Source organism: Protomyctophum parallelum (genome assembly GCF_964188405.1).
Source record: "Protomyctophum parallelum genome assembly, chromosome: 1".
NCBI classification, from domain to species: Eukaryota; Metazoa; Chordata; class Actinopteri; order Myctophiformes; family Myctophidae; genus Protomyctophum; species Protomyctophum parallelum.
In genome coordinates this window covers 42,562,066-42,634,154 of record NC_139697.1, presented here as the reverse complement: position 1 = coordinate 42,634,154, position 72,089 = coordinate 42,562,066, and the positions used below count along the sequence as shown (strand labels likewise).

Here is a 72,089-nt window from a genome sequence, read left to right as displayed (position 1 = left end):
GTGACAGCTGCGAGAACCACAGCTTATCAGAAGACGACGACAAGTGCGGCCTCTGTGACAGCCATGAGTCCCACAGCTTCTCAGACGACGACACCAAGTGCAGCCTCTGAGACAGCCCCGAGAAGCACAGCTTCTCAGAAGACGACAACAAGTGCGGCCTCTGTAACAGCCGCGAGTCCCACAGCTTCTCAGACGACAAGTGCGGCAATTGTGACAGCTGTGAGTCCCACAGCTCCTCAGACGACGACACCAAGTGCAGCCTCTGAGACAGCCCCGAGAAGCACAGCTTCACAGAAGACAACAACAAGTGCAGCCTCTGAGACAGCCCAGAGAAGCACAGCTTCACAGAAGACGACAACAAGTGCAGCCTCTGTGACAGCCGTGAGTCCCACAGCTTCTCATACGACCACGACAAGTGCAGCCTCTGTGACAGCCACGAGTCCCACAGCTTCTCAAACAACCACAACAAGTGCAGCCTCTGTGACAGCCGCAAGAACCACAGCTTCTCAGAAGATGACAACAAGTGCGGCCTCTGTGACAGCCGCGAGTCCCACAGCTTCTCATATGACCACAACAAGTGCAGCCTCTGTGACAGCCGTGAGTCCCACAGCTTCTCATACGACCACAACAAGTGCAGCCTCTGTGACGGCCGCGAGTCCCACAGCTTCTCAGACAACCACAACAAGTGCGGCCTCTGTAACAGCCGCGAGTCCCACAGCTTCTCAGATGACGACAAGTGAGGCTTTGCAGACAGCCGTGAGTCCCACAGCTTCTCATGCGACCACAACAAGTGCGGCCTCTGAGACAGCCCCGAGAACCACAGCTTCTCAGATGACGACAGGTGCAGCCTCTGAGACAGCCCCGAGAACCACAGCTTCTCAGATGACAAGTGCGGCAATTGTGACAGCTGTGAGTCCCACAGCTCCTCAGACGACGACACCAAGTGCACCCTCTGAGACAGCCCCGAGAAGCACAGCTTCACAGAAGACGACAACAAGTGCAGCCTCTGTGACAGCCGTGAGTCTCACAGCTTCTCATACGACCACGACAAGTGCAGCCTCTGTGACGGCCGCGAGTCCCACAGCTTCTCAAACAACCACAACAAGTGCGGCCTCTGTGACAGCCGCAAGAACCACAGCTTCTCAGAAGACGACAACAAGTGCGGCCTCTGTGACAGCCGAGAGTCCCACAGCTTCTCAATTGACCACAACAAGTGCGGCCTCTGTGACAGCCGCGAGTCCCACAGCTTCTCAGACGACGACACCAAGTGCAGCCTCTGAGACAGCCCCGAGAAGCACAGCTTCTCAGAAGACGACAACAAGTGCGGCCTCTGTAACAGCCGCAAGTCCCACAGCTTCTCAGACGACAAGTGCGGCAATTGTGACAGCTGTGAGTCCCACAGCTCCTCAGACGACGACACCAAGTGCAGCCTCTGAGACAGCCCCGAGAAGCACAGCTTCACAGAAGACAACAACAAGTGCAGCCTCTGAGACAGCCCCGAGAAGCACAGCTTCACAGAAGACGACAACAAGTGCAGCCTCTGTGACAGCCGTGAGTCCCACAGCTTCTCATACGACCACGACAAGTGCAGCCTCTGTGACGGCCACGAGTCCCACAGCTTCTCAAACAACCACAACAAGTGCAGCCTCTGTGACAGCCGCAAGAACCACAGCTTCTCAGAAGATGACAACAAGTGCGGCCTCTGTGACAGCCGCGAGTCCCACAGCTTCTCATATGACCACAACAAGTGCAGCCTCTGTGACAGCCGTGAGTCCCACAGCTTCTCATACGACCACAACAAGTGCAGCCTCTGTGACGGCCGCGAGTCCCACAGCTTCTCAGACAACCACAACAAGTTCGGCCTCTGTAACAGCCGCGAGTCCCACAGCTTCTCAGACGACGACAAGTGAGGCTTTGCAGACAGCCGTGAGTCCCACAGCTTCTCATGCGACCACAACAAGTGCGGCCTCTGAGACAGCCCCGAGAACCACAGCTTCTCAGATGACGACAGGTGCAGCCTCTGAGACAGCCCCGAGAACCACAGCTTCTCAGATGACAAGTGCGGCAATTGTGACAGCTGTGAGTCCCACAGCTCCTCAGACGACGACACCAAGTGCACCCTCTGAGACAGCCCCGAGAAGCACAGCTTCACAGAAGACGACAACAAGTGCAGCCTCTGTGACAGCCGTGAGTCCCACAGCTTCTCATACGACCACGACAAGTGCAGCCTCTGTGACGGCCGCGAGTCCCACAGCTTCTCAAACAACCACAACAAGTGCGGCCTCTGTGACAGCCGCAAGAACCACAGCTTCTCAGAAGACGACAACAAGTGCGGCCTCTGTGACAGCCGAGAGTCCCACAGCTTCTCAATTGACCACAACAAGTGCGGCCTCTGTGACAGCCGCGAGTCCCACAGCTTCTCAGACGACGACACCAAGTGCAGCCTCTGAGACAGCCCCGAGAAGCACAGCTTCTCAGAAGACGACAACAAGTGCGGCCTCTGTAACAGCCGCGAGTCCCACAGCTTCTCAGACGACAAGTGCGGCAATTGTGACAGCTGTGAGTCCCACAGCTCCTCAGACGACGACACCAAGTGCAGCCTCTGAGACAGCCCCGAGAAGCACAGCTTCACAGAAGACAACAACAAGTGCAGCCTCTGAGACAGCCCCGAGAAGCACAGCTTCACAGAAGACGACAACAAGTGCAGCCTCTGTGACAGCCGTGAGTCCCACAGCTTCTCATACGACCACGACAAGTGCAGCCTCTGTGACGGCCACGAGTCCCACAGCTTCTCAAACAACCACAACAAGTGCAGCCTCTGTGACAGCCGCAAGAACCACAGCTTCTCAGAAGATGACAACAAGTGCGGCCTCTGTGACAGCCGCGAGTCCCACAGCTTCTCATATGACCACAACAAGTGCAGCCTCTGTGACAGCCGAGAGTCCCACAGCTTCTCAATTGACCACAACAAGTGCGGCCTCTGTGACAGCCGCGAGTCCCACAGCTTCTCAGACGACGACACCAAGTGCAGCGTCTGAGACAGCCCCGAGAAGCACAGCTTCTCAGAAGACGACAACAAGTGCGGCCTCTGTAACAGCCGCGAGTCCCACAGCTTCTCAGACGACAAGTGCGGCAATTGTGACAGCTGTGAGTCCCACAGCTCCTCAGACGACGACACCAAGTGCAGCCTCTGAGACAGCCCCGAGAAGCACAGCTTCACAGAAGACAACAACAAGTGCAGCCTCTGAGACAGCCCCGAGAAGCACAGCTTCACAGAAGACGACAACAAGTGCAGCCTCTGTGACAGCCGTGAGTCCCACAGCTTCTCATACGACCACGACAAGTGCAGCCTCTGTGACGGCCACGAGTCCCACAGCTTCTCAAACAACCACAACAAGTGCAGCCTCTGTGACAGCCGCAAGAACCACAGCTTCTCAGAAGATGACAACAAGTGCGGCCTCTGTGACAGCCGCAAGTCCCACAGCTTCTCATATGACCACAACAAGTGCAGCCTCTGTGACAGCCGTGAGTCCCACAGCTTCTCATACGACCACAACAAGTGCAGCCTCTGTGACGGCCGCGAGTCCCACAGCTTCTCAGACAACCACAACAAGTGCGGCCTCTGTAACAGCCACGAGTCCCACAGCTTCTCAGACGACGACAAGTGAGGCTTTGCAGACAGCCGTGAGTCCCACAGCTTCTCATGCGACCACAACAAGTGCGGCCTCTGAGACAGCCCCGAGAACCACAGCTTCTCAGATGACGACAGGTGCAGCCTCTGAGACAGCCCCGAGAACCACAGCTTCTCAGATGACAAGTGCGGCAATTGTGACAGCTGTGAGTCCCACAGCTCCTCAGACGACGACACCAAGTGCACCCTCTGAGACAGCCCCGAGAAGCACAGCTTCACAGAAGACGACAACAAGTGCAGCCTCTGTGACAGCCGTGAGTCCCACAGCTTCTCATACGACCACGACAAGTGCAGCCTCTGTGACGGCCGCGAGTCCCACAGCTTCTCAAACAACCACAACAAGTGCGGCCTCTGTGACAGCCGCAAGAACCACAGCTTCTCAGAAGACGACAACAAGTGCGGCCTCTGTGACAGCCGAGAGTCCCACAGCTTCTCAATTGACCACAACAAGTGCGGCCTCTGTGACAGCCGCGAGTCCCATAGCTTCTCAGACCACGACAAGTGCAGCCTCTGTGACAGCCGTGAGTCCCACAGCTTCTCATACGACAAGTGCGGCAATTGTGACAGCTGTGAGTCCCACAGCTCCTCAGACGACGACACCAAGTGCACCCTCTGAGACAGCCCCGAGAAGCACAGCTTCACAGAAGACGACAACAAGTGCAGCCTCTGTGACAGCCGTGAGTCCCACAGCTTCTCATACGACCACGACAAGTGCAGCCTCTGTGACGGCCGTGAGTCCCACAGCTTCTCATACGACCACAACAAGTGCAGCCTCTGTGACAGCCGCGAGTCCCATAGCTTCTCAGAACACGAGAAGTGCAGCCTCTGTGACGGCCGCGAGTCCCACAGCTTCTCAGACAACCACAACAAGTGCGGCCTCTGTAACAGCCGCGAGTCCCACAGCTTCTCAGACGACGACAAGTGAGGCTTTGCAGACAGCCGTGAGTCCCACAGCTCCTCAGACTGCGACACCAAGTGCAGCCTCTGAGACAGCCCCGAGAACGACAGCATCTCATACGACCACAACAAGTGCGGCCTCTGTGACAGCTGCGAGTCCCATAGCTTCTCAGACCACGACAAGTGCAGCCTCTGTGACAGCCGTGAGTCCCACAGCTTCTCATATGACCACAACAAGTGCAGCCTCTGTGACAGCCGCGAGTCCCATGGCTTCTCAGACCACGACAAGTGCAGCCTCTGTGACAGCTGCGAGAACCACAGCTTATCAGAAGACGACGACAAGTGCGGCCTCTGTGACAGCCGTGAGTCCCACAGCTTCTCAGACGACGACACCAAGTGCAGCCTCTGAGACAGCCCCGAGAAGCACAGCTTCTCAGAAGACGACAACAAGTGCGGCCTCTGTAACAGCCGCGAGTCCCACAGCTTCTCAGACGACAAGTGCGGCAATTGTGACAGCTGTGAGTCCCACAGCTCCTCAGACGACGACACCAAGTGCAGCCTCTGAGACAGCCCCGAGAAGCACAGCTTCACAGAAGACAACAACAAGTGCAGCCTCTGAGACAGCCCCGAGAAGCACAGCTTCACAGAAGACGACAACAAGTGCAGCCTCTGTGACAGCCGTGAGTCCCACAGCTTCTCATACGACCACGACAAGTGCAGCCTCTGTGACGGCCACGAGTCCCACAGCTTCTCAAACAACCACAACAAGTGCAGCCTCTGTGACAGCCGCAAGAACCACAGCTTCTCAGAAGATGACAACAAGTGCGGCCTCTGTGACAGCCGCGAGTCCCACAGCTTCTCATATGACCACAACAAGTGCAGCCTCTGTGACAGCCGTGAGTCCCACAGCTTCTCATACGACCACAACAAGTGCAGCCTCTGTGACGGCCGCGAGTCCCACAGCTTCTCATATGACCACAACAAGTGCAGCCTCTGTGACAGCCGAGAGTCCCACAGCTTCTCAATTGACCACAACAAGTGCGGCCTCTGTGACAGCCGCGAGTCCCACAGCTTCTCAGACGACGACACCAAGTGCAGCGTCTGAGACAGCCCCGAGAAGCACAGCTTCTCAGAAGACGACAACAAGTGCGGCCTCTGTAACAGCCGCGAGTCCCACAGCTTCTCAGACGACAAGTGCGGCAATTGTGACAGCTGTGAGTCCCACAGCTCCTCAGACGACGACACCAAGTGCAGCCTCTGAGACAGCCCCGAGAAGCACAGCTTCACAGAAGACAACAACAAGTGCAGCCTCTGAGACAGCCCCGAGAAGCACAGCTTCACAGAAGACGACAACAAGTGCAGCCTCTGTGACAGCCGTGAGTCCCACAGCTTCTCATACGACCACGACAAGTGCAGCCTCTGTGACGGCCACGAGTCCCACAGCTTCTCAAACAACCACAACAAGTGCAGCCTCTGTGACAGCCGCAAGAACCACAGCTTCTCAGAAGATGACAACAAGTGCGGCCTCTGTGACAGCCGCAAGTCCCACAGCTTCTCATATGACCACAACAAGTGCAGCCTCTGTGACAGCCGTGAGTCCCACAGCTTCTCAGACGACCACAAGTGCAGTCTCTGTGACAGCCGCGAGTCCCATAGCTTCTCAGACCACGACAAGTGCAGCCTCTGTGACAGCCGTGAGTCCCACAGCTTCTCATACGACCACAACAAGTGCAGCCTCTGTGACAGCCGCGAGTCCCATAGCTTCTCAGAACACGAGAAGTGCAGCCTCTGTGACGGCCGCGAGTCCCACAGCTTCTCAGACAACCACAACAAGTGCGGCCTCTGTAACAGCCGCGAGTCCCACAGCTTCTCAGACGACGACAAGTGAGGCTTTGCAGACAGCCGTGAGTCCCACAGCTTCTCATGCGACCACAACAAGTGCGGCCTCTGAGACAGCCCCGAGAACCACAGCTTCTCAGATGACGACAGGTGCAGCCTCTGAGACAGCCCCGAGAACCACAGCTTCTCAGATGACAAGTGCGGCAATTGTGACAGCTGTGAGTCCCACAGCTCCTCAGACGACGACACCAAGTGCACCCTCTGAGACAGCCCCGAGAAGCACAGCTTCACAGAAGACGACAACAAGTGCAGCCTCTGTGACAGCCGTGAGTCCCACAGCTTATCATACGACCACGACAAGTGCAGCCTCTGTGACGGCCGCGAGTCCCACAGCTTCTCAAACAACCACAACAAGTGCAGCCTCTGTGACAGCCGCAAGAACCACAGCTTCTCAGAAGATGACAACAAGTGCGGCCTCTGTGACAGCCGCGAGTCCCACAGCTTCTCATATGACCACAACAAGTGCAGCCTCTGTGACAGCCGTGAGTCCCACAGCTTCTCATACGACCACAACAAGTGCAGCCTCTGTGACAGCCGCGAGTCCCATAGCTTCTCAGAACACGAGAAGTGCAGCCTCTGTGACGGCCGCGAGTCCCACAGCTTCTCAGACAACCACAACAAGTGCGGCCTCTGTAACAGCCGCGAGTCCCACAGCTTCTCAGACGACGACAAGTGAGGCTTTGCAGACAGCCGTGAGTCCCACAGCTTCTCATGCGACCACAACAAGTGCGGCCTCTGAGACAGCCCCGAGAACCACAGCTTCTCAGATGACGACAGGTGCAGCCTCTGAGACAGCCCCGAGAACCACAGCTTCTCAGATGACAAGTGCGGCAATTGTGACGGCCGCGAGTCCCACAGCTTCTCAAACAACCACGACAAGTGCAGCCTCTGTGACGGCCGCGAGTCCCACAGCTTCTCAAACAACCACAACAAGTGCGGCCTCTGTGACAGCCGCAAGAACCACAGCTTCTCAGAAGACGACAACAAGTGCGGCCTCTGTGACAGCCGAGAGTCCCACAGCTTCTCAATTGACCACAACAAGTGCGGCCTCTGTGACAGCCGCGAGTCCCACAGCTTCTCAGACGACGACACCAAGTGCAGCGTCTGAGACAGCCCCGAGAAGCACAGCTTCTCAGAAGACGACAACAAGTGCGGCCTCTGTAACAGCCGCGAGTCCCACAGCTTCTCAGACGACAAGTGCGGCAATTGTGACAGCTGTGAGTCCCACAGCTCCTCAGACGACGACACCAAGTGCAGCCTCTGAGACAGCCCCGAGAAGCACAGCTTCACAGAAGACAACAACAAGTGCAGCCTCTGAGACAGCCCCGAGAAGCACAGCTTCACAGAAGACGACAACAAGTGCAGCCTCTGTGACAGCCGTGAGTCCCACAGCTTCTCATACGACCACGACAAGTGCAGCCTCTGTGACGGCCACGAGTCCCACAGCTTCTCAAACAACCACAACAAGTGCAGCCTCTGTGACAGCCGCAAGAACCACAGCTTCTCAGAAGATGACAACAAGTGCGGCCTCTGTGACAGCCGCAAGTCCCACAGCTTCTCATATGACCACAACAAGTGCAGCCTCTGTGACAGCCGTGAGTCCCACAGCTTCTCAGACGACCACAAGTGCAGTCTCTGTGACAGCCGCGAGTCCCATAGCTTCTCAGACCACGACAAGTGCAGCCTCTGTGACAGCCGTGAGTCCCACAGCTTCTCATACGACCACAACAAGTGCAGCCTCTGTGACAGCCGCGAGTCCCATAGCTTCTCAGAACACGAGAAGTGCAGCCTCTGTGACGGCCGCGAGTCCCACAGCTTCTCAGACAACCACAACAAGTGCGGCCTCTGTAACAGCCGCGAGTCCCACAGCTTCTCAGACGACGACAAGTGAGGCTTTGCAGACAGCCGTGAGTCCCACAGCTTCTCATGCGACCACAACAAGTGCGGCCTCTGAGACAGCCCCGAGAACCACAGCTTCTCAGATGACGACAGGTGCAGCCTCTGAGACAGCCCCGAGAACCACAGCTTCTCAGATGACAAGTGCGGCAATTGTGACAGCTGTGAGTCCCACAGCTCCTCAGACGACGACACCAAGTGCACCCTCTGAGACAGCCCCGAGAAGCACAGCTTCACAGAAGACGACAACAAGTGCAGCCTCTGTGACAGCCGTGAGTCCCACAGCTTATCATACGACCACGACAAGTGCAGCCTCTGTGACGGCCGCGAGTCCCACAGCTTCTCAAACAACCACAACAAGTGCAGCCTCTGTGACAGCCGCAAGAACCACAGCTTCTCAGAAGATGACAACAAGTGCGGCCTCTGTGACAGCCGCGAGTCCCACAGCTTCTCATATGACCACAACAAGTGCAGCCTCTGTGACAGCCGTGAGTCCCACAGCTTCTCATACGACCACAACAAGTGCAGCCTCTGTGACAGCCGCGAGTCCCATAGCTTCTCAGAACACGAGAAGTGCAGCCTCTGTGACGGCCGCGAGTCCCACAGCTTCTCAGACAACCACAACAAGTGCGGCCTCTGTAACAGCCGCGAGTCCCACAGCTTCTCAGACGACGACAAGTGAGGCTTTGCAGACAGCCGTGAGTCCCACAGCTTCTCATGCGACCACAACAAGTGCGGCCTCTGAGACAGCCCCGAGAACCACAGCTTCTCAGATGACGACAGGTGCAGCCTCTGAGACAGCCCCGAGAACCACAGCTTCTCAGATGACAAGTGCGGCAATTGTGACAGCTGTGAGTCCCACAGCTCCTCAGACTGCGACACCAAGTGCAGCCTCTGAGACAGCCCCGAGAACCACAGCATCTCATACGACCACAACAAGTGCAGCCTCTGTGACAGCCGTGAGTCCCACAGCTTCTCATATGACCACAACAAGTGCAGCCTCTGTGACAGCCGCGAGTCCCATGGCTTCTCAGACCACGACAAGTGCAGCCTCTGTGACAGCTGCGAGAACCACAGCTTATCAGAAGACGACGACAAGTGCGGCCTCTGTGACAGCCATGAGTCCCACAGCTTCTCAGACGACGACACCAAGTGCAGCCTCTGAGACAGCCCCGAGAAGCACAGCTTCTCAGAAGACGACAACAAGTGCGGCCTCTGTAACAGCCGCGAGTCCCACAGCTTCTCAGACGACAAGTGCGGCAATTGTGACAGCTGTGAGTCCCACAGCTCCTCAGACGACGACACCAAGTGCAGCCTCTGAGACAGCCCCGAGAAGCACAGCTTCACAGAAGACAACAACAAGTGCAGCCTCTGAGACAGCCCAGAGAAGCACAGCTTCACAGAAGACGACAACAAGTGCAGCCTCTGTGACAGCCGTGAGTCCCACAGCTTCTCATACGACCACGACAAGTGCAGCCTCTGTGACAGCCACGAGTCCCACAGCTTCTCAAACAACCACAACAAGTGCAGCCTCTGTGACAGCCGCAAGAACCACAGCTTCTCAGAAGATGACAACAAGTGCGGCCTCTGTGACAGCCGCGAGTCCCACAGCTTCTCATATGACCACAACAAGTGCAGCCTCTGTGACAGCCGTGAGTCCCACAGCTTCTCATACGACCACAACAAGTGCAGCCTCTGTGACGGCCGCGAGTCCCACAGCTTCTCAGACAACCACAACAAGTGCGGCCTCTGTAACAGCCGCGAGTCCCACAGCTTCTCAGATGACGACAAGTGAGGCTTTGCAGACAGCCGTGAGTCCCACAGCTTCTCATGCGACCACAACAAGTGCGGCCTCTGAGACAGCCCCGAGAACCACAGCTTCTCAGATGACGACAGGTGCAGCCTCTGAGACAGCCCCGAGAACCACAGCTTCTCAGATGACAAGTGCGGCAATTGTGACAGCTGTGAGTCCCACAGCTCCTCAGACGACGACACCAAGTGCACCCTCTGAGACAGCCCCGAGAAGCACAGCTTCACAGAAGACGACAACAAGTGCAGCCTCTGTGACAGCCGTGAGTCTCACAGCTTCTCATACGACCACGACAAGTGCAGCCTCTGTGACGGCCGCGAGTCCCACAGCTTCTCAAACAACCACAACAAGTGCGGCCTCTGTGACAGCCGCAAGAACCACAGCTTCTCAGAAGACGACAACAAGTGCGGCCTCTGTGACAGCCGAGAGTCCCACAGCTTCTCAATTGACCACAACAAGTGCGGCCTCTGTGACAGCCGCGAGTCCCACAGCTTCTCAGACGACGACACCAAGTGCAGCCTCTGAGACAGCCCCGAGAAGCACAGCTTCTCAGAAGACGACAACAAGTGCGGCCTCTGTAACAGCCGCAAGTCCCACAGCTTCTCAGACGACAAGTGCGGCAATTGTGACAGCTGTGAGTCCCACAGCTCCTCAGACGACGACACCAAGTGCAGCCTCTGAGACAGCCCCGAGAAGCACAGCTTCACAGAAGACAACAACAAGTGCAGCCTCTGAGACAGCCCCGAGAAGCACAGCTTCACAGAAGACGACAACAAGTGCAGCCTCTGTGACAGCCGTGAGTCCCACAGCTTCTCATACGACCACGACAAGTGCAGCCTCTGTGACGGCCACGAGTCCCACAGCTTCTCAAACAACCACAACAAGTGCAGCCTCTGTGACAGCCGCAAGAACCACAGCTTCTCAGAAGATGACAACAAGTGCGGCCTCTGTGACAGCCGCGAGTCCCACAGCTTCTCATATGACCACAACAAGTGCAGCCTCTGTGACAGCCGTGAGTCCCACAGCTTCTCATACGACCACAACAAGTGCAGCCTCTGTGACGGCCGCGAGTCCCACAGCTTCTCAGACAACCACAACAAGTTCGGCCTCTGTAACAGCCGCGAGTCCCACAGCTTCTCAGACGACGACAAGTGAGGCTTTGCAGACAGCCGTGAGTCCCACAGCTTCTCATGCGACCACAACAAGTGCGGCCTCTGAGACAGCCCCGAGAACCACAGCTTCTCAGATGACGACAGGTGCAGCCTCTGAGACAGCCCCGAGAACCACAGCTTCTCAGATGACAAGTGCGGCAATTGTGACAGCTGTGAGTCCCACAGCTCCTCAGACGACGACACCAAGTGCACCCTCTGAGACAGCCCCGAGAAGCACAGCTTCACAGAAGACGACAACAAGTGCAGCCTCTGTGACAGCCGTGAGTCCCACAGCTTCTCATACGACCACGACAAGTGCAGCCTCTGTGACGGCCGCGAGTCCCACAGCTTCTCAAACAACCACAACAAGTGCGGCCTCTGTGACAGCCGCAAGAACCACAGCTTCTCAGAAGACGACAACAAGTGCGGCCTCTGTGACAGCCGAGAGTCCCACAGCTTCTCAATTGACCACAACAAGTGCGGCCTCTGTGACAGCCGCGAGTCCCACAGCTTCTCAGACGACGACACCAAGTGCAGCCTCTGAGACAGCCCCGAGAAGCACAGCTTCTCAGAAGACGACAACAAGTGCGGCCTCTGTAACAGCCGCGAGTCCCACAGCTTCTCAGACGACAAGTGCGGCAATTGTGACAGCTGTGAGTCCCACAGCTCCTCAGACGACGACACCAAGTGCAGCCTCTGAGACAGCCCCGAGAAGCACAGCTTCACAGAAGACAACAACAAGTGCAGCCTCTGAGACAGCCCCGAGAAGCACAGCTTCACAGAAGACGACAACAAGTGCAGCCTCTGTGACAGCCGTGAGTCCCACAGCTTCTCATACGACCACGACAAGTGCAGCCTCTGTGACGGCCACGAGTCCCACAGCTTCTCAAACAACCACAACAAGTGCAGCCTCTGTGACAGCCGCAAGAACCACAGCTTCTCAGAAGATGACAACAAGTGCGGCCTCTGTGACAGCCGCGAGTCCCACAGCTTCTCATATGACCACAACAAGTGCAGCCTCTGTGACAGCCGAGAGTCCCACAGCTTCTCAATTGACCACAACAAGTGCGGCCTCTGTGACAGCCGCGAGTCCCACAGCTTCTCAGACGACGACACCAAGTGCAGCGTCTGAGACAGCCCCGAGAAGCACAGCTTCTCAGAAGACGACAACAAGTGCGGCCTCTGTAACAGCCGCGAGTCCCACAGCTTCTCAGACGACAAGTGCGGCAATTGTGACAGCTGTGAGTCCCACAGCTCCTCAGACGACGACACCAAGTGCAGCCTCTGAGACAGCCCCGAGAAGCACAGCTTCACAGAAGACAACAACAAGTGCAGCCTCTGAGACAGCCCCGAGAAGCACAGCTTCACAGAAGACGACAACAAGTGCAGCCTCTGTGACAGCCGTGAGTCCCACAGCTTCTCATACGACCACGACAAGTGCAGCCTCTGTGACGGCCACGAGTCCCACAGCTTCTCAAACAACCACAACAAGTGCAGCCTCTGTGACAGCCGCAAGAACCACAGCTTCTCAGAAGATGACAACAAGTGCGGCCTCTGTGACAGCCGCAAGTCCCACAGCTTCTCATATGACCACAACAAGTGCAGCCTCTGTGACAGCCGTGAGTCCCACAGCTTCTCATACGACCACAACAAGTGCAGCCTCTGTGACGGCCGCGAGTCCCACAGCTTCTCAGACAACCACAACAAGTGCGGCCTCTGTAACAGCCACGAGTCCCACAGCTTCTCAGACGACGACAAGTGAGGCTTTGCAGACAGCCGTGAGTCCCACAGCTTCTCATGCGACCACAACAAGTGCGGCCTCTGAGACAGCCCCGAGAACCACAGCTTCTCAGATGACGACAGGTGCAGCCTCTGAGACAGCCCCGAGAACCACAGCTTCTCAGATGACAAGTGCGGCAATTGTGACAGCTGTGAGTCCCACAGCTCCTCAGACGACGACACCAAGTGCACCCTCTGAGACAGCCCGGAGAAGCACAGCTTCACAGAAGACGACAACAAGTGCAGCCTCTGTGACAGCCGTGAGTCCCACAGCTTCTCATACGACCACGACAAGTGCAGCCTCTGTGACGGCCGCGAGTCCCACAGCTTCTCAAACAACCACAACAAGTGCGGCCTCTGTGACAGCCGCAAGAACCACAGCTTCTCAGAAGACGACAACAAGTGCGGCCTCTGTGACAGCCGAGAGTCCCACAGCTTCTCAATTGACCACAACAAGTGCGGCCTCTGTGACAGCCGCGAGTCCCATAGCTTCTCAGACCACGACAAGTGCAGCCTCTGTGACAGCCGTGAGTCCCACAGCTTCTCATACGACAAGTGCGGCAATTGTGACAGCTGTGAGTCCCACAGCTCCTCAGACGACGACACCAAGTGCACCCTCTGAGACAGCCCCGAGAAGCACAGCTTCACAGAAGACGACAACAAGTGCAGCCTCTGTGACAGCCGTGAGTCCCACAGCTTCTCATACGACCACGACAAGTGCAGCCTCTGTGACGGCCGTGAGTCCCACAGCTTCTCATACGACCACAACAAGTGCAGCCTCTGTGACAGCCGCGAGTCCCATAGCTTCTCAGAACACGAGAAGTGCAGCCTCTGTGACGGCCGCGAGTCCCACAGCTTCTCAGACAACCACAACAAGTGCGGCCTCTGTAACAGCCGCGAGTCCCACAGCTTCTCAGACGACGACAAGTGAGGCTTTGCAGACAGCCGTGAGTCCCACAGCTCCTCAGACTGCGACACCAAGTGCAGCCTCTGAGACAGCCCCGAGAACGACAGCATCTCATACGACCACAACAAGTGCGGCCTCTGTGACAGCTGCGAGTCCCATAGCTTCTCAGACCACGACAAGTGCAGCCTCTGTGACAGCCGTGAGTCCCACAGCTTCTCATATGACCACAACAAGTGCAGCCTCTGTGACAGCCGCGAGTCCCATGGCTTCTCAGACCACGACAAGTGCAGCCTCTGTGACAGCTGCGAGAACCACAGCTTATCAGAAGACGACGACAAGTGCGGCCTCTGTGACAGCCGTGAGTCCCACAGCTTCTCAGACGACGACACCAAGTGCAGCCTCTGAGACAGCCCCGAGAAGCACAGCTTCTCAGAAGACGACAACAAGTGCGGCCTCTGTAACAGCCGCGAGTCCCACAGCTTCTCAGACGACAAGTGCGGCAATTGTGACAGCTGTGAGTCCCACAGCTCCTCAGACGACGACACCAAGTGCAGCCTCTGAGACAGCCCCGAGAAGCACAGCTTCACAGAAGACAACAACAAGTGCAGCCTCTGAGACAGCCCCGAGAAGCACAGCTTCACAGAAGACGACAACAAGTGCAGCCTCTGTGACAGCCGTGAGTCCCACAGCTTCTCATACGACCACGACAAGTGCAGCCTCTGTGACGGCCACGAGTCCCACAGCTTCTCAAACAACCACAACAAGTGCAGCCTCTGTGACAGCCGCAAGAACCACAGCTTCTCAGAAGATGACAACAAGTGCGGCCTCTGTGACAGCCGCGAGTCCCACAGCTTCTCATATGACCACAACAAGTGCAGCCTCTGTGACAGCCGTGAGTCCCACAGCTTCTCATACGACCACAACAAGTGCAGCCTCTGTGACGGCCGCGAGTCCCACAGCTTCTCATATGACCACAACAAGTGCAGCCTCTGTGACAGCCGAGAGTCCCACAGCTTCTCAATTGACCACAACAAGTGCGGCCTCTGTGACAGCCGTGAGTCCCACAGCTTCTCAGACGACGACACCAAGTGCAGCCTCTGAGACAGCCCCGAGAAGCACAGCTTCTCAGAAGACGACAACAAGTGCGGCCTCTGTAACAGCCGCGAGTCCCACAGCTTCTCAGACGACAAGTGCGGCAATTGTGACAGCTGTGAGTCCCACAGCTCCTCAGACGACGACACCAAGTGCAGCCTCTGAGACAGCCCCGAGAAGCACAGCTTCACAGAAGACAACAACAAGTGCAGCCTCTGAGACAGCCCCGAGAAGCACAGCTTCACAGAAGACGACAACAAGTGCAGCCTCTGTGACAGCCGTGAGTCCCACAGCTTCTCATACGACCACGACAAGTGCAGCCTCTGTGACGGCCACGAGTCCCACAGCTTCTCAAACAACCACAACAAGTGCAGCCTCTGTGACAGCCGCAAGAACCACAGCTTCTCAGAAGATGACAACAAGTGCGGCCTCTGTGACAGCCGCGAGTCCCACAGCTTCTCATATGACCACAACAAGTGCAGCCTCTGTGACAGCCGTGAGTCCCACAGCTTCTCATACGACCACAACAAGTGCAGCCTCTGTGACGGCCGCGAGTCCCACAGCTTCTCAGACAACCACAACAAGTGCGGCCTCTGTAACAGCCGCGAGTCCCACAGCTTCTCAGACGACGACAAGTGAGGCTTTGCAGACAGCCGTGAGTCCCACAGCTTCTCATGCGACCACAACAAGTGCGGCCTCTGAGACAGCCCCGAGAACCACAGCTTCTCAGATGACAAGTGCGGCAATTGTGACAGCTGTGAGTCCCACAGCTCCTCAGACGACGACACCAAGTGCACCCTCTGAGACAGCCCCGAGAAGCACAGCTTCACAGAAGACGACAACAAGTGCAGCCTCTGTGACAGCCGTGAGTCCCACAGCTTCTCATACGACCACGACAAGTGCAGCCTCTGTGACGGCCGCGAGTCCCACAGCTTCTCAAACAACCACAACAAGTGCGGCCTCTGTGACAGCCGCAAGAACCACAGCTTCTCAGAAGACGACAACAAGTGCGGCCTCTGTGACGTCCGAGAGTCCCACAGCTTCTCAATTGACCACAACAAGTGCGGCCTCTGTGACAGCCGCGAGTCCCATAGCTTCTCAGACCACGACAAGTGCAGCCTCTGTGACAGCCGTGAGTCCCACAGCTTCTCATATGACCACAACAAGTGCAGCCTCTGTGACAGCCGCGAGTCCCATAGCTTCTCAGACCACGACAAGTTCAGCCTCTGTGACAGCCGCGAGAACCACAGCTTCTCAGACGATGACACCAGGTGCAGCCTCTGAGACAGCCCCGAGAAGCACAGCTTCTCAGAAGACGACAACAAGTGCGGCCTCTGTAACAGCTGCGAGTCCCACAGCTTCTCAGACGACCACAAGTGCAGTCTCTGTGACAGCCGCGAGTCCCATAGCTTCTCAGACCACGACAAGTGCAGCCTCTGTGACAGCCGTGAGTCCCACAGCTTCTCATACGACCACAACAAGTGCAGCCTCTGTGACAGCCGCGAGTCCCATAGCTTCTCAGAACACGAGAAGTGCAGCCTCTGTGACGGCCGCGAGTCCCACAGCTTCTCAGACAACCACAACAAGTGCGGCCTCTGTAACAGCTGCGAGTCCCACAGCTTCTCAGACGACGACAAGTGAGGCTTTGCAGACAGCCGTGAGTCCCACAGCTTCTCATGCGACCACAACAAGTGCGGCCTCTGAGACAGCCCCGAGAACCACAGCTTCTCAGATGACGACAGGTGCAGCCTCTGAGACAGCCCCGAGAACCACAGCTTCTCAGATGACAAGTGCAGCAATTGTGACAGCTGTGAGTCCCACAGCTCCTCAGACTGCGACACCAAGTGCAGCCTCTGAGACAGCCCCGAGAACCACAGCATCTCATACGACCACAACAAGTGCGGCCTCTGTGACAGCTGCGAGTCCCATAGCTTCTCAGACCACGACAAGTGCAGCCTCTGTGACAGCCGTGAGTCCCACAGCTTCTCATATGACCACAACAAGTGCAGCCTCTGTGACAGCCGCGAGTCCCATGGCTTCTCAGACCACGACAAGTGCAGCCTCTGTGACAGCTGCGAGAACCACAGCTTATCAGAAGACGACGACAAGTGCGGCCTCTGTGACAGCCGTGAGTCCCACAGCTTCTCAGACGACGACACCAAGTGCAGCCTCTGAGACAGCCCCGAGAAGCACAGCTTCTCAGAAGACGACAACAAGTGCGGCCTCTGTAACAGCCGCGAGTCCCACAGCTTCTCAGACGACAAGTGCGGCAATTTTGACAGCTGTGAGTCCCACAGCTCCTCAGACGACGACACCAAGTGCAGCCTCTGAGACAGCCCCGAGAAGCACAGCTTCACAGAAGACAACAACAAGTGCAGCCTCTGAGACAGCCCCGAGAAGCACAGCTTCACAGAAGACGACAACAAGTGCAGCCTCTGTGACAGCCGTGAGTCCCACAGCTTCTCATACGACCACGACAAGTGCAGCCTCTGTGACGGCCACGAGGACCACAGCTTCTCAAACAACCACAACAAGTGCAGCCTCTGTGACAGCCGCAAGAACCACAGCTTCTCAGAAGATGACAACAAGTGCGGCCTCTGTGACCGCCGCGAGTCCCACAGCTTCTCATATGACCATAACAAGTACAGCCTCTGTGACAGCCGTGAGTCCCACAGCTTCTCATACGACCACAACAAGTGCAGCCTCTGTGACGGCCGCGAGTCCCACAGCTTCTCAGACAACCACAACAAGTGCGGCCTCTGTAACAGCCGCGAGTCCCACAGCTTCTCAGACGACGACAAGTGAGGCTTTGCAGACAGCCGTGAGTCCCACAGCTTCTCATGCGACCACAACAAGTGCGGCCTCTGAGACAGCCCCGAGAACCACAGCTTCTCAGATGACGACAGGTGCAGCCTCTGAGACAGCCCCGAGAACCACAGCTTCTCAGATGACAAGTGCGGCAATTGTGACAGCTGTGAGTCCCACAGCTCCTCAGACGACGACACCAAGTGCACCCTCTGAGACAGCCCCGAGAAGCACAGCTTCACAGAAGACGACAACAAGTGCAGCCTCTGTGACAGCCGTGAGTCCCACAGCTTCTCATACGACCACGACAAGTGCAGCCTCTGTGACGGCCGCGAGTCCCACAGCTTCTCAAACAACCACAACAAGTGCGGCCTCTGTGACAGCCGCAAGAACCACAGCTTCTCAGAAGACGACAACAAGTGCGGCCTCTGTGACGTCCGAGAGTCCCACAGCTTCTCAATTGACCACAACAAGTGCGGCCTCTGTGACAGCCGCGAGTCCCATAGCTTCTCAGACCACGACAAGTGCAGCCTCTGTGACAGCCGTGAGTCCCACAGCTTCTCATATGACCACAACAAGTGCAGCCTCTGTGACAGCCGCGAGTCCCATAGCTTCTCAGACCACGACAAGTTCAGCCTCTGTGACAGCCGCGAGAACCACAGCTTCTCAGACGATGACACCAGGTGCAGCCTCTGAGACAGCCCCGAGAAGCACAGCTTCTCAGAAGACGACAACAAGTGCGGCCTCTGTAACAGCCGCGAGTCCCACAGCTTCTCAGACGACCACAAGTGCAGTCTCTGTGACAGCCGCGAGTCCCATAGCTTCTCAGACCACGACAAGTGCAGCCTCTGTGACAGCCGTGAGTCCCACAGCTTCTCATACGACCACAACAAGTGCAGCCTCTGTGACAGCCGCGAGTCCCATAGCTTCTCAGAACACGAGAAGTGCAGCCTCTGTGACGGCCGCGAGTCCCACAGCTTCTCAGACAACCACAACAAGTGCGGCCTCTGTAACAGCCGCGAGTCCCACAGCTTCTCAGACGACGACAAGTGAGGCTTTGCAGACAGCCGTGAGTCCCACAGCTTCTCGTGCGACCACAACAAGTGTGGCCTCTGAGACAGCCCCGAGAACCACAGCTTCTCAGATGACGACAGGTGCAGCCTCTGAGACAGCCCCGAGAACCACAGCTTCTCAGATGACAAGTGCGGCAATTGTGACAGCTGTGAGTCCCACAGCTCCTCAGACGACGACACCAAGTGCACCCTCTGAGACAGCCCCGAGAAGCACAGCTTCACAGAAGACGACAACAAGTGCAGCCTCTGTGACAGCCGTGAGTCCCACAGCTTCTCATACGACCACGACAAGTGCAGCCTCTGTGACGGCCGCGAGTCCCACAGCTTCTCAAACAACCACAACAAGTGCGGCCTCTGTGACAGCCGCAAGAACCACAGCTTCTCAGAAGACGACAACAAGTGCGGCCTCTGTGACAGCCGAGAGTCCCACAGCTTCTCAATTGACCACAACAAGTGCGGCCTCTGTGACAGCCGCGAGTCCCATAGCTTCTCAGACCACGACAAGTGCAGCCTCTGTGACAGCCGTGAGTCCCACAGCTTCTCATATGACCACAACAAGTGCAGCCTCTGTGACAGCCGCGAGTCCCATAGCTTCTCAGACCACGACAAGTTCAGCCTCTGTGACAGCCGCGAGAACCACAGCTTCTCAGACGACGACACCAGGTGCAGCCTCTGAGACAGCCCCGAGAAGCACAGCTTCTCAGAAGACGACAACAAGTGCGGCCGCTGTAACAGCCGCGAGTCCCACAGCTTCTCAGACGACCACAAGTGCAGTCTCTGTGACAGCCGCGAGTCCCATAGCTTCTCAGACCACGACAAGTGCAGCCTCTGTGACAGCCGTGAGTCCCACAGCTTCTCATACGACCACAACAAGTGCAGCCTCTGTGACAGCCGCGAGTCCCATAGCTTCTCAGAACACGAGAAGTGCAGCCTCTGTGACGGCCGCGAGTCCCACAGCTTCTCAGACAACCACAACAAGTGCGGCCTCTGTAACAGCCGCGAGTCCCACAGCTTCTCAGACGACGACAAGTGAGGCTTTGCAGACAGCCGTGAGTCCCACAGCTTCTCATGCGACCACAACAAGTGCGGCCTCTGAGACAGCCCCGAGAACCACAGCTTCTCAGATGACGACAGGTGCAGCCTCTGAGACAGCCCCGAGAACCACAGCTTCTCAGATGACAAGTGCGGCAATTGTGACAGCTGTGAGTCCCACAGCTCCTCAGACGACGACACCAAGTGCACCCTCTGAGACAGCCCCGAGAAGCACAGCTTCACAGAAGACGACAACAAGTGCAGCCTCTGTGACAGCCGTGAGTCCCACAGCTTATCATACGACCACGACAAGTGCAGCCTCTGTGACGGCCGCGAGTCCCACAGCTTCTCAAACAACCACAACAAGTGCAGCCTCTGTGACAGCCGTGAGTCCCACAACTTCCCATACGACGACAAGTGAGGCTTTGCAGACAGCCGTGAGTCCCACAGCTTCTCATGCGACCACAACAAGTGCGGCCTCTGAGACAGCCCCGAGAACCACAGCTTCTCAGATGACGACAGGTGCAGCCTCTGAGACAGCCCCGAGAACCACAGCTTCTCAGATGACAAGTGCGGCAATTGTGACAGCTGTGAGTCCCACAGCTCCTCAGACTGCGACACCAAGTGCAGCCTCTGAGACAGCCCCGAGAACCACAGCATCTCATACGACCACAACAAGTGCGGCCTCTGTGACAGCCGCGAGTCCCATAGCTTCTCAGACCACGACAAGTGCAGCCTCTGTGACAGCCGTGAGTCCCACAGCTTCTCATATGACCACAACAAGTGCAGCCTCTGTGACAGCCGCGAGTCCCATAGCTTCTCAGACCACGACAAGTGCAGCCTCTGTGACAGCTGCGAGAACCACAGCTTATCAGAAGACGACGACAAGTGCGGCCTCTGTAACAGCCGCGAGTCCCACAGCTTCTCATATGACCACAAGTGCATTCTCTGTGACAGCCGCGAGTCCCATAGCTTCTCAGACCACGACAAGTGCAGCCTCTGTGACAGCCGTGAGTCCCACAGCTTCTCATACGACCACAACAAGTGCGGCCTCTGTAACAGCCGCGAGTCCCACAGCTTCTCAGACAACAAGTGCGGCAATTGTGACAGCTGTGAGTCCCACAGATCCTCAGACTACGACACCAAGTGCAGCCTCTGAGACAGCCCCGAGAAGCACAGCTTCACAGAAGACAACAACAAGTGCGGCCTCTGTGACAGCCGCGATACCCACAGCTTCTCAGACCACGACAAGTGCAGCCTCTGTGACAGCCGCGAGTCCCACAGCTTCTCAGAACACGACAAGTGCAGCCTCTGTGACAGCCGCGAGAACCACAGCTTCTCAGACCACGACAAGTGCAGCCTCTGTGACAGCCATGAGTCCCACAGCTTCTCATACGACCACAAAAAGTGCGGCCTCTGTGACAGCCGCAAGTCCCACAGCTTCTCAGACGACGACACCAAGTGCAGCCTCTGAGACAGCCCCGAGAACCACAGCATCTCATACGACCACAACAAGTGCGGCCTCTGTGACAGCCGCGAGTCCCATAGCCTCTCAGACCACGACAAGTGCAGCCTCTGTGACAGCCGTGAGTCCCACAGCTTCTCATATGACCACAACAAGTGCAGCCTCTGTGACAGCCGCGAGTCCCATAGCTTCTCAGACCACGACAAGTGCAGCCTCTGTGACAGCTGCGAGAACCACAGCTTATCAGAAGACGACAACAAGTGCGGAATCTGTGACAGCCGCGAGTCCCACAGCTTCTCAGACCACGACAAGTGCAGCCTCTGTGACAGCCATGAGTCCCACAGCTTCTCATACGACCAGAAAAAGTGCGGACTCTGTGACAGCCGCGAGTCCCATAGCTTCTCAGACGACGACACCAAGTGCAGCCTCTGAGACAGCCCCGAGAAGCACAGCTTCTCAGAAGACGACAACAAGTGCGGCCTCTGTGACAGCCGCGAGTGCCACAGCTTCTCAGACGACAAGTGCGGCAATTGTGACAGCTGTGAGTCCCACAGCTCCTCAGACGACGACACCAAGTGCAGCCTCTGAGACAGCCCCGAGAAGCACAGCTTCACAGAAGACAACAACAAGTGCGGCCTCTGTGACAGCCGCGAGTCCCACAGCTTCTCAGACGACGACACCAAGTGCAGCCTCTGAGACAGCCCCGAGACCCACAGCTTCTCAGATGACGACAACAAGTGCGGACTCTGTGACAGCCGCGAGTCCCATAGCTTCTCAGACCACGACAAGTGCAGCCTCTGTGACAGCCATGAGTCCCACAGCTTCTCATACGACCACAAAAACTGCGGCCTCTGTGACAGCCGCGAGTCCCACAGCTTCTCAGACGACGACACCAAGTGCAGCCTCTGAGACAGCCCCGAGAACCACAGCATCTCATACGACCACAACAAGTGCGGCCTCTGTGACAGCCGCGAGTCCCATAGCTTCTCAGACCACGACAAGTGCAGCCTCTGTGACAGCTGTGAGTCCCACAGCTTCTCATATGACCACAACAAGTGCAGCCTCTGTGACAGCCGTGAGTCCCATAGCTTCTCAGACGACAAGTGCAGCCTCTGTAACAGCCGCGACTCCCACAGCTTCTCAGACGACAAGTGCGGCAATTGTCACAGCTGTGAGTCCCACAGCTCCTCAGACGACGACACCAAGTGCAGCCTCTGAGACAGCCCCGAGAAGCACAGCTTCACAGAAGACAACAACAAGTGCGGCCTCTGTGACACCTGCAAGTCCCACAGCTTCTCAGACGACGACACCAAGTGCAGCCTCTGAGACAGCCCCGAGAAGCACAGCTTCTCAAAAGACGACAACAAGTGCAGACTCTGTGACAGCCGCGAGAACCACAGCTTCTCAGAAGACGACGACAAGTGCGGCCTCTGTGACAGCCACGAGTCCCACAGCTTCTCAGACGACGACACCAAGTGCAGCCTCTGAGACACCCCCGAGAAGCACAGCTTCTCAGAAGACGACAACAAGTGCGGCCTCTGTGACAGCCGCAAGTCCCACAGCTTCTCAGACGACAAGTGCGGCAATTGTGACAGCTGTGAGTCCCACAGCTCCTCAGACGACGACACCAAGTGCAGCCTCTGAGACAGCCCCGAGAAGCACAGCTTCTCAGAAGACGACAACAAGTGCGGACTCTGTGACAGCCGTGAGTCCCATAGCTTCTCAGACCACGACAAGTGCAGCCTCTGTGACAGCCATGAGTCCCACAGCTTCTCATACGACCACAAAAAGTGCGGCCTCTGTGACAGCCGCGAGTCCCACAGCTTCTCAGACGACGACACCAAGTGCAGCCTCTGAGACAGCCCCGAGAACCACAGCATCTCAGACCACGACAAGTGCAGCCTCTGTGACAGCCGTGAGTCCCACAGCTTCTCATACGACCACAAAAAGTGCGGACTCTGTGACAGCCGCGAGTCCCATAGCTTCTCAGACGACGACACCAAGTGCAGCCTCTGAGACACCCCCGAGAAGCACAGCTTCTCAGAAGACGACAACAAGTGCGGCCTCTGTGACAGCCGCGAGTCCCACAGCTTCTCAGACGACAAGTGCGGCAATTGTGACAGCTGTGAGTCCCACAGCTCCTCAGACGACGACACCAAGTGCAGCCTCTGAGACAGCCCCGAGACCCACAGCTTCTCAGATGACGACAACAAGTGCGGACTCTGTGACAGCCGCGAGTCCCATAGCTTCTCAGACCACGACAAGTACAGCCTCTGTGACAGCCATGAGTCCCACAGCTTCTCATACGACCACAAAAACTGCGGCCTCTGTGACAGCTGTGAGTCCCACAGCTCCTCAGACGACGACACCAAGTGCAGCCTCTGAGACAGCCCCGAGACCCACAGCTTCTCAGATGACGACAACAAGTGCGGACTCTGTGACAGCCGCGAGTCCCATAGCTTCTCAGACCACGACAAGTACAGCCTCTGTGACAGCCATGAGTCCCACAGCTTCTCATACGACCACAAAAACTGCGGCCTCTGTGACAGCCGCGAGTCCCACAGCTTCTCAGACGACGACACCAAGTGCAGCCTCTGTGACAGCCGCGAGAACCACAGCTTCTCAGAAGACGACGACAAGTGCGGCCTCTGTGACAGCCACGAGTCCCACAGCTTCTCAGACGACGACACCAAGTGCAGCCTCTGAGACACCCCCGAGAAGCACAGCTTCTCAGAAGACGACAACAAGTGCGGCCTCTGTGACAGCCGCAAGTCCCACAGCTTCTCAGACGACAAGGGCGGCAATTGTGACAGCTGTGAGTCCCACAGCTCCTCAGACGACGACACCAAGTGCAGCCTCTGAGACAGCCCCGAGAAGCACAGCTTCTCAGAAGACGACAACAAGTGCAGCCTCTGAGACAGCCCCGAGAACCACAGCATCTCAGACCACGACAAGTGCAGCCTCTGTGACAGCCGTGAGTCCCACAGCTTCTCATATGACCACAACAAGTGCAGCCTCTGTGACAGCCGCGAGTCCCATAGCTTCTCAGACCACGACAAGTGCAGCCTCTGTGACAGCCGCGAGAACCACAGCTTCTCAGAAGACGACGACAAGTGCGGCCTCTGTGACAGCCGCGAGTCCCACAGCTTCTCAGACGACGACACCAAGTGCAGCATCTGAGACAGCCCCGAGAAGCACAGCTTCTCAGAAGACGACAACAAGTGCGGCCTCTGTAACAGCCGCGAGTCCCACAGCTTCTCAGACGACAAGTGCGGCAATTGTGACAGCTGTGAGTCCCACAGCTCCTCTGACGACGACACCAAGTGCAGCCTCTGAGACAGCCCCGAGAAGCACAGCTTCACAGAAGACAACAACAAGTGCGGCCTCTGTGACAGCCGCGAGTCCCACAGCTTCTCAGACGACGACACCAAGTGCAGCCTCTGAGACAGCCCCGAGAAGCACAGCTTCTCAGAAGACGACAACAAGTGCGGACTCTGTGACAGCCGCGAGTCCCATAGCTTCTCAGACCACGACAAGTGCAGCCTCTGTGACAGCCATGAGTCCCACAGCTTCTCATACGACCACAAAAAGTGCGGCCTCTGTGACAGCCGCAAGTCCCACAGCTTCTCAGACGACGACACCAAGTGCAGCCTCTGAGACAGCCCCGAGAACCACAGCATCTCAGAAGACGACAACAAGTGCGGCCTCTGTGACAGCCGCGAGTCCCATAGCTTCTCAGACCACGACAAGTGCAGCCTCTGTGACAGCCATGAGTCCCACAGCTTCTCATACGACCACAACAAGTGCAGCCTCTGTGACAGCCGCAAGTCCCATAGCTTCTCAGACCACTACAGGTGAAGCCTCTTTGACAGCCGCAAGAACCACAGCTTCTCAGAAGTCGACGACAAGTGCAGCCTCTGTGACAGCCGCGAGTGTCACAGCTTCTCAGACGACCACAAGTGTGGCCTCGCAGACAGCCGTGATTCCGACAGCTTCTCATAAGACCACAACAAGTGCGGCCTCTGTGACACCCACGAGTCCCACAGCTTCTCAGACGACGACACCAAGTGCAGCCTCTGAGACAGCCCCGAGAACCACAGCTTCTCAGATGATGACAACAAGTGCGGCCTCTGTAACAGCCGCGAGAACCACAGCTACTCAGACGACGACAACTGTGACAGCCGCGAGTCCCACAGTTTCACAGACGACGACAAGTGCGGCTTCGCAGACAGCCGTGAGTCCCACAGCTTCTCATTCGACCACAACAATTGCGGCCTCTGTGACAGCCGCGAGTCCCACAGCTTTTCAGACGACAACATCAAGTGCGGCCTCTGAGACAGCCGCGAGTCCCACAGCTTCTCAGACGACAACATCAAGTGCGGCCTCTGTGACAGCTGCGAGTCCCACAGCTTCTCAGACGACAACATCAAGTGCGGCCTCTGAGACAGCCCAGGGAACCACAACTTCTCAGATGACGACAACTGCGACAGCCGCGAGTCCCACAGCCTCACAGACAACGACAAGTGTGGCTTCGCAGACAGCCGTGAGTCCCACAGCTTCTCATACGACAACAAGTGTGGCCTCCCAAACAGCCGCGAGTCCCACAGCTTCTCAGACGACGACACCAAGTGCAGCCTCTGAGACAGCCCCGAGAACCACAACTTCTCAGATGACGACGACAAGTGCGGCCTCTGTGACAGCCACGAGAACCACAGCTTCTCAGATGACGAGGACAAGTGCGGCCTCTGTGACAGCCGCGAGAACCACAGCTTCTAAGACGCCGATGACGACAAGTGCAGCCTCTGTGACAGCCGCGAGAACCACAGCTTCTCAGACAACGACGAGAAATGCAGCCTCTCAGACATCCACGAGTCCCAAAGCTGCTCAGACCACGACGACAAGTGCAGACAAGACTACACCAATAACTAGACGACAGACTACACCAATAACTAGACGACAGACTACACCAATAACTAGACGACAGACTACACCAATAACTAGACGACAGACTACACCAATAACTAGACCCCAGACTACACCAATAACTAGACCCCAGACTACACCATTAACTAGACCCCAGACTACACCAATAACTAGACCCCAGACTACACCAATAACTAGACCCCAGACTACACCATTAACTAGACCCCAGACTACACCATTAACTAGACCCCAGACTACACCAATAACTAGACCCCAGACTACACCATTGACTGGACCACAGATTACACCAATAACTGGACCACAGACTACACCAATAACTAGACCCCAGACTACACCATTAACTAGACCCCAGACTACACCATTAACTAGACGACAGACTACACCAATAACTAGACCCCAGACTACACCATTAACTAGACCCCAGACTACACCATTAACTAGACCCCAGACTACACCAATAACTAGACCCCAGACTACACCATTGACTGGACCACAGATTACACCAATAACTGGACCACAGATTACACCAATAACTACACCACAGTCTTTGACAACAACTACATCTCAAACAACTACCAGAAGTCCATTAAGTACAACTCTTCAAGCAACCATGATTCCAACAACTTCAACTATTAAACCAATAACTGCAGCTACCACGTTATCAACCACAACTCCAACGTCTACAAGTGCAAGTCCACCTACTGCAACTACAACAATATCCCAGGCATCCACAACTCCAACAAACACAAACACGGTAAGGAATGAATAGCCTCCACTATGATTTTAGACAAACAAATTAATTTATATATTTTAACGTGCAGGATCCAAAACAGGTAACATGTATAAGCCCAGATTTCAGCTTTGGCAAAGTGGTGAAAAATTCAACCTACAACCATTTTCTGGGTATGTGGAATCTGTTGCTTATGGCTCATAGTCATGATGGCGGGCCGCGTTATCGTGGTATTCCTAAAGGCCTATTCGTAGTCTGGATTTTCAGTGGTGAGGTGACCACCGCTCCGGTGGTGAGCTGACCACCGGAGCTGAAATAACGTTGAGCGGTGGTGAGTAAATACAGAGAGAAGGGCTGGATTGGTGGTGGTGGTTTGCTCTTCACCGCGGCTTGTGACGTCATGTTGTAGTTTGGTGGTCACCTAACCACCGAAAATCCAGACTATGTATGAGCCTTAACACTCGCATTGGACACTCACTGTTGGGTTGAGATTTAGCGTAGGATCCATTCCACTTAAACATTTGAGAACTGTCTTTCTTGGCAATGTACATGTGACTATATATTTTAAAATAAATTTTCAGATCTCAGCAGCAACAACTGTCGCAAATCCAGACACCACCACTGCAGAAACCGATCGTCCATATACTATAGTGGGGTTTCTCATAATAGATTTTCAGCTCAGAATTGAATTTATCCCAGAATACAACAATCCTTACTCAGCTGAATACCAAGAGCTGGCTGCTAATATCACAAAAGAGGTAAGAAACCACAAGGAACCATTCATTTGAAATGTGTGTTGTTGTTTTTTCCATATAATACTAGAGATTCAAAATGAATGTATCTTATAGGTTACAGAAACAATAATGACATGTGTTTCCTTATTACTGTATTTAGCTTAACGAAGCATTCACAATGGCATATCCAATGATTTTCCTGGAGCCGTTCTTCATACAGTTTTCGTAAGTAGTTTAAATATTCTCACACATGCTTGGAAATGTATATGACATACTTAAATTCTGAAATAAATACCAATACTGTGACTAACTCACATATTTTGTTTCAACAGGCCATATTCTGTCAATGAAAAAAGGAAGACGTCTGTCATACAGTTATCGTAAGTAGTTTAAATATTCTCGCAGTCTTGGAAATGTATGTGACATACTTCAATTCTGAAATTAATACCAATACTATCACTAACTCACATGATTTGTATCAACAGGCCGGGTTCTGTCGATGTACAAGCCAATTTGACCTTTATTAACCCATATGTGGTTCCTAATGCCACCCATGCAGTGAATTCACTCGAAACAGCTGTCAATACGTTAGTTGCATTCCTTGATATCATGCCAAACAGTATCAAAGCAGGTTAGTGTCCTTCACATGAAATCACATCTCTGTTTGTTGTACTGGTGAAATATGACCTGAAAATAAGTGTTATGTTGATGATGTTATTGCAGGTAACCCAAATACAAATCCAACTGTAACACCAATAACAGCGACACTACCAACTATAGTAACTACGTCGACAACTACACCAGCACTGACAACTACACCAGCACTGATAGCCCTGACAACTGATGCAGCATCATTGAACTCAAACAGAGCTACGACTATGAGAAGACCCCTCAATGTGTTCACATTACTACTTTTCTCATTTGCCTACACTGCATTAAACAGACTGTTTTAGAGATGGGATACAAAATCTAAAGAAGATAAACCCTCTTTCATGAAGATTATTAACACTGTTCATTTTAAGATTTTATTTTAATGTTAAAGGTATATTCAGTGATTTCACTTAATTCAAATATCACTTATTTTTTTGTTTTGTTGTGATAATCCTCTCTACTATAGAGTGTGCTGACCATATAATGAGTTCCTCCCTGTCCCCAGTTAACCCCTGGGGGTCAAAAAACCTTAGGTTTCGTTTTTGACTCTCTATCCTGATTGGACGAAAGGCTGGGTCCCACAGCCAAAAACGAAACCTACGGTTTTTTGAGTGAAATCACTGAATATACCTTTAAACTAATTAATGCACTTGTTATGCATGTACGTATGTACAGTAAGGATATATTTACTTACTTCATATTGAACTTGAACACTATGCAGAAAGTTTAACCCTCAATGCACTTACTAAATACATTTTCAGAATTAAAATATTTATTCAGAATGAGGATTGATTTATTTTGCCAGTTATGTTTGCACATAATGAGGATTTGGGCTTCAATATGTTTGGGAAGTGCAATAATGTGGAGTTCTATCGTTGAGGTTTGATTGAATGCCTAACAATGGCCTGTGATGTAAGGATTGGGCTGGACCAATCAGGATAGCTGTTGTGATTGATTATTTATGTTGTAGTGTGAAGGACTTATTATATAACTTGTATACAAGTATAGAAACTTGTAACATTTGTATGGTTTAAAGTTATTTATTTATATGTATTTATTGTATGCTTATGTATGTTCGATACTGATGTTCGATGTTTAACGTGACACTGTGCATGTTGTTTGTGGTTGTTTTGTGGTTTTTAAATGAAGTTGTTTTTAAATGTTGAAGTTGTTTTTTGTAATGTTTTACTGTAAAGCACTTTGGTACAACGTTGTTGTTTTAAAATGTGCTATATAAATAAAGATGGTATGGTATGGTATGGTATGTATTCATGGTATGTTCTCATTTGAAGACACCCCTGGCTGTAAATGAGATAGTCCATTCTCATTATCTCCAGCTGGGTATGAAAGGCTGCCATTTTGCCAGTGAAGTGAACTGAAGTCTGTGCTGGGAGTAGAGAGCTGCTTGTATTTATGCTGGTTTGTAATGCTCATTTGGTGAATAAACATACCATTGGTTAACATTTACCAATGCCTCTGTACTGTTTCTACAGCCACTAACGGTCATTCCTACAAATCAGTGTTGCTGATGTGAAGAGAAAGTGTAATGAAATGATATTGACAAATAACATGCAAAAACTGCATAGTGTTACAACCTGGCTCTTATCAGTGGTGGAAAGTAACTAAGTGCAAAGTACTGAAATTTTGAGTACCCAAAAGTACAGTAGCCGGGGTTCCAGCGCCTTCTACTCATTTCAGAGGCAAATATTGTACTTTTACTCCACTACAATTATTTGAAAACTTTAGTTACTATAGTTACAGAAAGCAAAGCATTTATTTTGTTTTTTTGTGGGATTTTTTTTTTCCTGTAATGTAATGTTTTGTAAAAGTACAATATTTGGATATATATTTGGATCGGAGATGTACAGTGGAGCAGACCTAAATTTATTGGAAATTGTAAATAGCCGCTACTCAAGTAGGGCCTACTTGAGTTGCGGCTATTTACAATTTCTATAAGGATATAGGCTATAAACAAGAATACCTCAAAATTGTACTTAAATATAGGCCTACAGTAGGCTAATAAGTAAATTAGAGCAAATTGTATATAACTGCGATTAAATGCATGCATAATCCTATTTAGGACAGAATTATATTGAACTTGAAGCTGTTTTACTTTTAAAATATATTGAATATAGCCTAGGCCTACTTACTGTAGAACTGAACTGCAGCACATTAACTGTAGAACTGCACAAGAAGAAGCTCATTCTAAAGTAGACCTATCAATATGAATGTCACAGTTTATTTTGAAATATGTATAATAGTAATATAATATTATAATTATATTATACAATTACGATGTCTTACATGTTATGAAGGCAAAAATATACCCTATGCTTGCAGGCGTTTGGTAGTGAGTGACGTTGTTTTTGTGTCATTCTGCTGCGTCTCACCAGGCAGCAGTCACCACAAAAGAGCATCTTTGCAGCTTGACATTTAAAAACATTCAGTTTAATCATGAGTTCCCTTCAAACACTGAAATCGTTGATCAACGAGCGCCTCTGTGCGGCAGCTGAAGACATATTTGTGCTCGTTGAAAGAATTATAACGGACTACGAGGAGAAAGCTTTATTCCACTCCAAACAACACATTGAGCAGCCAAGCAGAATCCTGGATGTGGTTTCAAAACCACACCTCAAACTGCACAGAGCAGGTTAGTAACACCACTACAATGAAGCTTCAAACCAGTTTAAACGCGGGTTTTAATTTAAACCATAATAAGGAATGGTCCCGTGGAAAACAAATTACCATAGGCTTGTTTGTTTTCACACATGGTAAGGCATGCATGGGCAACTGGCGGCCCGGGGGCCACATGCTTACCTTCACTTAAGCTGGCCCGCAAGGTAATAGGAGAGTAGGCTGGAATACTGATATATTATATTGATTTCAGATGTTACAATTCCAAACATGCAAACATGACCCGCTTTAATTACTTCAGTCTATAGTAGCTTTTTTATGTTCAATGTATTTATATTTAAGTTCATAAAGTTAACATATTAAAATGTAAAAGTAAAGTAAAGCCTTTTGAAATAACGAAAAATAATTCAATAATGCGTTTTGAGCTTGTAGATCTATTTTTGCTACTTTTGTGTCATAGAATGACAAAGTAGGACATTAATTACGAAAAAAGTTTAAATATATTTTAACTTTTTGCGTAGGGACTTGGGGAGATACTAGCCCCGCTCGGAACCCAACGGTACGTAAAGTTTCTGACATTTGGATGACTTTACCCATAGGGTCCCATAGCATCTCTCTCCAGCTAAATGTTACGCAGAGGTACATACCATTGGAAACGTGCGCGCTGCACATTCCTGATGGGGGTCAGGTGGTCCTAAAGAATCATATAGGAGCTATAGGAAACAACGGAAACGCCTGAGAATTTTCCTTTGGCGCAGAAGCCGTTTGTTTGACCGTTTTGGCAGTTCTGAAATTCTCTCTTCCTTCCTTCCTTGAATTCCTTATTGACATCCCATTGTACCGCATCCCGCACCGACAGTGGCTATACTGCGACAGAGCAGATTAGAGGCAGGAACGAGCTAGCCACTGTCTGTGCGGGAGGCGGTACAATGGGATGTCAAGGAAGGAAGGAAGAGAGAATTTCAGAGCTGCCAAAACGGTCAAACACAGATTAAAAATCACATCCGTGTGAACTGAGTGGTGCTTACGAACTGCAGAGGGACCCTCCGTAAAGTACATCCAAATGTCAGAAACTTTACGGGGGGTTCCGAGAGGGGCTAGGGAGATACGAGGTTTCTGCCCGACAGTACATGTGCAACACGGCCCTCTGGACTATGGAAATATAGTGGCCCTCTGAATCATCAAGGTTGCCCAACCCTGTGGTAAGCAATAAGCGATGCCACGTTGAATTAGGGCCGTGTTGGTGTAGTGGAGTTTGTTCAAGCGCCTGAGCGCACCATGCCGCGAAGATGCCTATTTATAAGTTGTGGTTTTGTGGGGAAAGGACTTTTAGGACTTATAGTATAGTAGCCTAAGCCTATATAATACAAGTAAGACGCGAGAACGCGGGAAGCGAACGCAGATCGTAAATTGCAATAACAATTAGAATAAATTACGAATTAGTGAGAAGTGTGTGGTACTGTGAAATTAGTGAAAACAGGGCCGCCACGAGAAGGCTCAGCACCGCTAACCCCATAATATATATATATATATATATATATATATGCGGCGGGTGGTGTAACAGCGAGCAAGTTACAGACAGTGTCGTTGTTAAGCAGCGGCGGGTGGTGTAACAGCGGGACACACAGACATTCAGTGTCGTTGTTAAGCAGCGGCGGGTGGTGTAACAGCGGGACACACAGACATTCAGCCCTTGCTGTCTAGCTGCGCCCTCTGGTGTGTCGTTGTTGAGCAGCAGTAAACAGGACTGTGACTGCTTAGCTAACGTTAGCCCATATGCACACACTAGTACACATAGCCTAGTTACAGACAGTGTCGTTGTGACAGTATTATTTTTATGTTGGGCCTAGTACAGCAAGTTACAGACAGTGTCATTGTTAAGCAGCGGCGGGTGGTGTAACAGCGAGCAAGTTACAGACAGTGTCGTTGTTAAGCAGCGGCGGGTGGTGTAACAGCGGGACACACAGACATTCAGCCCTTGCTGTCTAGCTGCGTCAGCCCTTGCTGTCTAGCTGCGCCCTCTGGTGGCGGGCGGGTGGTGTAACAGCGTGACACACAGACATTCAGCCCTTGCTGTCATACTAAGTGGCTCACTGCGTTCGCAATAATGCAATGCAATGTCTCTACACAATGTAGCACCACTTTATCGCTGTTAATGTTACCATTAAGGAAGCAGCTATCTTTAAGGACTAATGATCAATAATATCTTCTGGTTGTTAATTGCTTGCCCGATGACTGGCTATTGTGGTATAATTTATGGCCATTTTGGTTTAAATTATAGTCAGAGGTGAATACTTCTTATAACTGTTATGCGCACATACACACACACACACAGTAATGTGTATACACAGTAATGTGTCTGATCTTACAAAGGGAACTTTTTGTGGAATGCCAGTTCACTCATTTTTAAATACATTGTATCTCTTTTATTTATTTACAATGTTTCTCTAGATGTCCTGCAGCTTCCTGACTGTGAACAGCAGAAGAGGAGCCCCAGTCGGGTCCAGAATGAACCAGAGCCTCCACAGATACAACCAAATAGTGATGTCCACTGTCCACAGAACAAAGATGAACAGAAGGAGCTACTTCAAAGACCGGAGGAGGCTGATGTGTCCACACTGACGTTACTAGTAGTGAAAAATGAAGATTATGATGAGAACAGAGCAACTGTTGCGTTGACCTCAACTGACATTAAACTACAAACTGATATAAAGGACAATGGTGTGTCACAACCAACGAGCGACCTCCAGCATCCACAGATTAAAGATGAACAGGAGGAGGAGACCGATGGGCCAAGGCTGACGTTAGTAGCAGTGAAAAGTGACATTGATGACAAAATCGGAGAGACAGAGCCTGTAGCCAGCGCCTCATCTGAACACATGAATTCACAAACGGATGTAGAGGACTTTTGGACATCACAACAAACTAGTGAAGACCAGCTCCTCTCTTCACAGTACTGTTCTGAATCTGACACTGATGACTGTTTTGATTGGGAGGAGACCAGGGAAGCTCAGTTAGATTTAAATGCATTGAAAACACACAATGTGGAAGGACAAAGATTGTCTTTGAGCATCAATATGTCCCAGGACCTGGAATCGTTAAAACAACCTCCATCCAAGAGGTGTCGTGGAGCAAATACGACATTTTGTTCTACAGATTGTGGCAAAGAGTTTTGTAGACATGAACATCTGAAGAGGCACAGGAGGACACATAAATGTGAGAACCATTTGTGTTGTAGTTTTCAGTGTCGTACAAAGTACTCTACCCCAGTACCCAGACATTCAGTCTGAATTTGATTTAAAGTACTGGAATACTTACAGGAACCTAATCATAAAATGACTAATTAACAAGAATTTAACTGTATTGTTTTCAGTTACACTGCAGCAGATACCTGCATCACCAGCAACAGTTCAGCTGTTTTCACCATCAGGGAATAAGTGAGTGTTCACCTTTACAATCACTCAGGCAACATTGTGTTCTTAGTGATTGTTTTTTTCTTTCAGAAGTTTGTTAAATTTTTTATGTATCAACGAAACAACCTGAAAAAGTCCAATTGCCCTTTTCTTTTTTTAAAGTTGCCTGAATGAATTAATTTGATTAACCACTATAATATTACAACACAACACTGACAAAATAGCAGATGTAAGGCCTTGCAATGCATGGCATTGTGACGCTTCGCTATTAAAAAAAGAATACAATGTCAGTCCCACCAAATCGATTTTGTGTTACTTTTATTTAAAATGATTATATATAAAAACAGTCAATCACTCTCTTCTAGCCCATCCCAGTGCGCAACTCAGTCCAGTACATCAACTGCGGCCTCTGCAACAGCACAACATGCTCCTAGTGTTTGGGAAAAGGTGCGACACTCGTCCACGACGCCCCGGGTTTTCCCAGACATCCCCCTACAGACTGTTCCCGTAGAGGTCGAGAGGATCGTCCATGGCATGTCTCGCAACAAAGACTTGAGTCCACGTCCGGTTGAGTATGCCGTGAGGATGTTCTTGTTCCTGGTTGACTTTGAGACATACAGGGGTTGGGCTGGTAATGTGAGCTGGAAGGGGAGTTCTGACAAACAGGCCTTGCCTAAAAACCTCACAACGGAGCTGAAAAGATGTCTAGCGCATCGCTTTGGTCCTCTCAAAAGTGTAGAGTGGAAAGCAATTCGTGACCGAATCAACGATAGACTGAGAAATCCGAGAAAGACGGATCCAAGACTTGATGGGGATTTCTGTAGTTATTATTAGTTAGGACTGTTGCAGCTAAAATCCTGATGCAGTAGCACACTGTAATGAAGGTATTTTTATTAAAATAATCTTTTATTTGTTAATAAAATGATACAGGTGTGTGTGTGTATTTGTGCTGCCCTCCTTCCCTCCCGACAAGAGCGCTACGTTTCCTCATTCAGATTGGCTACTTTCGCCATTTGCGAGGACGCACACACGTCCGCTCGTTATTATGCGGCAGAGCCGCGGAGAAAATTGTTATTATGGGCTTATAACTTTTTGGCACATTTTGTTGCCCCCCTCAGCGTGTTGCACTACGCGCAGTGTGTATAGACTAGCGTTGCAGTCCCGCCCCCATTCATGACGACGCCAGGCCCAGGAAATAGTTTCCAATGCATTTTTCCCATAGACATTTCAAAACGTATTCATTTAAAGACCTTATAAGCGTCGTACAAAGCCAACTCTTGTTGTGACAAATCATGACAACAAACCAAACAATTTTCAAAGAAGAAAAACAAAACAAAAAGTGTTGTAACCTGCCATTTTCTTCTTATTTCTAATTATTTGTTCAGCCCGAAAAAAATTGTTTGTTGTCATGATTTGTCACGACAAGAGTTGGCTTTGTCCGCGGCGTAAACGTCTTTAAATAAATACTTTCTAAAAAGTCTATGAGGAAAATGAACAGGGATTTATTTTCCGTGTCTCTCGAGGGGGCAGGACTGCGACGCTCTATTGCACATATTATACGTAGCGAGTGTGTGTGGACATGAGGACCATTAGAGAGGTTTACAATAGTGTCGTAGTCCCAGCCCCTTTCATGACGACGAAATAATTCCCCATTCATTTGCTCCATAGACATTTCAAGAAGTATTTCAAGACCTTAAAAGCCTCGGACAAAGCCAACTCGGATCGTGACAAATCATGACAACAAACACAATTTTTTGGGCCTAACAAATAATTAGAAGAATTTTGTTGTTTTTCTTCTTTGTAATTATTTGTTAAAAAAAGACAACATTAGACTAGAATGTAGTCTTTTAAAACGCAAATAACATGCATTTTAAAACTGCTTTTAATATTTAATATATTGTCTATGTCCCTCAAAGTTATTTCTACTGGTTTGATCCTCAATCACCACTGATATAACCAGTCATTTCTTTCTGGACTTTGAAAGCAGTTTTAGCTGCAGTACCACAATGTCCTGAGTTGGTGGGGGTGCTGATAGGCAGATTATTTAATATTTGAGTCATAATACTGATGCTAGATAAAACCAGGCTTGTTTCCATTCCATGCCAGCTTGGAAAATCAACAATAGTGGACATTGTAAACAAAGTGGAAATGCAAATTTGGAACTGAAGACTGAAAAAGAGGAGGAATTATACAAAGTAGGGTGACATTGATGACATCACGATGAGGACAAAATCAGTTGAGCTGTTCCTGACAGCAATTTCCATTAAAGCACCTAACATGATATGAAAGCCTGATTGTTCTAAATTGGTTATTTGTGGGGATAGAAAACACACGGGAGCCCTAAAAACACAAAAGAAATGGAAATAGTTTAATTTTATGTTATAGCAAACATATTTCCAAAATCTTGTCAAAAGTCTTTGTGTATGGGAGTTATGCCGGACGTAGATTTGTTGTGACAGTGTGCCAGTGTTGTGTGCTGATTTTGCAATGTGTATATTCGCTGTGTTCATATCAGGGTACAGGTTTGTCCATATGTGTTTAAATATAATGTCCTTGTACTTTCCAGAGAATCACTGTTAATTATACATTTTCCCCTTAAAAACCTGCACTATCCACATGTTTCACACAGATTTAATTTCCCCCTCCTTTGTTCTTCTAAACATAATCTCTTCAGAGTTGCACATTTGTAATGTTACGTAATTGGTATGTTGTATAATGTATAACTATGATTTTTGTCATTATTTTGGTATTCGTTATTTTCCACATGATTTGTTCCACATGATCTATTTTCTACATTATTTGTTTTCTACATATATGAATTATTTTGATAAAGGTATTCTTGCGTTGAAGTTCAATTTCATTGATGCCATCATTTCCGGCACAAGGACCTTATATATGGTAGACTAGAGTCACTAGACAGCTCACAGTCATGGTCTGTCTACATGCTGAACTTGAGACGGACATTTCTATTACGTTTATATACTTTGTTTTATGTATGTTCTGATCATGGTTTATTGTGTTTGTCAGTTTTGACGGTAGGCTTTGCAAGGTGCTTGGCATAAATAAAGCCTCCAGTATTCCACAAAACAAACGGCCTCGTTCTTCAAGATCAAAGGGTGTGACAGTATGTATGTGGGGTCCTTTTTAGTTCAGCTTCTGAAATTCAGGATAAGGCCCTGAAGCAGTGTGTCTCAGTTGGCTCAATGTTCAGACCTTTGGCTCCTCAGGGCTCTGGGCAAGAGGCCCAACAGGGCCCAATGTATAGACCTTTGGCTCCTCAGGGCTCTGGGCAAGAGGCCCAACAGGGCCCAATGTTCAGACCTTTGGCTCCTCAGGGCTCTGGGCAAGAGGCCCAACAGGCCTGTTCAGGGATCCAGCTATAAACCATAGATATTTAAAAAATCACACCCGTGTGAAGCACTAATACTATCCCTCTCTCTCCGTTTCTGGCACAACAGCGCCCCTACTGTTACTCATAGTCATACTGGTGCTCATTAACGTTAGCCTGGTTAATAAACCAGACTAATATCGCACGGATCCGCGGGATATTAGTCTGGGGAGGCTCAGCTTGGATTTCATTTCCAGGGAAACATTTTCTCTTTGACGCAATTGGTCAGAGCTACTGTCAGTCAAAGGTCTCAAGCATTGAACGTCACTGTACCAAAGCCCGCCCATATTGCATACCGTGTCCCTATTGGGCGCAGACGTTCTCATGTGTAGAAAATGGGCGTACAATTGAGCCTCTCCAGACCGAAATCCGCCGGTAGGCAATTTCTTTTTGCCAACGGCTGATTCGGTCTGGTTTATTAACCAGGCTACATTAACGTCACGCAGGTGAACACAGGTGAACACGGACATTGCTGTTCCTTCACTCAACAACACACAGGTGAACACGGACATTGCTGTTCCTTGGAGTGGTTGCACCACTCAAAAATCAGAGCTGTCTGAAGTGAGTGGTGCTGCTGTACTATACTGTACTGTACTGTACTGTACTGTACAAGCCCTCCTCCCTGGCCTGTGTGTGTCTGTGTTAGGCTGTGCAACAGTGACACGCGGAAAGGGCGTCTACCTTTATATGTCTATGCTGTAAACTAGCAGAAGATTATTCCAGACCGTCCGTCCGTCCGTCCGTCCGTCCGTCCGTCCGTCCGTGTGTCTCCGTCCATCCATGTACAGCTAATCTCCGGCACCATTGGACTGATTGGCGTGAAACTGTGCGCACACAAATTTCACTGCGGTAACGTGTGTGACAAATCGTACGACTTTTACCACCAAGACAAACGTGTTAATCAATCTCCTTTTGTTAAAAAGCTAAATATGTACATATTAAATAATCTAATTATCTTTATTTGCATTTGTTTCTTGCATCAGACATTACTTTTTCAGCAGTATGATTTTTTTTCTCCCCACCTCATTTAGTAGTAATTTATAATAAGGGTACATGACATTCATTCATAATTTACTTTGCTTAAATAACGTGTGCATTCATGCATGGCATTTCAAGAACTCCCGAGCCTCCACATTGATAAAAGAATAAGAACAGCAATAATCTCACTCAACTCAACTCAATGAATCTGAAGTTGAGTTGATTAACTGATAGTGATTGATAAGTCACGTACCCTAAATATAAAGTGTTACCCAATTCTCTATCAATAATAATGCAATACAAACTCGAAAATGAACTGGTTGGTAGATTTTCCAAACATTTCTGTACTTAATACACATTATGGTTTAAACAGTATGCTTTACACATAGCTAATATAATAATTTATAAAAGGTTCTAGCAATGCCTTGTCAATCTCAAAGGGACTAGTGGTCATTCTTCACATTGATGTACAACACATAACACACACACACACACACACACACACACACACACACACACACACACACACACACACACACACACACACACACAGACAGACACACAGACAGACACACAGACACACAGACAGACACACACACACAAACTTTGATGCACAACAACACACATATATTGTCAACCCCAAGGCTTGTAATCTTGTCCAAAGCAGTTTGTCCATTTCTGATTCAATGTAAAAAAAACACTTAGGGTTCGAGTTCTACTCCTTATATTACCAGCCAGGGTCACACAGTCCACAGAGTCACTGGTTTGAAGCATTCTTGCCTCCTAGCTACACATTCTCACTCCTAGGTGTGTAAGAAGGTGACGAGTTGTGCAATCTACAGTCGTGTCAGATGTTTGATGCTTTTTGGCATTCCTGGTTTGGCATTTTCCATATTACACATGGCTGACAAGAGAATGCTCATACGTCGGTTGAGAAGAGATGCCAGTCAAACATTTAAAACAAGGCAGGCGTGCAGTGAGAAGCAGACTTGAGCCCCGTGACGCATGCCTGAGCAAGACTAGCTGAGCGAGTGCCTAAGCTGAGCGGTCTGATGTCCGCTTCGGCTGACTCAGCGAGAAAAGCCTCTCGTGCCAAACATCTAATGCTTGGACAATTGTTGGACAACTCGTGGCTTTGGTACTGGTTGTGAGAATGCGTTGGTTCTACTGTAGCAGTAAGTCCCAGCCGCATTAAATGGATACTGAACAGCATTTAGAAGAGGGAAGAGGTGCGCTGTTCAGATGGGTGTGTTGGGCAAATGCCCGTTTGAGGTCTTGAGCGTCCCATTGCGCATCACCCCGTTGGGCTGGCCACTGTTTACAGCTGGACATTTGTGTTTGCTGTTGCTGCAAGCTAACTGGCCCCCGCGGAGAGCCTCCTGCTCCGCCAGACTTCCCCGTTCAGAATCCCTAGACGGAGTGTTGGCCTGGGGCGCCGTCCGACTGCGGCACCGCTGCCTGATATTGTACAGAGCCAACGTGATCAGCAGGCTGAGGCACAGCACCAGCAGCACGGACACCACCACCAGCTCCTGCAGGAGACTGGGTTCCCCGGTGCCACGCAGCTTCACCTCCCTCGGGCCCGGCGGATCGGGCCACGTCTTGGTCAAGTTTCTGCCCGCCGCCCTAGTGACGACGGCCGGCCTCTTAGGCGCCGCCGTGGGGTCTGACTCTCTAGGCCACGCCTGCGTCCGTTTGGGCCAGACCCCCCCCGCGGCGGAGGTGGGAGGCCCGAGCTCGGGCCCTCTCCACGGGCCGGCCGCGGGCTGAGTGGAAGGGACGGGCTGGGTGTGAGGGCGCGTGTGGGGGGCGGCCGTGGTTCTGGGCAGGGGGCTGCTCTTCTGCTTGACCTGGTACACCACGAGGGTCTGCTGGTAGCCGTTCTCCGTGGACAGGCACAGGTAGTGGCCCATGGTCACCGGCGTGGCGATGAAGTGCAGGCTCCCGTCCTCCGGCTGGAGGTAGACGTCCGCGGAGAGGCGGCTGTTGGGCCGCTGCCAGTGGCGCCGGGCCAGACGCGAGGCCTCGGGACACTGCAGCCGCACCACTTCGTTCAAGGACACGGACACCAGCTCCCCTGCAGGACAGGAGGCTGACATGACAGAGACCACTCAATTAACCCATTCTGACCTGAGATCAGATTCATAACGAGGTTTCCGCTGGACACACACTGGTCTGATGAACCCATTCTGACCTGAGATCAGATTCTAAAAATGTCAGTCGTTCTTCGATAAAAAAAAAAATAGCAGACCTACAAGCTCGTATCGCGCCACTCGGTGGCGCGATATGAGCTTGTAGATCTGCTATTTTTCAATAGCTAAAGCATAACATGATGCCAACACCAAAATGGGTGCCCGTTCAGAATGGGTTATTGACCAAATTCACACAGCGGCCGTTTTACTCTTACTAGAGCGGTGCCCGTTGTTGGGCACTGGCCTACTTGGAACGATGCAAGTTGGAAATGCATGCCCCACCCAGTTATTATGTCTGTGTCCCTTTTATGCCTATATATGGAGTTAGTTGTCAGGCATGCCCAAATATGGAGTTTATGTAGATGTCAGAATATTGTGATGTATTCAATTGGCTAATTTGTGAAGATCATGTACATATGAAGGTCACGACACTGACCTCATCAAACCCTGGATTTAGGCCCTGTCTGGAGCCCGAGCAAAGGCTTTTTTTGGACAACCAGCGATACGACGGACTTGACTCCTGTCACGTCAGGACAGGAGTGTACAGTACAAAATATGATGGCTTTACAAATTCACAGACTGTAACAGTTCTGGTGTGGTGCAGTAGTGCATTCAGGGTTGACAGTCACCTGTGGGCAGCTTGTGTGGTCCAGTCCTGGCCCTGGAGTTGAGAGCAACGCCGTTACAGACCTCTTCAATGTTGGCGTTGTCAACATCCTGGCCTCTGGTGAGAGAGAATACATATTATTTTTGTAATAACCTGGACCGGGGAAGCATCTGTGTCATATAAATCTGCCTGTTGACATGAATTTCCTGGCAAACGGTGCCAAAAGTCATTGGCACAAAATGCAGCATTATATAATTCTGTATACGTACATGTTCCAATAGCTTGCAATAAACATTATTTATATGCATAATTATGGCGTGCATTATTATTTATTTATTGTCTTTAGGGCTTAAATAATTAGAATAGTACTATGTGACAGAGGCTAGATCAGCCTCTGTCAGAGTAATGTAAGCTGTTCAACAATACACATGCATTGTATTGTTGCTGTGTTGTATTTGTAACAGGTTGATTCTCAGTCCCCAAGGTGCACATTCTGCTGTGACATGTGAATCTAATATACTTGTGTTTATCTATGCAGATGCTGTCGTTGGGAAGCTGCCTTGATTGCCTGAAGAGAGCTCTGATTAATTGCTTTAGGGGGAGCATCTTGGGTGGTGCTAAATGCTTTGTGATTTGCTGACTGCTTAGCCAGGGGTGGAGTCAGGAGTCTATATAAAGGGGAAATGGTTCAGTAGAGAGTAGGCTGCCATGGGGAGAGGTTGACTCCAGTACCTCTCTGTTAAGTTATGTTGAGTTATGTTCTTTGAGTTATTTTTCTTCACTTATTTCACCTATGTTGTCCAGGCCTGGAACACATTACACTTTATTTCTCACCTGCAAGTCTGCCTCATGTCCAGTATGTCATTTCAAAGGTTTTATTACTGACAAACAGCCGATCTACAATCCCACTTGGTAACATACTAAAGTTCTACAAGCAAGTAGACACATTAACATAACATTTTATATTAGTTGTGTGTTACTGTTAAATGTGAGTTAGTAGTTAGTAGTCATTATGTTAGCTGTATCCAGAATAAAAGGACAGCATACAGTGTATGATACTCACACATTGAGCTTGAAGGTGGCTGCCTCCACACAGGTGTTAATGTCAGGGTCCCAGCCACAGAAGGGGTCTCGAGCCAGCACACACTGCGCACAGCTCCAGTAGAAAGAACAGTTGGCCACTGGGACCCTCACCACGCCCTCTGATGTGCCCACAAACACCATGCCCTGTGGGTGGTGGGACCCCAATTAACATTCAGCATTCAATGGCAATTTGTGCATTGAAACACTTGAAGCAGGCCTATACTGGTGCAAACATCTGGCGACGTGGGCTATTTTTGCAGGAGACATATCTTGTGGAGGAGGTAACTTAGGGGGCGTAGTATAGAGACCTGGGTGACTCCGGTCAACGAAGTATTAGCCCTGGAACATGACTGCCATGATGATTATCATGACAGTCATGCAGTAACTTTGCCCTGTTTTTTGCGCTCGCTGCATTTACAAGATTTCCGTATATATAAACATTCAGATTTCAAATATAAAGTACTCACAAAGTGTCCCACGGGTGTTAGTTAGTAGCAGCGCCAGCGATTAGAATTGCTGCGTCCCGCGTTGTTTAATAAAAAGCATTTTTGTCCGAGCTCCCCGGCTACTTTTTTCAAACGGGGTTCGTTTGGGAAATCCACAGTTGCACACCGGGAGCGCACTCGCCTATTAGTCTGTATTGGCAGGGCGGTCAGCCTACCTATATCGAACACACCGAGTGCCACCCTCCTCCCGACCGATAGGGGTGCGTAGTTGAAAGCCAATGGCAAAATAACACCTCGGATAAAAATGCTTTTTATTAAACAACGCGGGATGCAGAAATTCTAATCGCTGGCGCTGCTACTAACTAACACCCGTGGGACACTTTGTGAGTACTTTATATTTGAAATGCGAATGTTTATATATTTTAATTATTTGTAAATGTAGCGTTCGCAAAAACCAGGGTGAAGTTACGTCATGACTCTCGTATGAATACGAGAGTCATGTTCCAGGGCTAACGAAGTATATACCATAGATTAAGTGATTTAAGTGGTTAAGTTATGTTTCTGTCTATCTACATAACACTGTAGTTAGACACAATCTGCATTATGAGACCTTTGTTAATGCCAGACAGTGCATATCCATCTTATATCAATCAATCAATGTAGATGATTGTCTAGACTAGAGAAGAACATACAGTACCTTGGCTATGGAGAGTTGAAGGTTCTTAACAGGCTGAGGTTGTTTAAAGACCTGGATCTCCTCAATGATATGGGGCCCTTTCTCTAACAGAACCGCTTTGTGGAGGAAACCGGATTCTAAAAGGAAAACAAGAAATGGAATGAGCCGCTTTGTGGAGAAGGAAGAAAAAATTACGTTTTGAGTAGACTATTGGCTTTCCTATACGTGCATACTATCAATACTGGATATAAACCATCATCATTGGTCTCTACCATGAAACCGCTACGGAATCGGTCTATACCAGTAAGTTACTGGTATAGACCGATTCCGTAGCGGTTTCATGGTCGCAGCCTACGTATTTCCTGTAGGCGGACTCGACGTAGCTGCGGGGATAAAACCCTCACCAGGCGCACCTCTTCCACTACAGTGAACGGCAGAGTGACTGATGTTAGTTTGCCTCAAACTTTACTCCTTTACCTGCTTTTTTACTAACACTAACATTACAAAGATGCCCAGAACATTGAGATGAACCTGTGTAGTTTATGGCTGCTCCAACAGTAGTGGCAACATAAAAAATAAAATAAAACGGAATGTCTAATATCCACCGCGGTGGCTGAGACCAGAGCCATTGAGTAATGGTTGAGACGAAGCAGGGAAAGATACATATCGCCAGTCTTACCCAATACCAAATCTTTCTGTTTTATGAACACAAGGCTGCTGTATTTTATACCTCATACTAAGCATTTAAAGTATGAGGTATAAAGTACACTGGCGTTATGTATCTTTCACTGCTTCGTCTCAACCATTACTCAATGGCTCTGGTCTCAGCCACCGCGGTGGATATTAGACATTCCGTTTTTTTTTTTTTTTTATGTTGCCACTACTGTTGGAGCAGCCATAAACTACACAGGTTCATCTCGATGTTCTGGGCATCTTTGTAATGTTAGTGTTAGTAAAAAAGCAGGTAAAGGAGTAAAGTTTGAGGCAAACTAACATCAGTCACTCTGCCGTTCACTGTAGTGGAAGAGGTGCGCCTGGTGAGGGTTTTATCCCCGCAGCTACGTCGAGTCCGCCTACAGGAAATACGTAGGCTGCGACCATGAGACCAGCTACGGAATCGGTCTATAGTCCCACTCTACCTGTGAGCAGGAACAGAATGGTTACTGGTATAGTCCCACTCTACCTGTGAGCAGGAACAGAACGGTATAGTCCCTCCCGTTGGCGGCCTGGACCCACTGTGCAGCCAGGTGGCTGTAGGACTGGTCAGGTGACACCATGGTCAGACTGCGTCCCACTGGCCACACGCTTTCATCAGCCAGGAAGTTCTCTTTGACAAAGCGAAGGGTGTTGTCCGAGGCGTTGTGGAGGCCGCACTGGATAGAACAAGAGCAACGATCAGAATCTATTAATAAATTGCGATTTGTTCGTAATTCATTTTTGTTCGGCAACACTTTATATACAGTACATAAAAGGGTATCCGGAGAACTCGCCAGTTTACCAACTCGCCGCGATTTAGTGCATTTTAGTTTTACTTCACCTTCATTTAAATTGCATTGAATTGAGAGAGAGAGAGGACAGTTGTTTAGAGTTAACACTAGAGAAAGTAGGAATGCTAAAATGTTAAACAACAAAGTACCGAAACAATGTAATTAATTAGTAAACATATCCTGAAATGGTAGGCCTACTTGTCATTGGTATTCACATACATAAATAATTTGATCACTTTGGAAATGAACTATAACATCTGTGAGTTTGACATACTGTACTACACTAATGAAGACAGCCTGTTAGCGTAACAATGAAGACATTGATGAAGAGCCTTCGCCGCAGCGACTTGATAAACTGGCGAGTTCTCCAGTATCCCATAAAAGTGAATATATCAACAGAAAACATATGTTTTTTTTGTTTGTTTTTTTTTTCTTTAATGAACAGGACACATCCAAAGCATTCAGTACTTTAAGCCCCTGACATCTGTTCTATAAAACGATGCTACCATCTGCAGGCTCATTACTGAACAACTTATATATATATCTAGCCTAGAGGTAAACATATATTTGTTTCCTTGTCTTGAAGGGCCACGTGTGACCGTGTCGGGGGTATTGGAGGTTGTCAGATAATGTCAGACCCTATTATAGATGATACACTTCTTGCGTCTTTGGTCTGACTATTGTTGTGTTGTTATCAACTGGTAGAGATGATGGATTACCTCTCCTGGATTTGCGATTTTCTCTTGCACTCGTGAGCTCCATCGCAACGTGTCCCGATTCAAGACCTTGTAGTTGCCAGAGAAGACCGCTTTGATGTCACTGAGACTGAACGCACACACTGCTGACTGGCCAGAGTTCACCGACCTTAACAGGGGACAAACAGAGACACATGGTGGATCAATGCAGCAAACACACATCATGTCACGCAGTTAAGACCTGAGGCCGATTCTAAAAAAGAAAATCTTCTAAATCATTCTAAAACTGTTTTCTGAAAAATGTATGTTTATATATCAGTGGTCCTCAAACGTTTTCATGTCAAGGATGCCCAAAACAATATGTATTTGGCCCCCGACCCCATCTCAAAATACCCCAAAGAAGCAAAGATTTTAGTTATGAATGATCGCTTTAAAATATTTATATAATATATAAATATTTGTATATATTGTATTCAAAATGTTGCCCACATTTTCGCGATTTTTCAAGAATAGCAGATCTACAAACTCATAGTGTGGCACAAAATGACATGCTATGAGCCTATATTTATCTAGTACATGTTTTCCCTTATTTTCTAACGGTGTATGTGATGATTTCCTTTTTGGCATACAGTATCTGTATGTCTTTATTAATGTTCTGATGAATTGAAAATGGAGGACCCTTATGTAAACAAGTCTTAGTGCTTTTGCTGGTTTTATCCTCTTTAATCCTACTCAGATTTTGTATTGACCTGTACTTTCGTTGAACTGTACCCAATCTATAAACTGTTGATAACATTTTCAATCAATCAATCAATCAATCAATCGGCAAAATATAATATAATGCTTTTTATCTCAAAATAAAGAATTACACCGATGCTTTAAGGGCCTTGCAAACAGGGAGCGACAAAACGCACCTATAGTTTATTTTCAATGAGACCTGCGTTTTTGCTCGCAAGCGTATTTACGTGAGTGCGGTCATGTGGATTTGTTGCGTGCGGGCTCGTTACGTGCACAAGCCCGCGACTCACCAGACCTGGATTCTGTTTAGCTTCTTTTGTTTTACGCTTGCGTTGTCGCGCCCCTCTTGAGCAGACCTGGAGGAGACCTGTGTTGATCCAGGCCCTCTTCAACAGACCTGGAGGAGACCTGTGTTGATCCAGGCCCTCTTCAACAGACCTGGAGGAGACCTGTGTTGATCCAGGCAACAACGCCTGCGTTCCTCGCTTCACGTTTGCAAGGCCCTTTACCGGTTTTAACCCATTCTGACCTGAGATCAGATTCATACGAGGTTTCCGCCGGACACACACTGGTCTGATGAACCCATTCTGACCTGAGATCAGATTTTAAAAAATCTTCGATTTTTCAAAAAATAGCAGACCTACAAGCTTGTAGATCTGCTATTTTTAAATAGCTAAAGCATAACATGATGCCGACACCAAAATGGGTGCCCGGTCAGAATGGGTTAATGGGTTAACAACCCAGCCAGAAATGTATTAATTAATTAGAAAAAAAATTAAGCATTATGATTTCAAGTTATAATTGAACCAAAAGAATGAAATACAAACATTTTAGGTCACTCACCACTGAGAACGGAAGATGCCATAAAACATTGTGTCGTGCACAGGGGCGCCCTCTGGTGGCAGAAGGGTGACAACGTCTTCAATGACATTGTAGGGCAGCTCGTTGTCAGACTGGCAGAGCAGCTGAGCTTTAGCGAACGTGGTCCATCGTCTTTGCAGCGTCCGCTGGCCCCCCACGTCACTCTGACAAAAACAAACGCTCGATAAGTACAAAAGAAAAGTCATAGTATAAAATAGACAATAAGCTTCTATTAATATATTGTCCCTGTTGGGAGGATAGTGGCTTATGGTAGGGGAAATAGCCAATAATGCGCTTTTGCACAAAATAACACCTGGACCTTTTTGGTGGGGACGAAAACAACTACAAATAAAGGTAATAATTAATAAAGCCTTCTAGCATGGAATTCTCCTTTAAATATGCCAATTCAAGACAGGAAAACTGTGCTGTCATTCCTACCGTGCAGATCTGGGCAATGCGAGAAACGGTGAACTTATCGATGAAGTCGTACTCTCTGCCCACTTCACTGAAGAAGAAATACACTTTCTCCTCACTGGGGATGAAACTGGAGCTGATGAAAGTCGGATCTACCAGTCAAGTAAAAAATAAAACATCAATGTCTGATGTGTGTTTCACGTCATGTTGGCACGATATTACGTGGTTCCAATCGAAACAAATGACAAAATCACCACATTCTTTCTCCCAACCCAGCTGTGTTTGTGGGTTGTGAAAGGGAGTGATGTAAAAACCATCCACACACATGGACCAACAATATTGGCGGGTAGTGACATGAACCCTAGTGTTCCTATTCTTGGCATGCCATAATAGGCAAAACTAGCCAATCTACAAGCTCAAAACGTTGTCACGTTGCAACATGGTGTGGGCTTGTAGATCAGCTAGTTTTGATGAATGCATTTGGTGAAGAGGGGGGAAAAGGAGGGTGCCTAGTATAAACCCTTTGGGGACTCCGGTCAACAAAGAGTTTAAGTGGTAAATATATCGAGTAATAACAGCCTTATTGTTTTAGTTTTTCTTGGTAAGTGTGTGTGTGTGTGTGTGTGTGTGTGTGTGTGTGTGTGTGTGTGTGTTAGGGCATTAACGACTTGAGATTTTTCCCAGTCGACTTGTCGGACAGTAATTTATCGATAAATCGATTTATCGTTTCTGGCGGCGGGGGGGGGGGGGGGGGACGCGGACGTGCGGGGGATTTAACAGGGGCGGGTGGAGCTGCCGCGCGCTCAAATACGGAGCATGTCAAACATAGCACTGCGCATTCAGTGGCCTCTCCAATATGACACAGTCACAGTGCATGTATCATCTATATCAGAGGTTCCCAAACACCGGTGCCGGTCCGCGGGACACGTGGCACTGGTACGCAAGAGGGGAATTCTAAGTTTTGCGTCGTTTAAAAATGTCCAATCTTTGTATCTTTAGCAGCAGCAGCTGTAGGCTATTTTGTGACGATCGCATTAATGAAACCAAACGCTACACGCGGTTCCGGTACAGGATTATTATTTCATGTGAATCATGTCAAAATGAAAAGATGATGTTATCCAGGTAAAGTAGTGGTATTGGCACACAGCGCAGCAGCAGCACCGAGAACACAATGAGAGATATGACATTATTATTCTCCTCCTCCTCCTCCTCCTCCTCCTCCACAACTCGATAACGTTCTCATTTGTTACTCATTTTCTGAGCCATGCAAATAAACAACAACCCGCACTGACCGGAGACGGAGAGGTTCATGTGCGCTGCGCGTAAAGCTTAGCCAGAAACAGACAGTCATTGCGTCAGCATGCATGTAGCCTCGGGAACCCAGACGTTATATTTCCAGCACGGAGGTGAGGGGGATATCGTTTGGGGGTAACGTTTGCGTGCTTCTATCTGTTACTTCTCTGACACAGCGCAGTTCAAACAGACTTCAGCCAGTCTCAATAGTGGGACACCGCGCGCTGAGAGCCACATAGCCTACACAGCTGCATTTGGTTTTTAATTAAGGGCGCGTTCTGAATGCAATGAAAAAAGGGGAGGAAAAAAAAAAAAAAAAAAGCTCAACTTTCGACTCGCGCTGCTGCGAGTCGACTCGTGACTCGTTTATCGATAAATCGATAAATCGATTTTTTGATGAATGCCCTAGTGTGTGTGTGTGTGTGTGTGTGTGTGTGTGTGTGTGTGTGCGTGCGTGCGTGCGTGCGTGCGTGCGTGCGTGCGTGCGTGCGTGCGTGCGTGCGTGCGTGCGTGCGTGTGTGTGAAATTGTGCATCTGTCATGACAGCAGACTCACCCTCCAGCCAGCCCAGCGTATCGTCCAGCTTGAGGTCAACATGGCTGCCCACGCTCAGGTGTCTGGAGAACACCGGCCGGTTCCCTCTGTAGTCTGCCACGGTTCCAGTATATAACTCTCCATCTGAAAACACACATTAACACTGCAGTCTGCTACGGTTCCACCATGTAACACATGACATGCCACTGTCCCCATCTACTGTACACTGACATGTGTCACCTCAACATGGCATTTGTTGCTTTGACATTTTACGATTTTGAAGCTTAAAACTTCTGCATGTGTGCTGTTGTTGTTTTGTGGCTAACCTGCCACCTGCCACCACTTCACCGTGTTACTGCATGTTTCTCTGGCTGTTTCTCACAGCACGTCTTGCATTCTTAGTCTTTTTTACTCTACCACAAATGTACAGAATGTGATATAGATTTCATGTTAATTACTAGACAGATCATGATTTGCCTGGTATGTTTGTGATTGCGAACGCAGTGATTGCGAACGCACTGAGCACTAACTATGAGACCCTGCAGATCATGTCTGTCTGTCTGTCTGTCTGTCTGTCTGTCCCGCTGTGACACCACCCGCCCGCCACCAGAGGGCGGAGCTGTAGCACACACACACACACACACACACACACACAGTAGAAATGTACGATCTCTGCGTTCGCTTCCCGCGTTTGCGCGTCTTACTTGTTAATGAACTTGTTTATTGTAAGTCCCTCTGCATAAGAGTCATTACACGCCACTGTGTCGATCCACAGTTCATTGGCTCTCATCAGACCGCCCAGGACCCAAAACATTTCTCTCCTCTGAGCTACACACCAATCATTCAAAACTGCGTATGCACGACTCTCATTATGAAACACGTCTTACCCACAGTGACGGCAGTGTTGCGTTGGTAGGGATCATACGGACAGCGGCCTCTTCCTTCCTCTGGCTTGAGGCTCGTCATTGACAGCGTCTCTGTGGTCTGGGGATTCATGACGAGCAAATAACAAATGAGGAGGATCAAAGATGCATGATTAACACTGTCAGGATAAATTATATGTTATGAGTTAGTTCAGTCTCGAGGGGTTTCATGCCGTGCTCAAGGGGCGCACACATATGGGGTTACTATGCTGCTTTACTATGTGGGTGTATTCAGTGTGTGCCAGACGCACACGTCATTCGCTGATGTGGCAGTCAGCTGACCAATTGGGTGGGCTACTTAAAGGTTTTATGACATTCATTTTCATTTATTTTTCTTTTTTCTTTTAGGTTTTCTGACCTCAATTACACCCAAAAAACCTGAACTTTGAACATTCAGTGGATTTTCTGTGGTCTGAAGTTTTCTTTGGGGTTTTTTGGGCCTTTTGAGCTACAATGAAAACAGGTAACACAGTGAAACAGTGACATCTGCTGGCAAATCCCATTGACATATATGGGATTTGCAGTAAGTGATGTCACTTACTGCTGGCAAATCAGAGCACCTGTTTGAGCCAGAAAACCCCAGATCACAGAAAATCTACTGAATGTTAAAAGTTCATGTTTTTTGGGTGCAATTGAGATTAGAAAACCTAAAAAAAACAAGAACAATTCCAAAACCTTTTTTTTAATGTCACAATCCCTTTAAGCTCAATAGACTGCATGCTTCTTCCTGCCTTCCTTCTGCTATGGTTCCTGGTTGTTGTTATGTGATGTTTGCTCCCAGCACCACCCCCACCGGTGGTGGTTTATGTTCCCCATGGGGGTTTTATTATATATCTATCTCCTTGCTCTTAACCCATTCTGACCGGGCACCCATTTTGGTGTCAGCATCATGTTATGCTTTAGCTATTGAAAAGTAGCAGATCTACAAGCTCATATCGCGCCACCGAGTGGCGCGATACGAGCTTGTAGGTCTGCTATTTTTTGAAAAATCGAAGAACGACTGACATTTTTTAGAATCTGATCTCAGGTCAGAATGGGTTGATCAGACCAGTGTGTGTCCAGTGGAAAACCTCGTATGAATCTGATCTCAGAGCCAAACGCCAAGATAAAATATTATATGCACACTATTCTATATTCTATAATAAATATTCGTTAAATCTATTTGTGAGTTATGTGACTGAATGATAATTATGCACTAAACATCTCTGAAATGGACAAAAATGCTACCAGCTCTTCTATTATGTAACGTCATAAATGACAGTATATACAGTGGTCAGTTGGCAAATTATGAATCCTTCTATGAAGAGATGAGTCAATAAAAAAAAATACTCCTTTAACTTCTACAAGGTTTGTTTGTAGGTCCTCCCGCAGCAGGAAAATGCACACCTACCAGAGCTACGGGCATCCTTATCATCAGAGCTATAAAGAACTCTCAAGTTAGGAAAATAGATGTTTACAGGAAGTATCACCGTTTCAATAAGGAACACAAATATCTTACAATGTAGGTGCAGCGCGGGCTGAAGGCGAAGGTTCCACAGGCGTACAGGTGCGTTGAGTTAACAAACTGCAGCACTCGGATGAAGTTGGGACAATCCATCTGCAGATGGAGCAGAAAATCAGGACAATAAATCCAAAGGGCCTGATGTCACCTCTGGAAAAGCCCGGGAAATGTGACATATCAACATGTCTCCTAATGGTGGGCATCTAAAACGAAAACATTCTCACACAGCTTGTTGATCTGCTATTTTTGGCGAATTGATTTGTGTCGAGTGATTATACGAGCGTACCAAATGCAGTCTTTACAGGTCAGTTTTGTCAAGTATAGTGTTTATTATAGTATATTATATTATAGTATATTTTTCTCAACCAAAGCGAATTCATCATAGTGTATGAGGGGAGGATAAATAAACATCTCAGCGATATGATTATTGTGAACGATTATGATAAATGATAATTTAATAATTATCGTATCGATAATCGTATAATTATTGTCCCATCCAAACTCATCCCCCCTATTACAACCTGTGGGTGAGAATATAGAATATATAACATGTCTTCCCAATGATCCCAACACCTAAACCAGTTAGCAAAGGTTTGCATCTGCAATATCACTTCTCCAGACTAGTTTGGTGTAGTGAAATTGCTGAATAATAAGATTATAACGATTACCTCTTAACAATTCCAAATTAACCCTTACAGATCTGTAACTCTGATGGAACCAAATGGACCCTAATTTGTACACTCTCAGAATTATGCTGGTACTTGAGATTAAAGGTATATTCAGTGATTTCACTTAATTCAAATATCACTTATTTTTTTGTTTTGTTGTGATAATCCTCTCTACTATAGAGTGTGCTGACCATATAAGGAGTTCCTCCCTGTCCCCAGTTAACCCCTGGGGGTCAAAAAACCTTAGGTTTCGTTTTTGGCTCTCTATCCTGATTGGATGAAAGGCTTAGGTCCCAGCCAAAAACGAAACCTAAGGTTTTTTGAGTGAAATCACTGAATATACCTTTAAGAAAGTTTGAGAATAGTAATTGTATAGCAGATGTGAAGTCCACGTACAGTACCTGCTCTGACAGTGTGATTCTAAATGTGATGCCATTCCAATTTTGTATCCGGTTCTTACGGATATGTAATATTTAACAAAACTAGGACAGGGAAAAGATGTTCTTGACTTGCCATTTTCTTTCCTTTCATGGAACATTGTTCCAGGTCTTTCTCTGACGGAGACCAGTCCAGCTGAGAGAGGAATGAAGAAGAAAGGAAGACAATCAGGTCAATGTCACATCACATGACCCACACACAGCTGTGTTTGTCAAACCACTCACATCTCACATTGCAAATAAATACTTCCATTCCTGGAGCCTGTACTTAATTAAAAAATAAAAGACGACAATTCTATTGATTGTCACCAGAAATTAGTTTCACAATGCTATTTAAGCCCCTGTCCACAGGAAGTTACAAAATGAATGAAAATGCATCCGGCATTGTTTTTAATGCATTTACAATACCAAATAGATTATCATTTGTACTGTAGATCGTTATTGGTGTATAAATATCGAACCAATGAAAAGTATAAACAAGCTTGTGACTAAACGATAAGTACATTGGATCCATTGGAACACAGGTTAAACAAGCTTGTGACTAAACAATAAGTACATTCGGTCCATTGGAACACAGGTTAGTTTCTTTCCATTTCCAGTCGTTTTGGAAAAACAAAACAACGTTTCCAACTGACAGTGATGATATATTTCCACAACATGGTTAACGTTAGGAGATCACGTTGCAAACAGATCATCACAGAACACACGTAACGTTTGTGCATTTGGTGTCCAGCAGTGGCTCCCAAACATTTCCATGCCAGAAACCCCAAATTAATGTGTTTGGCTGCCGACCCGCTCTGAAAATATGTGTTGCTCCAGGGACTCCTGGAGGTATATAATATTTAATAGGGTTAAAGTGGTTAAACCGCTTTTGACACTATATTAACTCATTTCAGGACCACCTGGAACCCCTAGCCAGGACCCCTGGGGGTCATCAGACCCCACGTTGAGAAGCCCTGGCGTGCGTCCAGGGCCAATCAGCCCTCCAGCTGTACATTGTAAATTGTACCTTGCTCCTCATGAGCAGAGCGTCCTGTTGGCTGATGTCCAGTGACAACACTGCGTCCCTCGCTCCCACATATAGGGTGTCTCCGTCGTCGCTTAACAACAGCGTGGTGGTGTTGCTAATATCAGCACTGCTGAAGTGGGTGAGGGTCCTCCCCGTAACACCTGCCATTGACAAGGAAAGGGTTTAAAGGAGCAGTGCGTAAAAGGAGGTACGTGAATACGTAAAAGGAGAGAGAGAGAACTCATACACAGGATAGAGGATAAACAAGGCAGTGATGACACAAAGAAATCAGAAAGCATAGTGGAACACTATAAAATAAATGGGGGGATCCGCACGTAATTCCGACGGAGCATTAGTTACGACGGACATGCGCTGCTCCCGTGCTTGCGGTTATGGTTAGGTTAGGGTTTGAGGTGGGTTGTCATTTGTCGGACCAATGACTAGTCTGAACTAAGTACTGCACCCGTCGACTACAGACATCATTTGGCCAATCATATTCGACTATACGAATCCTTAGTCGGGGACGGCATTAAACAGGACTCCTGTAAGACTGAAGTTATGTATCTCTCAGGGCCTTTCACTGCTTCGTCTCAACCATTACTCTATGGCTCTGGTCTCAGCCACCGCGGTGTATTTTTTTGACATTCCGTTTCTCTCCAAAGTTGAATGCTGCCACTACTGTTGGAGCAGCCATTAAGTACACAGGTTCATCCCGATGTTCTGGGCATCTTTGTAAAGTTAGTGTTAGTAAAGAGCAGGTAAAAGAGTAACGTTTGAGGCAGACTAACATCAGTCACTCTACCATTCAACGTAGTAGAAGACCTGCGAGTTTACACCGCAGATATGTCGTCTCCGCCTACAGGGAATACGTTTGCTGCGACCATGAGACCCGTTTCTGAATTTGTCTATAGTAGGCAACTACAGGAAAAAGAAACATGACTTGACAGTGGCAGTCGAATCAGTTTGATTGCATAACATAAAAAAATGTTATGCAACAGAGAATCATTATGTCTGACTTGCTTTGTTTCTCCCAATAAATCATGAAACTATCATACAGTATGCACATAAAAATGGACGTTTCTTTTTGGCTTTTAGGCAGTTTTCTTTTTTGGTCACACTGAACCGGGTCTTGTTGTTTCACTCTATTGACAGCAGGTGGCACCTCTCATCCCTGAGCTGGATTTGTCTGTATCTACTGCTTTTGTTTACATGTGTTTGTACTATTACATGATGGCCTGTTCAGAGCGTCAAGCTGTGACTCCGCCCACCCCCGGGGGAAGTTGTTTTTTGCTCTCGTTCACTGCAATGCAATTTGCTGCATTTCCAAAACAATATTGCGCAGAGTAGCGATTATCAAACGTATTTGCAATGCCATACGTTGAAAGATCTGTTGCCCGTGGACAAGGCACGCTACCTCTGCAAGTTAGATATTATCAGCATAGATAGTTTGTCCGTATGTGATTAAGGATTGGACCAAGTCGCATTGGCCGCCATAGAAAATTCTTACCCCAGGCTAAAACCGGATGTGACATTTGTGGGCGTTCCTGTCTAGCGTGGTGTCAGTGTATGGTGTTTTCAGTTCACTGTACATTGTGGAACGATGTACTTAGTTTGTTTTCTAAAACAGGCCACCACAGGCACAAATAAACTTGTGTTGGGGAAATTATTTCAAAGATTATTTAATGACGTTAAAACCAGGTTATTTATACCACTATCATGTAAGCCCTATATACACTTTGTTGTATGACAAATGTGCAAAAATGTGCTCCTATTGTTTTTGAACAAATTTAAATGTGTGGCATTAAAATGTGCACCTACATTTGATTTGAATAGTTTATTATAATTAATATAATATGTATATTAACCCATTCTGGGCGGGAACCCCTTTTGGTGTTTGGTGCTTTAGCTATTGAAAAATAGCAGATCTACAAGCTAGTTGCGCGCTACAAGCTTGTAGGTCTGCTATTTTTGAAAAAACGAAAAAACGACTGACATAGAAACATAGCTTTTTCAGAAAACTGTCAGGATGTAGAAGACATTTATAGAATCGTTCCCAGGTCAGAATGGGTTAAAGATAAATGTTTAACATTTCTTGCAGCTATATCCAGGTAATATATGCCAATAACACTGCAGAAATGTGACAGTATTATTTCACCTTTAGCACTCATTCACAGGTGTTAAGCGTTCCACTCACCCATGGGGAAGGAGACTCGAGGGGTTAAGGCACTCACACCGTGTGGGCTGAGGAGGATGACCAGAAGGAACAACGTGAGGGACAGCAGACCTCGGAGCTCCATGACAGCACAGAGGAAGCAGACAGACGGCCCTGGTGTCACTGTGTTGGTATCAGAGACAGTAGTGAGAAGTAACTAGGTCAATTTACTTGGTGTTGAGTCCTGTACTTAAAAAAAGCTTTTGGACATTTTATCGTCTACTCAGGCTTTTGTGAACACACCCCCAGACAGTTTCAGTTTCAGTCACCAGAACCAAGGACGGTGTTTTCGATTAATCTTCCAATGTATAGGAAGGGGGCGGGCCTGCTAAAATGAATATCAAAAATCTAAATACTGAATCAAAGGTACGGAATCAAACTGGCTGGGGTAGACGATGAAATGACCAAATGTTTTTATTATTTTTTATTATTTATTTATTTAAGTTGATGACTTTTACTCCTTTACATTTCAAATAGAAATACTGTACCTTTGACTTTACTGCATTGAAAAATGTGTAGATTTCTGAACATGTACTGAAAATGTACTTCGTATTGACTACTACCGTATTTACTTGAGTATATACTTTGCCCACCACTGATCAGAGACGTGTTGGACAGGGCGTCCGCCACAGCGAAACCTTCTTCCTCTGGTTTACGAAGCTGCACGCCATTTCATCTGTAACAGGAGGAAGTCAGAAGAAAAGAGAAGCGTGTACGATTGTTACCTCAGTGCATTCGGAAAACGTGATTCAACGCGTCATGGAAATTCAACCTCTCCTGTATAAGCACTCCCCACGCCAACCCAAAAAACCGATTACCTGACGGAAAGGAAAGGAAAAGAAAAGCGCGCGAGTAGCCAACAAATCAAGACAACTTGATATTTTGTTATATGAGAGAGAGAGAGAGAGAGAGAGAGAGAGAGAGAGAGAGAGAGAGAGAGAGAGAGAGAGAGAGAGAGAGAGAGAGAGAGAGAGAGAGAGAGAGAGAGAGCTGTAAGTGAAAGTCACGTTCGTTAGTGGTATATGCTTTTACAGGCTTTCTAAATACTGCCTTTGTGTCACAGCACCCTTGAACCTATTAATACTTATTAACAATTTGAACATTTCAATGTAATGAATGAATGTAATGCCTTGAATGTTAAAGAAATCCTAATTAGGTTTTGGACTTATTCTGTATGTTCTGTATTTTGCCTTGTGGTGTTTGGTTTTGGTTTACTGTTACTCTGTTGTTGTTTTGGTTGTCTTGTTTTGTAGTATTGTTCTGTGCTTTCCTGCCTCCTCTTGTTGTCTTCCTGTTCTGTCTTACCTACCTGATTATTGTATCCTAGTCACCTGTGTTCTGTTTGCCTGTTAGCCGATCCTGTGTTTGATTGTACTTTGAGTTCATCTGTGTCCTGTTACCCCTGTCTATTTAAGCCCTTTGTTTGCAGTGTGTCCTTGTTGGTCCGTAGACCTACTGTATGTCGAGTGGGTTTTGTGTCTGATGTTGCCTATGTTTTGCCTTTTGGAATACCCCTGATTTATAGTCAAATGAACACCTTGAAGATAATCTACTCTGCATCTGGTTGCCTGCTTTTGGGCCCTACTCCGTAACTCATTCCTGACAGTCAGTGTGTTCACATCTAGCTAGCGGCTACGCATAGTGAATGCCTCACTACATCCTTACCTAACCGTACTTAACCACACCAAAGCCATGACTAAGCAATACTTTTACCATGTGTCTGCATTTTAAACACGACAGTCCCGGCACCTGCGGTGTCCCTTACTTACGCCACTGGTTCTCAATGTCAGGTTCGGAGACCACCAGGGGTCCAAATGGGCCCTAACGGGTACTGAGGACACTTGAGGATTGTACTTTTGTACAGTGTACTCACTGTACTGTACAACTCTAGTTATTAGTATGTGTCATAATACTGTAGATTGGGATCTCAGAAATGAATACAAAAATAACGTTATCAAATGGGTCCACAGTCCACACCAGTCCATAGCCTAATGCAAATCATCAATCTGTGGAGTCCTTGAAATATACAGTAAGTTTGAGAATCACTGAACTAAAGTATACTGAAATCCACAGTGCTTATTTTACTCTTAGTGTACAAATGGAACCAAATTAACCCGTAACCCGTAAGCGTCAGTTTTGGACCGCTGCTGTTCCCCGGACCCAGAGGTAGAGAACCGGGTCCTTACAGTTCACACTATAGCAGCTACCAAGCTACAGCAGGTAAAACAAGTGATTTCCAAAGGGCGCCAGTGACATGAAGGCATACTGTATGTCAAACTGACACCTGACGTCTGTCGCTGCATGAAGACAAAAGCTACAAAAAAACACTAAAGCCAAATTCCAATACCCAAAATCTCGGCCACTCGCTCGCTCACACTCGGTCACTCCGGCATGGCAAATGATGGTGAAATTGGTGACCTGTCAAAATATGTGACCATCTTGTGGACTTCACACAACTTACATGGAGGTCTTTAAATACGTGGCCTGAATACCGCTATATTGAACTCTGCTAATAAACAAACTGCAACGATTTACATTCGGACACTGATGTCATGTGATGTCAACACGTCACATATTTCAGCAGGTCACCAATTTCACCGTAACACCTCCATGCTGGAGTGAGCGAGTGTGAGTGAGCGAGTGGCCGAGATTTTGGGTATTGGAATTTGGCTTAAGCTGTGCTTGGGTGGCTGTGTGCTCACCACCGCGGAGGATGTGGGTTCGAATCCACCGTGGTGCAACCGGCTTCGCTGAGTGTCTACACAAACATTGGCCCGTGTTCGTGGCAGGGAAGCCGAGCGGCCGGGCAGGGTGATATTAATCACTGCACAAATTCCTACTAGCTGGGGCGGCACCTGTCAGCAAGGGAGTGTTGGGCAGGAGGAGTTGGGCAGGAGGAGTAGGACGAAGCGAAGGGTTGTTTAACTGACCTGAGATCAGATTCATACGAGGTCTCCACTGGACACACATTGGTCTGATTGACCCATTCTGACCTGAGATCAGATTTAAAAAAATGTCAGTCGTTCTTCGATTTTTCAAAAAATAGCAGACCTACAAGCTCGTATCGCGCCACTCGGTGGCGCGATATGAGCTTGTAGATCTGCTATTTTTAAATAGCTAAAGCATAACATGATGCTGACACCAAAATGGGTGCCCGGTCAGAATGGGATAAGTCCTCCCGGTGGGACAACTTTTGTCAATGACTTGAAGGGTCAATCAGTCTTCAAGAAATACTTGAAATATTTGTATGCAAGGTCATGATTTAACATTAATCTTCCAAATGTTTATTTCACAAATGTTTCCTTGCACATTCCAATCAAATGATTAATATATATGTGATGTGGCGTTATGCTTAATTTATCCTCACTTATGCTCGCTTGATAAAAATAACAAATCTACATGGTTTCAAAGTGCGTTGCACTGCGACGCTGTGACGCTGCCACATAAAATGGGTGAAACAATGTATTTCCTGGCCTGGTATGAGTATGAAAGAAAATGAAACATACTGGGGAATAACAGGGGAATCAATATGTTGGTTAAACTAGGGTTGAATATTTAACACTGAAATGTAGTGTACGGAGAATACAATATAAAGGGTTTTGTGTAGTTGAACCATGGTCATCAATTTTCTGTTGACAAATGACAAGGTTTGATCACAAGGGGAGCTGTGGGGAAATGTGTGTGAGCAATATTTCCAGGAAGCTATAAAAGAACAGGAAGTGAGGCGCCGAGCCTGGGTTCCATTTTGGGCAGTAAGAAGAGGGTTTGGTGTGATTATGTTGCTTCTCCAAACACACTCTTTTAAAGGCCAATACTATACGCCAATTCAGAACTGAACGCAAAAAATGCCTGTCTGACCGAAGAACTTTGCCAAGGGAAGGAAAGAAAGTTTGGTAGGGCAGCTTCTGAGGTGTTAAGTTCTGACAAACAACAGAGCTTGTAACAAAGGACCTAGCAGATGATTCCGGATTTAAAGGTGGGGTGAGCAGCATATCATTTATTTTTGCCGGTATAAGCAATGCATTGCCTTTTTGTTTTCTAACTTTTTTCGGACTATACCTAATTGACTAAAAGAGGATCTACAACGTTTGGATTACTTTGGATACTCGGATTACCTTTTTTCAGGATTACTTTTGGAATACTTTGACTTTGGGGCACCTTTGAAGGGACATTGTAGGGGAGAATTTAAAGGGAATTGAACATTTAATTTACATTTTGAAGGGATTGATTGCTCAAGTGTATGATTTTGGTTTGATCTGTCTTTAAAGAATATAAAGATATTGCAATTTCAGTTAAAAGGAAATATTTTTCTGTTTTCTTGTGCTCTACAATACTGTTCGTTTCCAGTATTAAGAGGTACAGGACCTTTATGTCTTTATTTTATTTAATATAACTCAGACTTACTTCAATAGTCCTGATTGTTATGACGCGATGATAGCTTGCAGATCTGTTCTGTTTTGGGAGGTGATATGCAGTCTAATGGAGTGAAGCTGCGCGATTGTTTTTGTTTTGTATTTTGTCTTCTGCAAGATGATAATCCTGATCAGTGACAGTGTTGGTTTGCTTCAATCTACCTGGTGAAATTAACCCATTCTGACCTGAGATCAGATTCATACGAGGTTTTCCACTGGACACACACTGGTCTGATTAACCCATTCTGACCTGAGATCAGATTCTAAAAATGTCAGTCGTTCAATAGCAGACCTACAAGCTCGTATCGCGCCACTCGGTGGCGCGATATGAGCTTGTAGATCTGCTATTTTTCAATAGCTAAAGCATAACATGATGCTGACACCAAAATGTCAGAATGGGTTAATAACAGAGCTGGCTGGAGTATTGTAACTCTTTCAATGGTTCTAGACAGAGTCCTCTCCTGTGGAACTGGATATTATTAACCCAGGAAAGTGTCATTTTAGCTACAGTATGAGTTTTTTCAGAAAGCTCCTAGGATTTAGAACAGTGGTTTAGAGCAGTATAGTTCTCAAAATAGCAGATCTACAATATAAAATATGATTTTAGTTTACTAGAGGGAGCCGGCTTCCATCGTTAAAACATTTATAATAATAATAATTGACATAAAAAGTCAGCAGCGGAAACAGGGATTGGGCGCTGCTGAATGCATATAGGGAAAACACTGGAAAAGCGGGAAACTAAATGATTAAGGAACGGCTCTTTCTCTCTCTGCCAGTTGGAGAAAAACAGACAGCGCAAGAGTAAATAGGTGCAGTAATTCCGCAAAGGTTTATTATATTAACCTAATTTACTCTGTAACTATGTTGTCTGTAGCTAATTTGACCCGCACTGCCCAAACTGACTACAGTGTTGTTACACACGCAACTCAATTAAAGTGGGATGCTCCAAATGCTGTTTACACAGAATACACACTAGCCATGTGATTACGACCCGGAAGTTTCATTTATGGTAGTCATAGCGATGAGTCTGTCTCTTTTACAGCCACAGGTCTCTAGCCCAGTGCTTCTCAGACTTGTTTCATGCCAACTAAGGGCCCCCAAATCAACATGTACTTGGCCACAGACCCCCATCTGAAAACAGTTTGTGCCAGGGACCCCAAGAAGAGAAGATCAGAACCAATGCTATAGAAGACATTGTCCCTTTAACCCATTCTGACCGGGCACCCATTTTGGTGTCAGCATCATGTTATGCTTTAGCTATTTAAAAATAGCAGATCTACAAGCTCATATCGCGCCACCGAGTGGCGCGATACGAGCTTGTAGGTCTGCTATTTTTTGAAAAATCGAAGAACGACTGACATTTTTAGAATCTGATCTCAGGTCAGAATGGGTTCATCAGACCAGTGTGTGTCCGGCGGAAACCTCGTATGAATCTGATCTCAAGTCAGAATGGGTTAATTTACTATGATATACGGTCACGCCTCGTGACATCACGCCTCCATCTCCAGTAAGACGCCACTACTTTTTTTCTTTTTTTCTTTCTTTTATTCCCTGAACTGGAAATAAGCCTATAGGGGTTTATGCCACTTTAATCCATTCTGACCTGAGATCAGATTCATACGAGGTTTCTGCCGGACACACACTGGTCTGATGAACCCATTCTGACCTGAGATCAGATTCTAAAAATGTCAGTCATTCTTCGATTTTTCAAAAAATAGTAGACCTACAAGCTCGTATCGCGCCACTCGGTGGCGCGATATGAGCTTGTAGATCTGCTATTTTTAAATAGCTAAAGCATAACATGATGCTGACACCAAAATGGGTGCCCGGTCAGAATGGGTTAAAACTACTGCCTACTAGTGCCTATAGTACCTTATGATTAATGGAGGCAGGAGGGTCATCATTACTATGAAATCCCCAGCATGTGACTTTGATGACTATTTACTTGGAAAAGGAAGAAATAAATGTTCATTATGATTCAGTGCTGCTGTGTAGGGCTGCGGCCATCCAGCCGTTCATTTATTTTTATTTTATCTTTTTTATGTTTTATATATCATGAATTGACTAACAAATTAAATAAATAGCTCAAATAGTTGATCTACAAGCTCACGGCACTATAAATGTTTTGACATGTGTTTTTCCTTTTTTTACATTTCTCCTATGACTTTGCCTGAAAGAGATTGATGGTTAATCAATAGCACTGCTGCTATTGAGTATAGAGGCTAAGCATGACAGACCAACTAACTATCCAACAACACTGTAATATGCAGTTTCCTTTCATTTGACCATGTGAAGATGATTCACAGCAGCACACCAAAGTGTCAAGGGGTTTTCTACAAGAGGACCTGCCCCCAAACACACTCTGTTTCAAAGTGTCAAGAATGATTAACGACATGCCGTATTTCCGCTATTTTCGAGAAAATAGCAGAAATAGCAGACATGACATGTCGCAACGCGTTGTGAGCTTATAAAATAGATTGGCTATTTTTACTACATTTGTATTTAGACCCGTTGAACCCAAGGGGCCAGTGAGGCGCTCCAACATTGTAGCACTGGGCCCTAGTGGTAAGAGGAAGGATTCATGACGAGGAAACCCTGAGCAGCTGAGCTTTAACATTGAGCGCTCGGTTGCACTTCCGCATTTGACCACCAAAATTTGGAGGTCAAATGCGGAAGTAGACATTCTGAGACGGTCCTTCCGTGTGCTTCAAAACGCCACTGAGCAACTTCCACTGACATGAATAGCGGGGGGGGGGGGGTGGGGGGGATGGAGTTTCGCACCAGATCAGTCTCTATCCTTCTTTATACTCTATGGTTGAACCACTTAAACCCTCTAGGCTTATTGCAGTGGTTTTCAACCCTTTTCATAGCAATTACCAAGGCCCATTATTTATTTGGAATTTGAGCCACGGACCACCATTTGATGAGATTTAGGGCCGATTGAAGCCCTACAGACACACCGCCTTTGAACGCTGCGCGTCAAAACAGCCGCCTCCGTTATTTTCAATGAACCTATCCCACACCGGCGGCGTCCGACGCGCGTTCACGCCTCGCCTGACGCTCCGATACGCCGCCGTTCTATTTTCCAGGAGTTGCCGCGCGGCAACGCCTGTGCCGCGTCGCTGCGCACCCGGTGTGTGCTGGGCTTCATAGTCCTATTTTAGAGCCGAATAAAAGTCGGTTCGGCTCTATAGAGCCTAAAATGTGACGTCATTTGAGGTTCAGCGGGGCGGCCCTTAGCCTCTCAGACCCAAAACTACGATATTCTGTTATCGTTGGATAAGATTTTGATCACAATTGAAAGTATTGCTGTTGGTACCATTAGGAGACATAACAGGCAAACGTTGATCAAAACAACAATTCTTCTACATTCTCTAATTGTGTAGACTTTTTGTAAATTAAGTAATGCAACTGGACCCTTACGGGTCCATTTGGTTTAATTTTACACTCTCAAGAGTTAAAGATCTATAATGGTCCATTTTAGTTACCAACTCTCCATTTCTGGGGACCAACTGGAACCCCCTCAAGGACCACTGGTTGAAAACCACTGGCTTAGTGAACTGTACTTGGAGTGGGCCGCCTATTTCCATCTACGCCAACTCTCTTCACCAAAAATAGCCAATCTACAAGCTCACAACGCATCGCCCTCAACGTGTTGTGAGCATACTTTTGGCTAATAATTATATAAAATATTAATTCTGGGGTTCACGTGGTTAATTATGGGCAGTCTAAGTGTAGAGGGCCGAACAGGAGTACTGCAGTCAGTGTACATCAGTATCATTTAGTTCTGGTCATTGATTCCTAATCCCTGCATGTTTACTCTTTTTTATTATCACCTTTTTACTGCTAGCTGTAGCCTGTACTGTATATCCTTTTCTGTATCCGCGTTTCATAACGGCTGCTTTCATTACTGCTGTACTGTAGTGTCTTGATGTCGACTGAATTTACCCCCACGGATGTCTGTCTGTCTGTCTGTCTGTCTGTCTGTCTGTCTGTCTGTCATATGTCAAATAGTTAGATACAGACAGACAGACAGACAGACAGTATATTGTCAATGTCGGGTGAAAACCTCTAATCTCTTGTGAGCTTGTAGATCGACTATTTGCTATTTTAACCTGTGAAAAAACATGAAAAAGTTTAAATGGGGATATACAAGGGCTTCGCCCGTCAGCGACGACATATGGTTTAAATAAACAAGACAGATTGCGGTGGCAGAACGCTCCATTGACAACACAAACTTGAGACGGGACTGCCGGGGGCACGTCTGCTACATCAAAACCTTCCAGCCATTGTGTCGGATCAAAGGTAACCCCACCTCTGGAGGGACAGAGATGGAAAGGAAAGACGAGACACAGCACAAGACAAAGACTGCGGAGAAGACACAAGTCTCTGGAGATTCACGCTTTGATCCCTGGATCCAGGGGACATTTTCTGTACTGTCAAGGACCCCCAAATTGATATGTAGCCTATTTTGACTGTGGGCGTGCGGACCCAAGATTTTGACTGCTACTAGTACGGCCACGGCCAGGCAAGCTCTACCACAATATCAAGAGGCAGACCAGGCCAAATTTCTGAACAGTTTCCACCCGGCTACCGTTAGGACTGCTGAACAAGCCCTGATAGAGATAGCCCTGATAGAGAGAGAGAGAGAGGGGGAGAGAGGTGAGGTTGATGGGGATAGCTGGGGGAGAGGGGGGGGTGGGGGGGAGCCTGTTTCACCCACGCATTAACCACTGAAACCTGAACGCGCTGATCAGACGCGGTGTCAGCGCAACAACCCCCGCCAACGCCACGCAAGCTGATGTTTTCTGCTTGTGCCTTAAGAAATCACTGCCAAATTGATGAAAGTACTGTACTTATTACTTAAGCACAGTTTTGAGGTACTTTTACTTTACTGTAGTATTTCCAATATTCTGTAACTGTTCTTTTATCACTACATCAAGGCAAATATTGTACTTTTACTCCACTACAATTATTTGAAGACTAGTTACTAGATTTTGATTATTACAAAACATACCGGTACATTAACCACATTAACATACATTAATATAATAGCCGATCTACAAGCTCACAATGTGTCACGATGTGAGTGTACTCGGTGTAGATCTGCTATTTTCCAAAGATTTTTAATACATTTGAAAACTTGAAATGGAACATTCTGCACGAGTACTTTTACTTTTAGTACTTTAAGTAGGCTACATTTTTGTGCCAATACTTTTGTACTTTTACAAGTACAATTTGAATTCTAGACGTTTACTTGTAACGTCTATTTCCATAGTGCAGTACTTTTGCTTAAGTAAAGAATGTGAGTACTTTTCCCACCACTGCAAATTCCATTTGACTGTTGCACCACGTCTGAACTGTTTGGTTTGTATTATCTGACTGCAGTCACGTCTGTGATGCACTGTGACCTCAAGTGAAACAGGACAGAGTAAATGCAGTGTTATCGATATTAAAGAATTTTGCATGTCATAATATCAGGTGTTTTTTCCCCCCTAGTTTTAATGTTCCAGATTGTTTTGAAATAGCTAAAGTAGTAGGCTATATCTACAAGCTCTGCCCATTTCAGTGACACATTTTGAGCTCCAGGGGTGCCCAAAAGGTAGATCGCGATCTACCAGTAGATCACAAAGGCTGTGCAGGTAGATCACATGACATGACCCTTTTATATTTAATGTAAATATTTTTTTGGATCTGGCCACTTGAATTAAGGTGACTTGATTGTTTGACATCAAAAGGGCCTGTCAGCTCAAACCCACAATTCAATACTTTGTTTTCAAGAGTGTTGCTGTGCACAAAAACGTCTGTAGCATTACAAATTAAATACAAAAAAACCCTATACCTATTCAATTTCTCCCCCTCTATTTCCCATTCCAAGAGCATTTGTCTTATATATATAACTATTTTCAGCAATGGTATAATATTTTCGGTAGGTAGATCCTGTTGAGCTGCTCATTTTGAGTAGCTCTCAAGTCAAAAATGTGTGAGCTGCTAGACAATTTTAGCTACTAATGCTGTCACAATATCAACATTGAGGTATTTGGGAAAAAACAAAATATTATCATGAGGTTTTGTACATATCGCCCAGGCCAGACCTAAAATGAAATGTTTGTAATGGTTTTACAAAGTTTAACTGAATGTTGAAAAGCACACTTTCGACTGCCTCTTTGGACCAAACGGAAGAAGAAAAAGTATTCCAGGTATTCCATATGCAGGCACATCCTCAGTGCTAAATTTCAACCGTTGAAAACGGGTCCATTTGGTTCCAAACACTTTCAGAGTTAAATGAACACATGGATTTTAGAGGAGAGTTGGAGAGGAACCGAACAGCTGTTTATCTCTCCCTCCCTCTCTCTCTCTCCCCCTCTCTCTCTCCCTCTCTCTCTCTCTCCACCCCCCCTCAGTGGCTACCTCCTGTTTTTCCTCAGAATAGCAAACATTCATGAACTCTCTTACAAACAGTAAAATGCTAGTAAGCAGATGTACATGCAGAGTTGCAGACCTTGCCAAGTTCTTCATTCCAAATGTCACATGTTTAGGTTTTGCATGCACCGTTTCTTTATTTAAATTCCTGACCTGATACCGCCGGTACCACATTAAAGTAGTATATTACTATCAGCGTTGACAAAGTAACATGGAAAGTTATAATATGATTTAATTGATATAGTTACAGTACAGTTACTACGTCTTGGCGTCATACTCACACAAATGTGATGCTCTCAAGTCTCAACGCCCTGCGCATATGCACGGTTTTGCAATGTGACTTTTTAAAGCACAAACATGGCAGGCACTCCAAGAGCGAAGCCTAAGGGGTGCCTGAGTGACCCCACTGGGCAAGCAAGTGATCGCACCGAGCAGCCAGTATACGGGCACACCGATGACGGTGCTGTCCAAGTTGTGGACACAATAGGTCATCAAGACATGTGAAGCAAAACAAGCGTTCCCTGGGATCTGGGTTTTGAGGATTGGGAATGGCATGCCGTTCTGGCTCCGCCGGTAACACTTGCTATGCATCCCATGTCTATAATGCGTTATAAACATAATGTATAATGCATTTCAATGTGCTTATACAACTGTATAATTGTAGTTATAAGCCCACAATACTACTAATGATTTAACAGTAATCATAAAGCATTTTCAATTACTCATAAAGTCAAGTATAAATGCATTGTAAAATAAAAATAAATAGATGCTTATAACACTGCATACTAAAGTGCTCTTGTGTGCCTATACTATAGGCCTAGTGATAATTGTTATAAAGCATGAGTATTTGTGAGCGATTATAAGTTATAACTGTAATTATACAGTGATAAGTAAATTATAATGCATTATAATGTTTAGACATGGGATGCAAGCAAGTTACCATGTTGCTTCTGCTGTATGGGTGTGTAAAAAGCGTCAAAAATAACATATTACTCTGTAGACAATAAAAAGTATAGCATTAGGCTACTTCAAAAGAACAGTAGCCTAATATGCAATATTACATTTAGAGAGAAGTGGCAGAAAGCAATTAAGTACATTTACTGCAGTGCAAATTTGAGGCACATCTTTCGATTCCCACTGTTACCAGCCATTTTACCATTAGTGGTGAACTTGAACACATTAATGCATTGCTAATTATAGTCCAATGATTGTGAAATGTGTATATAACTATATATATATATATATATATATATATATATATATAGGCCTATATGACACCTTTTAGTCCTTTATGTTTTCTCTCTCCTTGATTGAATGAAATTGGTGGCCTTCTATGTGGACCTATGTGTTTTTTTGCACCTGGTGTCTAAGAGCACATGCCTACCTAATTTTTCTGGGGGGAGGTTGTGCTACAGCTACAGTATGAATGTGTATACAGAAATATTAGAATTTTCTTTGACATGTTCCATTTCTGTTTTCTCCATTGCTCTTAACCTCTCTGCCCCACTTTTCTTTCCTGAAAACAACGAATAATATGGCTTGTACAAAAACGAATTAGGACTACACCTGTAAACCTGTTATGTGACACACACACAAAAAGACTATTATTGAAAATGTATTTTCTATTTTACGTATTAGAGCTGGAAAGATGGGGACTCTGTGAAACCCATGATACTGATAACTGAACAAACACTCTAGCATTGCTGTCAGAATATAGACCATAGTTTAACAAGTATGGAAAATATATAACTTACACTTACAGCAGCTTTAAGTCAATAATCCACAATGTACCCTATTTCTTCCAGCCCTGTTTGACTTGCCCAACACACTGGTGGACTCTAAACTGCAGAGTGCAGCAGTCTGCACACACAGCATGCGGAGAGAACACGTGCTGTCCTCAATTCAGCCTCAACCTCAACTGTAGATCAGCTCTAGTCGGCAAGCGACACCAATGCGACACCGTCGTACGACGGAGTAGCTGTGAAGAAGGCTTTTAAAGCATCACTGTCTGAAACGCAGGCGAACAACCGTGCGCGCTTCTTTTGAATGTAAAACAGGGAGGGAGCATGATGCTGTGCTGTTGATAACAGACATAGTATTATGGTCTGTTTAAACAGAATTAAACAGCAGTCAGTGTGGTCTTACTCTTACATATCTTCTGTTGTTGTTCTAGTTGTTGTTGCATAGTATATCCAGCACGGCCAGCACTTTCTTTAGGGACGCTTGTCGTTTCTCTTTGGGTTCTTGTCTTCTTCCTATTTTCTTTTCTGGTTAATGTGTGTTTTCAGCAGGAGAACATCGTCCATAATGTTTCTAACCACAGGACTTTGCTCTCTCTCTCCCTTTCTCTCTCCTGCTCCTCCCCTCCACACACAGTCACACACACACACACTCACACACACACACACACACACACACACACACACACACACACACACACACACACACACACACAAGCACACGCACACAAGCACACGAGCACGCACACACACACGCACACACACACACACACACGCTGACTGACTGTCTGACTGACTCAAACTCGCTCACACGAGAGCAGTACCAGTCTGCGACCCTCTGACACTTTAATCCAAACAGCGCCATCTACAGCAAGTCATTGAAACACGCACGTAAACGCACGAGCGCGCCACGCAAACACACACACACACACACACACACACACACAGAAAGAGAAAGCGAACCACGAAGACTGACTGACTCATAATCATAATAATTCATTGATGTGTTCTATCAGCACAGCACTGCACCAGACTTATGCATTTTAAACATGCATTCAAACATGCTTCATTTCAACTTTGAAATAGCTAGGCTCTATGCACAGCAGACATATTGGAAAGAAATGGGCCTCTTCCTTATTACTTGAATTCCTTCACAGATTTTACCAATTATACTACTGGTAATTAAGGCTCTGTGTTGTCTGTTCCATTCTGGTCAGAATCGGGATGCACCCAAAAGCTGCCTGGTTAACCACTCCCCCTTGAAAACATTTAATTCTCGCAGATTGGAATGAAATGTTTTCAAGGGGGAGTGGTTAACCAGGCTACACAAAAGCCAATTTAAGATGTTAAAATGAACCCAGAAATACAGGCCTAAGTAAAAGTAATAATACCACAAGGCAGAAAAAGTACCGGTAGTTTACCAGAAGAATAAATGTTCACAACTTCACAATAAAAAACGTGCTCAGAAGGCGATGATCTGCTATTGTCAAAAAATCTTGGAAAGTTATGTTTGAAAAATATTGAATATTTATTTCTGAAACATTTTAACAACACAAATCTTGTATGGGATCCCTCCCTGGCACAACATATTTTCAGATGGGGGGTCTTCGGCAAAATTCTAATTTGGGGACACTTTTTTTTTTAATATTTACTAATTTGGGGACCCTTGACATGAAAAATACATACTTTACTATAATTGATATAGCCTACATACAGTATGCCCCAGTGAGGCCACAGTGGCTGGCATTGATGATACACCTGCACTATCCCAGCTGATTTAACCTATTTATTCTCTTCTGCACATGTCCATGTGGTACTGTGGAAAAACAACAGACTACTATTCCCATGAGGTTTGTACAGACAGGTTTGTGCATATAGGCCTACATGTGTAGAAATGTGTGAACAATGGAGATAGCATACTGTATGAATTAGTCTATGAATTTCATAGCCACAGTCGTGTCTGCATACTTTGGCCTATTTTGTGAAATATAGCTAGGCTACTTTTATGTGTTAATACTACTAGTCCTTACCCGTTGTGAGATATTTGCCCCCCCCCCCCCTTGTGGCCGTGAAGGGTACTGCGTCCGGGTGCGTTTGTAATTGACTAATACATTAATTAATAATCATCAATGTGTCAAATCGAAAAAAGGGCTTCGTTACGCCCTCCATATGCATATGGTCAATGCCTGTGTGAAAAGTGGGAGTGATTGGTGCAGGCAGTAAGGAGTTACGGCACTGTTTCTGACAGACACACACACGGACAGACATTCGGTTAAATATATTATCTGATGTATCAAAAAGAAAATCATCCTTAACCCTTCAGTTAAATTCACAATTCCTGTGTACTTAATGGCCTTAATTGCTGCCCTTGCATTCGGCCTTTGTGAATTCACCCCACCAAAGACAAGTGGCATTGCCCCTAAATTGATAAAACTACAGGCCTGGTAGGTCCATACTGTGTACATTATTTAAATTTAAATGTTGTCCATTCCAAGTTGTACTCACTTGACTTTAGAAGGTCCCAATGTTGCATTCTGGGTCTCCCCATGGACACAAACCACTTGTTGCACGATGTTTGGATTCCCACGTGGGAGACCTGGGTTCGAATTCCAACCAGGCCTTACATAGACGTGCACGACACGGCAAGGGATTTTGCTCTTGTTTACACAGTCATTCCTGGCCTCCAGCTTAAAGGCTGAACTCTGTGGATCCTCTGGTTGCGTCTTGGTTTTTCATCTTCATTCCTTACTGAACTTCTTCCACGTGCACT

At 47.6% G+C, this 72,089-nt stretch overlaps 1 protein-coding gene across 5 annotated transcripts; it reads right to left on the bottom strand.

Moving 5' to 3' along the window:
- Nucleotides 1-38,871: 38,871 nt before the first annotated feature.
- Nucleotides 38,872-69,938, bottom strand: sema4ab (sema domain, immunoglobulin domain (Ig), transmembrane domain (TM) and short cytoplasmic domain, (semaphorin) 4Ab). Of its 5 annotated transcripts, none has more exons than XM_083770087.1 (16): nt 69,726-69,938; nt 57,318-57,421; nt 56,728-56,868; nt 54,534-54,694; nt 53,601-53,660; nt 52,417-52,515; nt 50,883-50,979; nt 50,017-50,139; nt 48,193-48,320; nt 47,737-47,918; nt 46,180-46,324; nt 45,157-45,346; nt 43,995-44,110; nt 42,832-42,995; nt 41,791-41,885; nt 38,872-41,061 (listed from the first exon to the last, which is right to left on the bottom strand). In XM_083770087.1, coding segments are annotated over exons 2-16 (2,556 nt in total). In that variant the 5' UTR covers nt 57,319-57,421; nt 69,726-69,938; the 3' UTR covers nt 38,872-40,207. The 5 variants fall into 5 exon arrangements, with proteins under 5 accessions (XP_083626213.1, XP_083626215.1, XP_083626212.1 ...); XM_083770089.1 differs by having other exon boundaries at nt 57,339-57,421; XM_083770086.1 differs by having other exon boundaries at nt 69,732-69,938.
- Nucleotides 69,939-72,089: the final 2,151 nt, after the last annotated feature.

Excerpts from the sequence above, each read along its gene's own strand:
- sema4ab (XM_083770087.1), bottom strand. Across the intron at positions 52,516-53,600 it reads CCATGAAAGGAAAGAAAATG|ATGGATTGTCCCAACTTCAT; the intron begins GCAAGTCAAGAA and ends CTCCATCTGCAG. Across the intron at positions 48,321-50,016 it reads TACGCTGGGCTGGCTGGAGG|ATCCGACTTTCATCAGCTCC; the intron begins GTGAGTCTGCTG and ends CTTGACTGGTAG.